The sequence below is a fragment of the Scomber japonicus genome, chromosome 17 (assembly GCF_027409825.1).
Source record: "Scomber japonicus isolate fScoJap1 chromosome 17, fScoJap1.pri, whole genome shotgun sequence".
NCBI lineage: Eukaryota > Metazoa > Chordata > Actinopteri > Scombriformes > Scombridae > Scomber > Scomber japonicus.
This window is the reverse complement of record NC_070594.1, coordinates 13,039,029-13,111,117: the sequence shown is the minus strand read 5'-3', so window position 1 is coordinate 13,111,117 and position 72,089 is coordinate 13,039,029. Positions and strand designations below refer to the sequence as shown.

General features: G+C 40.9%; 3 protein-coding genes across 5 annotated transcripts; all 3 read left to right on the top strand.

Annotated features, from left to right (window-relative positions):
- Positions 1-18,843: 18,843 nt before the first annotated feature.
- On the top strand, positions 18,844-24,991 carry bmp2b (bone morphogenetic protein 2b). The gene is made up of 3 exons (XM_053336538.1): positions 18,844-19,243; positions 20,185-20,552; positions 23,697-24,991. Exons 2-3 carry the CDS (start codon positions 20,198-20,200, stop codon positions 24,608-24,610), a joined length of 1,269 nt encoding a protein of 422 aa, XP_053192513.1. The 5' UTR covers positions 18,844-19,243; positions 20,185-20,197; the 3' UTR covers positions 24,611-24,991.
- A 24,801-nt stretch (positions 24,992-49,792) lies between these two features.
- Positions 49,793-57,395, top strand: fermt1 (FERM domain containing kindlin 1). Of its 3 annotated transcripts, XM_053336854.1 has the most exons (16): positions 49,793-49,943; positions 50,603-50,700; positions 51,475-51,610; positions 51,734-51,864; positions 52,686-52,698; positions 52,985-53,165; positions 53,279-53,381; positions 53,717-53,824; positions 54,864-54,995; positions 55,175-55,224; positions 55,619-55,743; positions 56,133-56,239; positions 56,367-56,591; positions 56,698-56,822; positions 56,920-57,061; positions 57,222-57,395. In XM_053336854.1, exons 1-16 carry the CDS (start codon positions 49,793-49,795, stop codon positions 57,393-57,395), a joined length of 2,001 nt encoding a protein of 666 aa, XP_053192829.1. The 3 variants fall into 3 exon arrangements, with proteins under 3 accessions (XP_053192829.1, XP_053192828.1, XP_053192827.1); XM_053336853.1 differs by lacking the exon at positions 52,686-52,698 and having other exon boundaries at positions 51,734-51,859; XM_053336852.1 differs by lacking the exon at positions 52,686-52,698 and having other exon boundaries at positions 51,734-51,884; positions 52,980-53,165.
- Positions 57,396-59,824: 2,429 nt separating this feature from the next.
- trmt6 (tRNA methyltransferase 6 non-catalytic subunit) lies at positions 59,825-66,657 on the top strand. The gene is made up of 12 exons (XM_053336890.1): positions 59,825-60,108; positions 60,410-60,540; positions 60,794-60,903; positions 61,723-61,814; positions 61,920-62,003; positions 62,100-62,224; positions 62,376-62,549; positions 62,992-63,149; positions 64,204-64,289; positions 65,021-65,123; positions 65,463-65,549; positions 66,316-66,657. The coding sequence occupies exons 1-12, from the start codon at positions 60,005-60,007 to the stop codon at positions 66,475-66,477; spliced, it is 1,416 nt and encodes a 471-aa protein (XP_053192865.1). The 5' UTR covers positions 59,825-60,004; the 3' UTR covers positions 66,478-66,657.
- Positions 66,658-72,089: the final 5,432 nt, after the last annotated feature.

Sequence of the window (72,089 nt, the reverse complement as noted above, 5' to 3'; positions counted from 1 at the left end):
GCAGCTGGGCCAGTTTCACTCTGTCAGAAAGAACTCATTACCTGCATGTCAAAATGATGACAGAAGGAAGCCACAGCCACTTCAAACCACTGACAAATACTTGTAATTGTTAATTTTATGTAGATATGTATTAAGCATATTAAACGTCACGGTTTGACTGGATTAATTTGCCTGCCAAGATCCTGCAATAAATTCACCGCTGACCAGAAACAAAACATTACCTTTCCAAACATGGTGTAATTGCATTTTGCATAACGTGTGTTTGTGTCTCACAGTATAAATGTTTCAGTGGTAAATTCACCATACTGTAAGGCATGATGGTTGTTTGCATGGTAGCAGTCATGTTGTTTTTTTATTGACATAACTGTGCTTGGGAGTATACAAATGTAAAAACAACAACAACTGAAGAAACAATCACTTAAGTTGTCGTGAAATATCAGATATTATTATGAGCCAAGTTTGCAAACAAAACTCCTGTTTTTCTGTGTTTGAATTAATATTTACTTTAATATATCCATCCACCACATGGATCCAGGTTTTGCAACTTCCAGATGAGGCCAGTGGAAGGGTTGCAGATGCCATGGTTGTGGCCGCAGCCTAAAAATGGTTCACATCCCATGCTGTGTTAGCATAACCACGGTCACATGTTTGAGGGAGAGTCTGAGCAAGTGAGGGAGAAGGAGAAAGAGAGATGTGGCTACTGAAATCTAGTTTTTGCAATATAGTTCTGAACAATAACAACATATGACAAACAAGAAAGACTGGCCAAAATGTATTGCCATTGACTTTAACCACTTCCTTTCCAGCTGGTTATTGGTCTGGTTAACAGACAGAGGCTCGCCTCAGACATCTGTGTCTCTGGGCATCTTCTGCTCCTATTGTGTGGCACAACAGTAGATGGGGCTGCAGGTCTGTAACACTATGACACAGTAGAGTTAGCCTATTAAACCCAATCTGTCTTTTTTTCTGTTTTTCTTTTCTTTCTCTTTCCACCAGTCCCTGTGGGCCCAATATTTATGGATTGGTAAAACCAACACGGAATGGGGAGTTGACCAACATATCAAGTGTCAAGGTCTTGTCAGAAAACCCCTAAATTTGCATCATTATAGTGCATCCTCTTGGGAGATGGCCAGGCTAATTCAAACCATCTCTGCAGAGCTGGAAAAGAAAAGTGGGCTTTCTTCTGGAGAGAAATAAAATGTAGAGAAACATGTTTTATGTCTCTCCAGTCATATATTGTTTTCAGAGTCATGGGCTGCCTATATGCCATTTTTCTAATCGTCTATAAGTTACACAATGTCCAATTGTCGTTTCAAAACTGACATCTTGAGACAAAGCGAAAGGCATCATTGTGTCTAAAAGAAAACCAGGATTTATCAGACCCCTGCACCTCCCACTGCGACTTTACCATTTAGTGTGTCTGTTATGAGTAGATCTGCCAATCAGCAATGCACAAAGGGTCTATTGTCCATGGCCTGCTATGGCACAGTTCCAGAGAGGGCGTAAAACTCCTGTCTGCTCTGATAGCAATCTGTAGCTAAAGCCCTTCTCCCAATCTCTACACGCAGTAACAGCCCAGTGCTGACTAAGCCTAGGCTGCACTAAGATGCTGATCTAAGGTCAGTTTTGTGCCCTACAAATGCTTTTAAATGGAGGATTAGGAGGAGGTAAGCTGGTCATAGGTCTGTGCCTAAGGCCAGGTGTGGAGTTAGGGATCAGGCTTTATGCTGTGGTAGAGCTTTTTCCCATCAAGTGGGCCTAAATCCTTTTAAGAAAGAAAATGTTGATGTTTACATCCTAGCTGTGACCCCCTCTTGCCCTCTCTGCTCGAGCATTCCTGCCATAGCTGTGACATCTAGCTAAGCTTTAGGACACCAGGGGGATAGTGAAAACAACGCTTAATCACGGCCACAGGGCACCTTCATGATAACAAAGCAACCCCTTAACCCCTCCATGTTTGTGTGTGTTCCTTAATGCATGTATGCATATAGTGTGTGTGCGTTTGTGTGTGTTTGTGCGTGTGTGTGTGCGTGTGTGTGTGCGTGTTTGTGTGTGGTGTGTGTGTGTGTGCGTGTGTGTGTGTGTGTGTGTGTGTGTGTGTGTGTGTGTGTGTGTGTGTGTGTGTGCACGTGCTTGGGTTCCTTGGTCAAAAGTTGCTCTTAACAAAGGGATTTGAGGGCCAAAGCACATTAATTCTGAATGACTCACCTACTTAATTTTCTCAGAGTCAGTGTTGGGCTTGGGCAGGAATCCTGTTCAGATACTCATTTGTAATTCCACACAGGACAGACATATTTACTGTACACCTGGAGGGGATTCCCAACACATGTTTATCTAATATGTACTGAATAGAGTTGTCAAAAAACATAATGCCCCAAAGGCCACGCAACGGCCAATAACTCACATCTCCAGGATTACCAACAGGGAACGCAGCTATGACATGGTGACGTATTTCCGAACCCTGATGAACTTTTCTTTGTCTTTATGAGGAGACAAACTTAGTATAGCACTGGTTTCAATGTACTTCAGTTAATTAGTTGATCAACAATGCCATATAATCAATTTCTTGAATTTCCTGAGATCAGAGTAATTAATTAATCCAGCCAACCCAGAGATCCACCCACAATTAGTGGAGTAGCACTCTTGTTTTTCTGAATATCAATCTACTCCAATTATACACATTCAATGTCAGTGCCATAGAAAAAGGAATAGTTTACATAATGTTCTCCTATGTGTGTTATTCATTCACAATGAGCAGTGTAGTAAATTTTGTACTGTTGGTGCATGGCTGTTGGTGCAAGGCAGTGCTCTGGCTGCGGACTGCTGAGCTTGAGGAGATAGGTCAGCACAGGTCAACTGAGTCCAGCTAAACAAACACACGCTATCAAAGAGGAAATTTCCTGTCCAATCTGCAAGTTTTCTCTTCACAGTTAGTGTACATTCACCAGATGATCCCAAGGGACGAGACAAGAGGTGCGCGCAAGTGAGTCTCCGTACAAAGTAACATTGTTCAATGGTCACATAAATATACAATATATGCAGTGGTTATCTAGGAATCATATATAACCATACAGAGCAAGAAAGTAATTGAAAACATTAAAAAAAAGTGAACATCCTAAAAGCTTTGAATCCCATTTTGTTCATGTTATCTGAGAACATTTATGTATAGACTACTGCTGTCCTTGAGAATTGTGTGTATTGTAAAAAAGATTTTGGATTTGCTGTTTTATATTTAAAAAACATATTCATCTATAGAAGCATTACAGTGCATTTTCATCTCACGCTAACACAGACCCAGCAAAAGGACTGCATGTGGTTGTGTCACACAGCAATCAACCACCAGTGAGGGTTTGGCTCTAAAGCCTTGCAACGTTTCAAATTGCTTCCCAGCCACAATTCCTTCATCCTCTTCGACTCAATTACCTGTCACCTCACCGGACAAAGGACACACTATAGAGGGCTATTTCTTATGCAGGCATACACATACGTATACACATGCACACAAATTCACACCATGTGCGTATTTGGTCACACACGAATGCAGATGCACACACTTGTGCACACCGAGGGACAAAACAATAGTTCTTATGGTTGCTAGGCACTGTCGTAATTTAAGGTGGGATAGGGTTGCAGGCTTAGCGGTACATCACTGTCTTCCTACCAGGTGATGAGCGCTCGCTGACAAGGCTTTAGTCCTTATTCTCTAACTAATAGAGATATTCAGCATAATACACGGGTGAGAGACGACACTTCAGCACTTGCTGAATGTTTGGAATATAAACAAAGAAGAGAAATTTTATAAGTAGGGCAGTGTTTTTCAACCGAGGCTAGCACATAACTTTCTGGACCAATTCAGATTTTGAATGGAATTTAATATAAATTTTAAGGAGAAAGCTGCCACAATAGCACTTGCCAACAATATCACATATTTTTAGAGACTGTCAAAACTTTGCTCAGTGTGGAGATCTATTTTTTGCATTAGCTTAACATTTTTTCAAGTCTATAAAACAGCTTTTTTAAGCATGTCAGTGCTTTCAACACCACAGACCATGATTTTGTCTGTGTAGACTTTTGAAAGAAGTACAGCTCATCATCAAAAATTATTTCCAGAATTAAACTGCTATTTCATGGCGTTTAATCTGTTTTTCTCCAGCTGTGAAATACTATTCTTGAAAAAGTCCAACATGTCTTCCTAAGTGCATGTGTGTGTATTCGTGTGTGTGTTTTTCTGTCCGTCGCAATGTCTCTGTGGTTGTGTACAGTTACTTTGTGTGTGAATGTCGTATTAACGTATTACATTGTGTGTTTGCGTGTATACTGTATTTGTGCATCACTGAATGGACCTCCCCCGCCATACTGCAGAGATTTTTCATCACATAAAAGCCAACAGGGGGTGGTATGCATGCAGGGCGAGTCGCTTCCATCTGCCCTGTCCACTTAAATTAGTGGGGCCTCGCATCCAGCAGCATCTGGTTCCAATATGGAGCCAGGCGGAAGGGTGGGTGCCTCACTGTGCTGCGGAAAATACAGCCTACTGTACCTTTAAATAGCGCTCAGGAGGCTAGGGACGGATGCTGGCCCTATCGCCCTATCCCAAGATTCTTTGTATCTGGCCTAACACTTCTTCCCTTTGAAAGAGGACAAATGTACAATTAGGCAGGAATGCCTGCAATGCTGTTTTCCAAGCGTGTGTTCGCAGGGCTGGCTTGAGCAAATGGCGATCGGCTGGTGAGAGGTTACGCGCCATCAACCTCCCTTACTGTTCCGCGGTAAGATGCACCGTCTGACCCTGCCCAGGCTGGGTTTCTCCGGTTCTGCTGGTCCGTGTTTGGGTTAGCCTCTTGTTGTTCTGGTTCTGCTGCAGTTTGCCGAGCCAGGTCTCTGTCAGCACTCCTCTGTGGCACAAGTCTGTAAAGATCCCTCCTCCTCCTCCTCCTCCTCCTCCTTCTCCTCTTCTTTCCCTGGACGAGAGGCACTTCAGAGCTTACCCATAATTCAAAGGTTTCCATCTCAACCATAATTCACACTGCGCTCAACCCTAACTAAAGGGGCTGTCTGTAACTACGGTGATTGCATGTTTGTCAAACGAATTGTCAGTGCAGCAGACTCAGGAGAAGGAAGAGAGTAGGGCCAGAAACATGATGATGACACGGTTGCACACAGGAACATGTACAGTGGCATCTTCCTATAGTCCTATATGATCTGTAAAATGAACATGAAAGAACACTAAAGACACCACTAATCAATTAAATACATGCACACGCTGCACAGATGTGAGTTGCTGCTTGATGGGTGGTAACTGACAAGTTACAGAGTTTACAGGATGTTAAGGAAGACCACTTATACCCCACTTCCAGTCAGGCTTTGGAGGGTGTAATACTATTGACTATTTCCATGCGTAACATGCTACACTATGAGAATCTAAAGCTGATATCTTTGTTACTGAACAAACAACTTAATGAAGTCTAAAATGTTTCTCAAAAGATGTAAAGTAGTTTAACTCAAAAGGACAGTTTATGGATTTCACCACATATTAAGCACATGTATTGCAATGCATTATATTCTGGAAATACTACATATTGACAGCAGAAACTTATTTTTTTCAGATCAAATTATATTTCAAATTATCAAGTTTTCAAGTGACAAATAGTACATAACAAACAGTATCATATCATACTAACATGAATACAAGTTGGTGCCCCAAGTAAAGGGAAAGATATAAATATATAAATACATCTACTACACAGAAACCCACAAATTGTTTAAGGGGCCCTCTGGAGGCCCTCCCTTAAAATTTCCTGAGCACAGGGAGTCTGTGTTTCCATTAGCCAAGAGGGAGGAGAACATGGAGCGAGAAACACTGTGTGATCAGATAAGACTGATGACAAGGCAGAGAGAATCGATGACAAACTTTTGACAGCTTTGGCCTGTGTCTTCAGACCTAGCCCGGCTGCTGAAATATAGATCGCAGTGTGCATCCAACACACACACACACATGCACACACACACTGTCAGGTCTGCAGATACTTGTGTAATGTGTGAGTGATTAGCCAAGTGAACCACAGGAAAGCATTATAATGGCTGTGTCAGAGCAGAAATGGCCATCTGAAATAACTGGAGTTTTGTTGCCAAACTACTAGAACATGTGAAATTTTACCTCCATGTATCACAATGTTCACACTCACTGCTAATGTTACAAAATCCCTGCCCTTTGACCTCATGTGTTGGAGAGCACATTATGTGCAGAGCAACAATCAAAGGGCATATCCAAAACATCAGGAGGTTTAACTCTATCTTGTTGCTTCTTAAATGCAATATTGAGAGTTTGTCACTAACAAGCATTACCTACGTAAACAGTCCAGCAGCCAGACACAACTGCCACACCGAAACAAGTGCTAACCACCAGGTAATTGTATTAAGTTGTGACTTCCTTTCTTTTCCTTCCTTACATCAGAAGTTCAGAGGTCAAGAGGATCTGTCAGCAGTGACAGAGAGGATTATGGGTGTAGGCATTCCATTGGCAGTCATTACTGCCCTCAGTCAGCACCCGGTACTCTCTCTCCCCCTTTTTTCTCATCCTCTGTCTTTCTGTCTCTTCTCTCTCGTCCTCTGACAGACTAAGAAGCAATTAGTGTCACATTAGTGATATCCAGGGTATAATTCTTATTCATGCCAAAGCTGCTGCAGCTCATCCTTTTTTTTAAATAAACAGATGCTTTGTTTGATACTTAATCCCAAACTCTTGTTCTCAACTCTTAAAAATTCATATCATTCCAATATTCAGTGTGAATCAGAACAGATCTCCTGTAAAGTCTCAACTTTGTCAGCAGCTATCCTCAGAACTATTAGTTGACATTTCTGTTGCATTACAACCACATATCCAAATACAATACTAAAAGTAAAGGAAAAATGAGTGTGAGCAGCAATGTGAGGTTTGGACCCCTGCACTAGAACCCCAGCCCAGTGGATTCCTCACATTCCAGCCCGTGCTGGAGCTGGAGCTGGAGCTGGTAATAGATCTGAGCAGGCCTGCTGGGCTCAGCGCATTGTGGCCTGTCCACCCTTCTTCAGTTTTCTGCTTTAGAACAAGGCAGCTTTTTCCTTGTAGGACACCTTCCTGAGAACAGCCTCAGGTACTGACTTTCCCTCCCTCTGTCATCAAAAAAGCACAGATGAATACATTTCTTCCCTTCCTTTCTGCCATCCCTCTAGTTTCTCCTCATGCAACTGTAACAGGATAGTGGGAGTTTACATCATGGCAGAGCAAGGGGCTGGGTCTTTTTGACAGTAATGCAAGGGACACTTGTTTACCTAACCTTATGGGTCACTGTGCAGTTTAGCAGGGAATGAATGACTTCATTTTTAGGGTTTAAATTAAAGGGTTCCTCCTCTCTTGAACTTAAAACAGATTTGTGCATGCTTTGGAATGAACAAAGTACTCACCCACTCACTACGCAGACCTTCCTATCTGGCTGTAACTATAAAACAAAAAAAGGCAAAGAATTACAGTGATGGCAAGAATGTAGTACTGTACAACTCCTGAGGTTGCACCGTTTTCATATAATCATAACATTCCTTACTACCATTTTTACTATCTTAGATCTAGCTAATACTTCATACATGTTGTAAAAAATTCTTTCATTCACCCTGACATGGTGTCAGTTACTTCAACAGTTATTGGGCTACGCCATATTTGAGGGAAATTGCTACCTTATGCGCCTTTTAAAAAAACCCATTGGGTTTTCAATGGGACCTTTTAAAAAGGGGGTAGTGTTTCATTTAGAGTTGGTGGTCATTTTGGCAATGTGATTTTACCACCAGGGAGCCTTGGAACCATTTACACTCACACATGGCATCAAGGCCTGCTGTGGTGGTGATCAAGTGCTTTTGAGATGCCTGGACACCATGAGAACACAAATTAGAGCCCATCTATCTCGTACTTCCCCCACACCAAAATGTTCAGAGCTATAGAAGCACGCTCTCCCTCTCCCTCTCACTCCAGCCTTTCATGCCGCTTGCTCGTCAAAGGAGAATTGATTAAAGGCCCTTTTAAATGACTTCCTCTTCAGAGCTATTATTTCCCAATAACCAAAGGGGAGCAGATTGAGATCAGTAGTCTAATCTGTTGTTTCCCTCTCCGTCTTATTGGTGTTTTTGTTAGAATCCAGCAAAAAAGCTCACCCCATTTTTCCTGTCAGTCATCGGGTTGTAATACCGGGGCTCATGGTTGTAACTTTAGACTGCTCAAGCACTCACGCACGGTCCTTTTTCAGAGAACAGAGCGAAACAAGTCACTCTCCAAACCCTCTGACAAATAACCCATGCCACAAAGAGCCTGTAACTCTGCCGCCCAGGAAAAATGCTTTGAAGCTGCAATAGAAAGGGCTTCTTCACTGCGCAACACTGGGTGCAGCAGCTGAGCTTCACAACAAGAGGAGGTAGCGATCTAAACAATAGAAAACCAGCCACTGACCTGGAGGTTAGTGTGATGGATTCTTTCCCAGGAGGCAAACGGCAGCTATTTTGTTGTCACTGGTAGTATAAAAACGGCAAAGCAAGAATATGTTTGGAATGGCAATATGTTATGCTTCCCCGGTGCCAAATTGAGTTGAAAGTCAAGCTTAGCTATAAAAACACATAGCAGATGGGAAGAAGAAATGAAAAGATAAGGTGGGATGAGGACTTTTCTTTCTGTCAGCAGAAACACCTACAGTGTCCGTCTTCCATGGGGCTCTAATCGGAACACACCATCTCCCCTCAACTTCAAACATTCCTGTAAACACCTGCTTGTATCTCAGCTCTACATCTGTGTGGGTAAATACCACCCATTCTTCTTTGCCTATGTACAGACAAGACCTCCGCTAGCTACCTCTGGACAGTTATTTCTTCTGTGGCCATGCATCACATCTCTGAAGATGAAGAGCTTGTGGAGATGAAAAGCAGACTCTCTGACTCTCTTGGGGGAAACCCATTGTAAAGACGAGACCTTCAGGTGAGAAACGTGCGGTTTCCTTGAACAAAAGTTACATTCATCCAGGTGGTCCCAGACGCCCTATCCAAACAGAGGTCTCAGATTGAGCGGCATCAAGATTGTGTTAAAAACAATGCCACGGTATGTTCATATCTTTCACTTTAATGATTAATCTGATCAAGCCAACTTTTCATCTGTCGACGCCAATGTTCTTGGATCTCCTTTGACTTGTCATTCGGACAAGTAATAACAAGAACTGTTGTGTCTCACAGCAGTCTCACGATCATCTTCACAAGAGGAGACGCCTGTCTCTCAGACCTTTGTGATATCAAGTACAGCATGAAATTAATAGTTTATCTACTTCAATATCATCAACCAGATATGCTGATATATTTGGTAATAACGGATCAACTGAAATGTCATGTGAAGTTTTTAAAGGGGATTCCTCTTTTCACTGTGTTCAGATCATTTTTACTTTGAGGTCCTGTGAGTTAAAACAGACAATTTCAAGCATTTTATACACAGATCCAAGAACTGCCTCTAATAATGCATTTTTAACACACACTCCTTCATTATGGTTTGGATTGGCGGCTTAGCACTCACTTTGCACTCATTCCTATGAAGGCTCTGTGCCTGCTCTCTCTCACCTTTGCCTGTTTCATGCAACTCTGCCTGACATGGTCCGCTTGCTCCACGAGTCACCAATTGACTGTATGTAAACGTAAACCCTTAGCCCTCTGTGCCACTGAGGCGCGAGCAATTGCTTTTCTCTCCAAAATGCTGCTTTCAGCATTGATTTCAAGCGTCAAAGCGCCAGCAAGTTTTCAACCAGGAACCACAGATGACTTTTCTAATAGTGAAACAAAGCTGGCTTTTGTGCCTTGGTTCAGGGAGGCCGCTCACTCTTGTCATGTACATGTGAAATTAATTAGGAGGAAATACTAAAACACTTGGGTGGAAATTGCTTTTCACCAGATGTTCTGCATATGAGGATCAATTTAGTATTCTTAGCATAGCAAAATGACTATATAACTTCTTTGCTTGCCTCTTTGATGAAAGCCAATCTGTCACTCAAGGCACATAAAAAGAAAGTCCGGGTTATATGCTACTGTTTGTTCCACTTTATGGAGTCTTAGGTAATGTGATTATTTAACCAGGTTAGAAAAATAGAATGTTTCATTCTGGAGTAAAATTCGACATACTGACAAGAGGCCCACTGTTCCTCAATGATCCATGCATAAACCAAACGAGTGGTCTTTTCCTTGTCCCCTGCCCCAAATACAGAGAGGCCAAATAACCACAGATAAATCATTGTCGGATGTGAGATAGCCATCATAACAGAGGTGTTTAGGTAAGTCGGCCGCTGACATCTCATATGTCATGCATATGTTTTTAGTGGGTTTTGGAAAAGAACCAGCCTTCAGGCACGTCTGTTTGTTGTGCCGTGGCAAAACGCCACAATATGGATTTAAAAGCACAGTGTGAAATGACAAGGCAAGAGCCAAGATGAATAGTGAGATCAGAAATTCTATTTTCTTGCCTTCCATTTGCATTCCCTGCTCGGCTGCATAATGTCAAAGATGTGTGAGGAATAAGGAAACTACATTGATACAGCTCACTATGCTGCCAGCCTGATAAGGACAGACATCAAGGAGCAGTGCAGAAAAAAAAAACTCAATATGGTTGCATTTGTCCAAGCTTAGCTCATCTCTTCTTATTGAAACTGACAAAACACACACTTGTCTTTAAACCGTGAACTTTTTTTAATTGTTCTCATTTCCTCGTCTTATTATGAGCAAGCACGCTTTCAGGATATGCCGGCCACTGAAAGAGAGCTGGCCTGGCTGTCTTAGGCATGACTACACGCTAAAATACAGCAGCTCTCCCCATAGCTTCTGTTGCTCTGTGTATATTCAAGAGAATCCAAGCCATCTGGAGTCTGTTTATTGTATTACAAATGACACATAATGGTAATCTGGCATGTGATGAGAGAATGTGAATTACAGACAGGGGGCATGAAATGGGTATTAACCTTCATTTGATTTCCTTTAAGGGGGACATTTAATTTAAGGCCACATTTTATCTACCTGATTATTCATTACTGTAAGCTCGCCCATAACCGTATGAAACAGGATAAACAGAGGAAACCGCCAATTAAATCACATTCCAGGGAAGATTGGGGGGCTTACTGTATACAGAACAGTTAGTTTAGTGACATAAATATTTACACAAACTGCCACGAATTAAGACAAATGGTACCAGGAAATATGCTACATTGTGAGGGGCCAGAGTGAGGGTTTGTCTGAATTTATTGGCCTCTGTTGAGTCCCAAATTTTTGAAAACTGTTTCCCAGTTTTTCAAAGTGAATGAAACAAGACAACTGTCGCAGCTCTGTGTGAGCACATGCGGTAAATCATCCCGCTAAGCTTGTGCTTGTAACATGATGTGCTTTTCTTTCAAATGTTGAAAGCTTAATGTGATGTGAACATTCGTTTTCCATTGACATTTACAGCAAATACTAACAAGGATCGTGTAACCCAAGCAGACAGAGAGCGAGAGAAGGAGAGAAAGAGAGATGGGCGGAGATATGAATAGTTGCATCAGACTGGCCCTAGTTGAAGTTAAAGATACATACTGCATGCCGAGGGAGTGGATGTCAGTTAAATGTTTATACAGCTGCTCTGAAGATTATTATTATCATGAAACCACACAGCTATAATGTCATTCTGTGGATGCCAGAGTACAATCAGGTCCTCCCTATAGCCTACTAGACAACTAGTCAGACAACCCTGCTGCTCTGCTCCCTCCAGGCTGAACGGCTGGGATCAGACTCAGCACGACACCATGATAATGAAATTTGACAATGAAATGGGTTTGTTCCGGACTAGCTTCAACCATGTGAAAGCCAGTGTTTGCATTTAGCTGGAGCTGTATATATTGTGCATAAATTAACCACAGCTGCAATGTACAGTGCTACAACTAGAACAGTGTAGATGTTTAAGTCAACATGAAGAAAACAGATTAATGCAGTAGATTAGTACATTTGTTTGCACAGCTTGTAACTGAGAATGGATAAAAACTAGCTAATCTTCTATGTCCAAGATGACACTATCACCTCTCTTTAAAATAAAAATACAGTATTGAAGAAAAAAAGTTGCACTTACTCATTAGCATCAGCATAGCCAACATGTCACAACATGTCATTTTCTTCTCTATAAGGTTGCTAACACCAGTGGTATAGCTAACACCAGTGGTATAGCTTAGCTGTCAACAGAAGCTGCTTCCCTTCACATCACATCACCTTTGAACCACCATTAAAATATTTTTTGCCACTTAGGGGCAGTGTAAACAAGCTGTAAACACAACATTGACATATAACCTTTTGATATGAAAAAGTTACGTTAGCATTCATTTGGAGTTTCTGTTTCTGGTCACGTTCAAATGTAATTCTTTTTGGTTTGGAAGACAGCTGCCTGCCGCATCTGAAAATGACACTGATGAGAGCAGTGAGAGTGAACCAAAATGGTAAAGTTGTAGACTATACAGCCAAAACAGTTAGCTTAAAGATGCTAAAATGCTCATGGAGTGGAGGAGGAAACTGCAGAGTTAAGTGATAGTTCTCTGTAGTTTCACCACAAGGAATTTTTCACATTACACATAGTAATTTTCCATTGTTAATATAAAAATACTGATAAAAGCAGCTTGAGCAATCAAACAAAACTTTCCCATTGTTAAGTCATGTATTTTATTGCTATTTTTGTAGCCAATTGGTTGTACTAGGTTTTAGCTTCTATAAATACAGATAACATTCAAAAATGTAAAAACATCTGAAGTAATGACGTGTTCCCCTACCACATATAATCAACATATAAAGAAATCTCTTCATAGCTTTTGGTGTTTAATGTCATTGTGAACAGTTACTTACAACAATGCTCATATTCTGGCCTTGTTCAGCTTGATATAAGATGCTCAGCTTTGTCTAACCTTCTCAGTATCTCAAGCATGACATCAACCTCGCTGATAAAACCCCACAGATTTTAAGCAATTTCTCACGCCATGCAATAGTCTAATCTCATCTTGTGTGCTTGAAATGGTTTTTGTGAAAGTGAAGAACATATGAAGCTACGATGCATGTTATTGCTTATGGCCTGACACTGCAGATGAAATATATGAAGTGTGTTGCCCTTTCATCTTGTTCAGCGAGTGATTGAAAATGCTGTCAGTTTGTGTTTGTGCCTGTGAAGGTCACAACACTTCTATCAGGATGTTTCTATTTGTCTTTTTGGTTTCCTGAACCTTTGAAGGACCTGCAATTGCATGGAAACCAGCTTCATTTCACTCAGTAGCTTAATTTAGCAGCATACGCATTAACATGTTTAAAATCCAGGAACAGAGGCATTAAGAGTACAAAAAGCAATCAACTGTTCCAACTAAGTGTTGCAGAAGATCTATATAAACAACTATTAATTGAAACCATCTTTGCTGGAGACATGACAACTTCCAGTCCCCTCTCATGTATAGATACTTGCTAAGTGTTTTCCTTCCTTCCTTGGCCTGTAAACAGCTGCTTGTGCTTAAGTGGTAAAATGTAAATCTTGACGCTGACTGTTTACGTAGCCCAAGCTTCTAATCATGCAGACGTATAATTGAGTGACGCGTGGTGTCTTTATGAGTGGAGCTGCATTCAAAGGGCAGATCCCTATATTTATGTGTGTGTCTCTCTCTCTTTCTCTCTCTCCCTCTCTCTATCTAAAATGGAAGTAACTGCCTCTCATCCCAACTAGTTCGCTAAATGGAGCATGTGTTTATATGATTCCTATTGTAAGTTGTTAAAGCGTGAGGTCCGTATAGCTAAATGTTTCGTAGTGGAATACTGATTTTATAGCTGCGTGGTGTTATTACTTTTGTATAGTTAAGGCAGAGGGCATCAAACAGTTTTTACATTGTTAAATATATGTGAAACAAGTAATAAGGGCAGGCTTCTGACTTCAGAGGAAATGTGACTTTTAATTAAAAGTCAGTATGTGCAAGTTTCTGATATGACACGTGATTTAATTAAATTAATGGTTTAAGCCTATAAATATGGAATTCCTATGTGTTTTTAACAAAAACCAAACAATATGATACAATGAGATATATACCAATGATACTGATGATTACAGACTCCAGATCTCAATAAAGGACTAACCCTAACTGTCTGATCAAAGCTCCCTTGTTCCCTGTTTCACAGGAAATTAAAACACAAACAAATAAACAGTGTGCCAATTTGCCAAATTATGCACAGCTTGTAGTCAACGACCAACCTCAACGTGCTTCTCAATATTTGAAACAACCAAGCAAGGTTTGGACCCTCTCTTGTGATCTCTGAGAGGCCATATAATCTGGAGGTGGACTTGTTGCTCAAATTAGTGGGTAGAGAAGTGTGCCACATGTTCAGTATCCATAAATATTGACTCTGGCTTTCTAGCTGGCTGTCTCTGACCTTGGTGGGTTTCCATTTTAGGACCAACCTATATGAAATGTGTCCCATTTCCCCACAATCTCTTTCATGCACCACATGCACGTGTTCGGCATAGCCCAGCAGTCGTGCTTCTCCTGTCAAACACATGTGGATTGATGAAGTTTTTATTGGTTTCCAAATTAAAAAGACAGCTTTGCTCACCCGTTGAATTAGAGGTAAGTCACAGCAACAAATTGTTCCATGGTTTCAAGCACCATCTCTGAAGATGATCTCCTTGTAGGCATGTTAAAGTGTGTTAAGACTACATCTGGCTCAAGGCAGAGGAATGCATGCCCTGTGTCTAGCCAAGTTGCTGTTAACAGCAGGTGAAAGGCTAATAGTTGGATCTGCAGTGTCATCTCAGGGCTTCGTCTGCCCCCTGACTCCTGGAATGTACGTGATGACAAGAGAAGGCCGCACCATCCATATCCAGCATAACATGCGCACACAGATACACTCACACATACACACACCCGAAGCACATACTGTGGCATGCAGAGAAATGAGCATGTACAGGACCCTGGTGAGCAGAGGACAATAAACCATGTCTTCTCTTCCTCAGGATACGTATTAAAATAACAAAACACATTCTATCCTAATCTCTCTCAAATAACCTCAAATATCCCCCTTGAATAGATTCATTATACTTTTGTTATAAATGTTATGTATTACGCATTGTTCTCCCTTACGGGGGTTTCCTTACAAATAAAAGATACATCTATTAGCCAAAACAAAAGTACATGGCAATGATGGTGGTTTGCTGTATATTATCATTTTGGTTTTCCTCTCATTACTGAAGATGATTTCCCCAAATGTGACGGGTAAATGGAAACTACCAAAGAAGAAATCTGACTTTCAAATGGTTAGAAAAATAAATGATACACTAGGATTAAGGTCTGTGTGTGTTTGATGATACAAAACTGAGACACCAACTTAAAAAAGAGACATAAAGACGGAACAGAGATGGTACAGAGTGGGGGGGGGGGGGGGTTCATGACAGAGGGTGTTGTGTTGTTCCTAAGCATAGACTGGAGGCCTCAGGTCGTATCAGTCCTTACTGCTCGGACAAAAGGATTTCCAAGAACTCTAGTTTAAGCTGATAACAACCATCTACAGCTAAATGATTGTTATGATGATGTACAGATGCTCTAATGCATTGTTTTCAAAGTCAGGGTCACGACCCACCTGCGGGTCATGGGAGATCCTAAATGGATCGCCAAGGAATCACAAAACATAAGCTCTTGCCAGCTGAAAATCCTCCGTTGGATTGCCTCTCTGTAATCTTTCCTGTGGCCTAAGAACTTAAATGCTACTTTTGAAGAAAGATTACTTGTTTGTTTATCAAGTTTGTGTGTATAGTGAAGACCTTTTTTATTGCAACAGTATCTGTTCAACCCCAACACCACCATAAAAATGAGTCTAATGTATAAAAATGTTTTGGAATTTAATTTTACATAAGAACTCAACATAAGTGTGGGAAAGTCTATACATGAGCTTGTTTTGACAAAACTGCATATTTCACTTGAATTATGTTTCCTTTTCCTTTAAGCCATAGGTCAATAGAACATCTAGAAATATTGTCAGAAAAAAAAAGTTTATAAACCACTCAGCTTATGGAAAGAGTAGAAAGAGTAGTGTTATAGCACAGTGGAGATCCATGTTGGAGCTCCTCTCTCCTGACCTTTTATGTTGTAACTTTCAGGGATTATTTACTGCTATCAAGTACAAACAAATACAAGCTGGAAGGAAATAATGGCGCTAGTGATGTTGGTGGCCATGCAGGTTTAATGCTGTCTGGCTGAGTCACAGTTTAACCTCTCAGAGCCCTCCTCAGCAGGTCGTTCATTTGTGTCTCAGATAGGATATCTCTACCTGCCCTCTCTGGCTGCCAGGTTTTTGCTCTGTAATGTTGTCCTTTCAATCAGCATGTAATTGGATCAGTGGCAGAGATTAGATAAGCGTGATGTATCTGGCTCAAAACAATGATATACACAATATCAGACTTAGAAACCCCACAGAGCTGCATGATCTTCTCAAACCACTCTGGGCATCACTGATCAAGTCCCTCAACAGCCTTGGCTAGATACATTCCTCGGTGCTGGCCTGACACAAGCTGTGCCAATATACACGCGTGCACGCACACACACACACACACACACACACACACGCATACACACACACACACACACACACACACACACATAAACACACGCACGGACGCACCTTTACTTGCCCACTCATTCAAACCACACACACTTATACAGACAGAAAGAGAGAGAGAGAGAGAGAGAAAGCATCAGATAAAGCCCTCTCTTTCTAATCCTCTCACTCGGGTAATTAAAGATACTCACAGCTTACTGTGTGAGGCCTTATCCCCCAATCTAAAGCATCTAAATGCCGAGCAGCTTTTACCTGGGCTTGGATTTAGAGCACTAGGTTCACCAAGTGGTGTTTTGGCAACAGCAGAGACCCAATCACTGCCAACAGATTAACACAATAATAGAGGAAATCTATGCATTATGAAATAATTAACATGTTATCCTATACATTGATTTCATGAATGAATGAATCAACTGAAATATAATAAATTAACTGCAAAAAGAGTTAATGCTGCCACCGTACGAGACCTGTAAGTGATTTTGGCGATTAAATGAAAAGAACTACAGGACAGTAAAAGATGCATAGATGAGAGAATCAAATCAAAAATGCTTGGATCCAGCTAGGGGAAGGTAGCGGCATGCACCCATGGGCCTCTCTGAATTTTAATTGTTAAGTGGATGATCTGGGATTATCCCTCATAAAATGTTATTGTCCTGAAAGTAGACAAAGATATCTTGTGATCTCTGTGGGATTTAATCTATCGCCATCTCTTGGAAGAAAACAGACCTGGTGCTTTGGCCTAAACACAGCCGCCGGCCCCACCATCATCACCTAATGGAACTCACTAGAGGGTATCAATGGGGGCTTTTCATATGGAGATGCCCCAAACATTAATGATGTTGACTACACCCCACAGGCTAAAAACAATGCAGCAAAGAAGGTCTCACCCCTCTTTGCCACTACCAGCATGTACTGTACAAACCTACCAGGTTTTCTCTCCAAAATCTAGATGAGCCATGGAACATAAATGGCAATGAATAACATTTGACGTACATTAAGAAAATGAGGATATACATAATTTATATTGCTCCAAAGCAGGAAGTTTCAAAATGTGAAGTATTACCTAAACTATGTGAAAGATTATTATTTTCTTGAGGAACTGATGGGATTTCTCCTGTCTCATTTGGCTCACACACAACCAGCAGAGTATTGTTGATATGAGACGGCAACGTGTGCAGCCAAATTCTACCACTGATATATTGATAAACTGCTGTGAATTGGACTGAAATAAAAAGATTCATCCAGGAGGAAGCATGTATAAATCAGCTCTGGTGTCAGACACATATGTACTGGACATGTACCTGCATGCAAGAACACACACGCACACACACACACACACATACACACACACACACACTGAAGTACAGCAGGAGGATGTGATAGTCCCACAGCAAGGACTAATCCTTTAAACCACAAAAGCAACACACTGTGATGCCATTATCCATTAGCCTTAATCCAAAAGCTAAACATGTTTGATCCAGCTATTAACACCTTGATCAATTATCTGTTCATGAGACATCAGAGAGCTGACATGTTTTTGCTCTGTGTCAAATTCATGAGAATCCTACCACCACCTAAGGACTGTAACAACCCATTCTGATGTTATTTAAAAACATTGCGCAAATAGGCAGCTGCTATTCCTATGTATGGAAAATCACCCAAAAACACACAACGAAGCAACAGTATGGTTTTAATGTTGACTTTATGACTATTTTTATGATGTGAATTTCCAGAGAATGTAAAGACGCAATTGAAAAAGAGTTGGATGTAAGATGGATATATTTTTTATACATGCTGATGGTACTCAAATCGTTTTGAAGGCAAGCCAGTGTCAATGGGGGAGTGTGGGGCACTGTCATAGCATGTTGAGGAATAATTTAATTTCACTTTAATTTACAACTAATTGGATTTCGTTCAATTTGGAGGCTGTATAAAATAGATATTCTAACAGGGTTCACTCTTCTGACCCTAAAGTCATTAGAAAAAAAAAAATCTCCCTGGGGGTCTCAGTGGCAAAATCTTATCGAAAGGGTCCATGGCTCTAATGTGTGTTTATTTGACATCATTCTAGACATGAAAAAGTTTGGAGCCTCGGGGTTAGAAGTCCGCAGGAGGTGCTTTGTATAGGACAAATGATTGACAGCCCCTTGGTGACATCACTGTATGACAAAAGGAGTCGCTGGGGGAAGAGAAGGCACCAATCAATTGAACCACTACGCTGTGGCGCACAGAGGAGAGGCGACGCGCTCCCCAACTTGCAGAGTCTAGGAGCGACACTTCAGTGCGCTTACCTCTCCAAAAGCCAGCTCCGCTCAACTTTTGTCTCAGACAACTGCTCTCTTTTGAAGATGTTCCACCAAGATGCTTTATACTTAGATCGGTCCTGCCTACGCGAACCCGCTTCCTCATAGACTTAACATATTTTTTTTTCTTTCCGTAAGACCTAACCCGAATTGCAGCTGGTGAGAATATGTGCGAGAGTCGATCGGAGAAGGGCATGGGCTGTCTTTGGTCCCCCAAGGAGAAGCAGCGTGGATTAAACACGAATTAATGTGGAATTTATCGGAGCCCAAAGGTGGAACGACGACCGGACACAGCGCTTCCTCGTCAGGTAAAGTAAGAGTGATGTATTTTTAAAACTGTTTAAGATGTCACTAGAAATGAAAACGTAATGATATCAGCAGGCATATGATGAGTTGCTTCATGGAGAAAAGTGTACTTTACAACTGAGAATCGTCAGATCTTCCATTATATATGCTTATAGGGTGTGTGCGTAAAAGTTAAAGCGTTCCCATTTTGAACCTCGGGGAAAACACAGTGAAAAGAGAAATACGGTAAACGTTGTTTCTTTAGAGGAAGTGTTACTCAGATGATATTTAGTTTTTGATGTTTTTGATGTCTTGTCTCGGGCTACATCTGGCCCTGGTACGCACGTCAGATCTAACACCTGCAAGCCTCTTGAAGTAACTCTATCCCTTATGATTATACATGACCGTCAAAGCCTCTGCAAATAGACGCTTGTAGCACCGTCTGAATGCCTCTCCTGGGCTGTGTATTCTAACTTTTTTTCTGACATTCTTTCATGCTTCTTGTGATCTTTCGGGCTACGCTCACTTCCATTTCTTCTCTTTTCATATATCACTTCACTAAACATGATTTCTTATCTCTTCTAATTGGAGACTTTATGTCTGCAGTCTCCCCCGCAACTTTCTTTGATTCTTCTTTCCAGTGTCATTCTCCCTTTTTTGTTCGTCTCTTTCATAACTTCCTCACCTTGATATCTTCATGTTTCAGCTCATGTTAAGATCAATCTTCTGTTTGAGATAGACGCGCTTTATAGCCGGCAGGGTTGTTATTCACAGCCCCCTTTTTTGTTCTGCTTCAAAGTGAAGAGGTGTCTTCCCTTTTTAACCTGCCCTCCTTCAATTATTCCTGTACTGTATGGGGGGATCACACACAGTTTGGGGAATGCTGCAGTGAAGCCCCTGCTGTGTCTACCTCATGTCAATACCTCAGCGCCAGTGTATTGACAGACACCAACTTTCTCCACAGGGACTGACTGATCATGGTCGCCGTGGTCCGCTGTCTCATGGTACTGCTGCTCGCTCAGGTGTTGCTGGAAGGTGCTACGGGACTTATCCCCGAGGTCGGCCGGAGGAAATACAGCGAATCCGGGAAGCAGACCCCAGAGCAGTCGGAGAGCTTCCTCAACGAGTTTGAGCTTCGGCTTCTCAATATGTTTGGACTGAGGCGCAGGCCGACCCCGAGCAAGCAAGCCGTGGTGCCGCAGTACATGGTGGACCTTTACCGCATGCACTCAGCAAACGGAGACCACAGCACTAAACGGCCCAAGAGCATGGGGAAACACGCAGAGAGAGCCGCCAGCAAGGCCAACACGATTAGAAGCTTTCACCATGAAGGTATGTATTAGTGACATACCTTTACCTGTCAGCCGGAGAGCTCCTCGGCTCCCTCAGACAACCCAAACCTATATTTAAACATGACTCAGTGTGTCAAGACTGAACTTCAGAGTCTTCAGTGTTTTATGGAGCGTTAGTCATTTAAACGTGACACGCGTCCAATTTATTTGCAACACTTAAGTAAGTTTTGGGGATAGGCTCTAAACTCACTGACCCGATTTAAAAACAGACATCTCATGCACACTTAAATTAACTCCCATATATGTAGTGATGCAACCTTTAACCAAACATTCCCCTGGCGCAGCTGTCACGAGCTTCAAAAACTTCAAGAGGCTGTGGTATCCCTGGGGTAATTTGTTTCTTAATAATTGATGGTGTTTGCGTGGACTCTGAAAACAGTTTTTCCAGACACGCACCACAGGAGCGGGATAAAGGGCGGTGTGCCTCTGCGCAGGTGATAGTCATCACTTCAATAACACACGACATGACATTATACTAACACGCATTATGACAAAGTCATTGTGTCAGACTGAATTCTGAGTCATTTCTAACAGGACTGAAATTGTCCTTGGTCAAGGGGAGGGGGGCGGTTGTGCGCCTTATTCTCTCCAAATCACCCCCTCTCTCCGCGCTTTGCGCCATTACGCACGTTCCAATAACACCATAATTGCTCACTTAGTTTATATGCTGGCTACGCGCTGATTGTTGAATTCAGTGTTTCAGTTCAATTCCATGTTACTTCCCCAGCAACATATGCTGCTCAGATGAATAAGGCTCACACACTGAGGGTTCATAGACCCTGGAGAAAGAGCATTAGTTCACCAGTAATTCAGAAAGTGTTTATACAATGTTACTGCTGAAGTGGCTACTTTAAACTGTTTAAAATAACTCAACAGGTGGAATTAAAACATAACTAATGCTTTATTTATATATTAAGTTTATCTGGTGAGCAGCAGAATGATGCACCTGGTCGTAATATTCAAATGATTTATGTGTGATAAAAAAAGGATTGCAACTTTTACTGTCAAACATACAGCCAATGTGTATCTACCATTCGATTTCCTGTGGTTCATGATGCAGTTTTTACAACATACCAGTTACTGAGTCCATAGGGGCTCTACACATAGTCCTTATACAGAGTCCTAAGTGTTTCAGTGGGGAAGTTTCCATCAGGGGTGAGTCAGAGGGGTGGTTGCTTGGGTGCTCTCCAGGGGCCTAGTGCAATGACACCCAGTGGCTACTCTGACACACTACAAACAACCCCGACCTGAGCAGCCAGGCTGAGTGACTGCTCCCAGCCCACTACTGGAAACCTCTGCACCAGGCCAGCACACACCTTGACACCACCAGCCATTACGAATGTGTTCACTGTGTTTACATACGCTCCCCTGGCTCTTTCATCCTATGCTAACAGAGCTGCAGGGTTGTTAGTCTTCCAATGTTAAGAGACGTGGAAATAATGGCTACTCCGTATAATAACCATGTATCTACAGATGTAAGTGCAGCACATCAAAGCAAACAGCTCTAATCATTCATCACATCTGATGCTGATATTAATTTCACTGGGATAATTAGTTTCACCGCTATCAGTTTTCAAAAATAACCATTTTCCATGCCAAATAGAACATTTCCACCATTACACAGGAAGTGGCTGCCAGAGACAGGTCCGTGATGAATGACCCAACATTAGCCTTTATCTTTTGTTTTGGCATGCAGCGCAAAAAGAAATTAGGAATGTTGATACACTCATATCTGTGGTTCACACTTTTTTGACAAGCCTCAACTTGTTCACACAGCCGTTCCTCTGAGAAGAGACAGGGAGAGAGTGAAAAACGTTGCAGCAGAAAAAAACAAAGGAAAAGTGACAGAGAGGGAGACCGAAAGAAAAGAGGATTTGGGACTAAGAGAACAGAGGGAGAAGGGGATTTGGGAGCTGAGGAAGGAGAGAAAGAGAGGGATTGGGGACAGAGGAGAGGGAAAGAGAATCAGGGGGCTTTCCCACATCAAATAAGGAGTGATAGGCCTAATTGAGGTCTTTGTGCCTCTGGAGGGAGGTTTAGGATGAGATGGTGGAATTTCCTAAATGCCTCCTTTGAAAAAGCACAGAGTTCAAAGTTTGTGTTTATTTTACCACACCAAACAGATTAAAAAGTGTATATCATCTATGATCTTCATAAAGTAAGAGTTCAAAGCGGGACTGCATCAAAGAAAATTGCAGCTTTTACTTAGATTTCTGTCATTTACTGTACACTAAAGAGGGAAATACCAATGAGCCAAAGTATATACTGTATATATGACTTTTATATGACTCAGGACAGTTATAACTGGTGTCTTAAAATGCACTTTCAGAAGATGGCATTTCCAGGCTCAGATCTGTTAGCCCATTTTAATACTAAAATATCAACATACTATACCTAACTTACTGTTTGGGGTCTATAGATTCTCTCCTGAATGTAGATGAACAGTATCCTACATCTTCTCTCTTGAAGTATTATTCACAGTTAAACATTTAACAATGGATGATATTTAAGAGCTAGCAAGTCCTGCAAAGGTTAATAGTGCTGGCATTTGCGTTGGTGTTCATCCAATTGACTCCATATTGATTTCAATGTTGCTCTATAAAAACTTAGATTTGACAATACATCAAGATATGGTACAACTTTTTTTCATGTGGACTATTAGTGGGAATTGTGTGCAGCAGGCAAATGTGCTATTTGATCTTATCAACGGATGGAAGCGCACTGCTTTCATCTTCTGACATTTAATCAGGTAAATTTATGAACATGACACTAATGATGGCATTACGTCACTGTGAGAATTTCCCTGCGATTAAACTGAGTCCCACATGCAAAGTCTTGATGTATGTTAAGCCTGTGTGACAATGGCCCACACCCACTCACTCTAACCACGTGGCAGCTTGGCTGGCTGCAAAGAAAGAAGGCTGCAAGTTGTGCACAGGGAGAGAGCAAAAGAAACAGTGTGAGAAACCATCCTTGGCCAGTGTTTCCCTGCTCACAGTGGATCCATGAAGCCAACTAGGCTTTAATCACAGATGTTGTTTCTCATTCTTGTACCATGCCTTAACTCTCTGTTCCATATCCCCATTATCTTACACTATGTTTGTCTCTGTGCTATCTCTCGTAGAGTCTATGGAGGCCCTGGCCAGCCTTAAAGGCAAAACGACCCAGCAGTTCTACTTCAACCTCACTTCTATCCCTGAAGATGAGCTCATCACGTCTGCAGAGCTACGTATCTACAGGGATCAGGTTATGGGAGCTACATCCCCCAACAACAATTCCAGAAACAGCAGCACTAGTAATAGTACTATTGCTGGTGGATCCCATCGTATCAACATTTATGAGATGTTTGGGGTTCCTGCAGCTCATGGTGGAGATCCTCTGGCTCGTCTGCTGGACACTCGGCTAGTGCAGGACTCTTTGAGCCGATGGGAGAGCTTTGACGTCAGCCCAGCTGTATCTCAGTGGACTTCTGGGAAAGGCCACAACCATGGCTTCGTGGTGGAGGTGGTCCACCCAGAGGAGGGGGAAATCGATGGGGGCCATGCCAAGAGAAGAAGTAGGCATGTCAGGGTGAGCCGATCCCTGCACCAGGACCAGGACTCATGGCCTCAGGCTCGGCCCTTGCTGGTAACATACGGCCATGATGGCCGTGGGGACTCAGTGCTCCACACACGGGAAAAGCGTCAGGCGGCGCTCCGCAAACAACGCAGGAAGCACCAGCATAAGGCCAGCTGCAAGAGACATGCCCTGTATGTGGACTTTAGCGATGTGGGGTGGAACGAGTGGATAGTGGCACCCCCTGGCTACCACGCCTTTTACTGCCACGGGGAATGTCCGTTCCCCCTAGCAGACCACCTCAATTCTACCAATCATGCCATTGTGCAGACGCTGGTCAACTCAGTCAACTCAAACATCCCCAGAGCCTGTTGTGTGCCCACTGACCTCAGCCCCATCTCTCTGCTCTACCTGGATGAATATGAGAAGGTCATCCTTAAAAACTACCAGGACATGGTGGTCGAGGGATGTGGCTGCCGGTGAGAAACGGACAGTGGTATGGATAGAAAGTGAGAGTGGGCAAAGAAAGACTGAAAGAGACATCAGAGGTTATTATGGACACCCGGTTTCCCAATGAAGACGTTTATTTATATGAAAGAAACACAAAACAGAGTTATTGTGCAAGAAGAAAAATATATATATGAATATATTTATGTCTACTTAAAATTGGGAAAAATAAATATTTTAATCAGAGGAATATTCCTTTACTGGTTTTGAAAATGTATCTCTGATGTACATTTCGAAATGGGTGCAATACCACATGAAGTATAATTTTTCAGATTTTTATTTTGTATTTATTTCTATTATAACCACTTTATTGTAAATAAATATTGTGTATTTATCGTGAGAAAACGTGGTCACTCCAATTTTCCAAGATCAGCTACAGTGAACACCAGCCCCTGTTGATGGATCTGTGTCAGGGGACAACATGCATTGCTGAGTATACTTGAATAACAGAGTTTCAAAATCTGACAGAAATTAGCTGAAAAAAAATATAACACATGACAAGAAGGTCACACTCTCACACTGATTGCAAACCAAGCATTGAACCGTTTTGTCAATGTAATTGGAAACTAACAACAATAGAGGCGTGGAGTGGAAAGTGACAGGGCCGGGTCAGGGTGCCACTGGTGTAATGAACTGCAGTAGGGTGTAGGGTCACAGGACGGGAGTGACAAGTTACAAGCCCACAAATGTGATTTACTCCCATGGGAGGAATAGAAAAACACCAGAGCATGTTTTCATGCATTACATATCACTGCAGAGATCCATGGGAAGGCTTTTCTAAAAGCAAGTTCCTATTTGTTTCTGTTGCTAACCTACATTAACAGGTGAAAAAAAATTAACTCTAAGCTCACTGATGTTATACTGTTGCAGGGCTTTTGAGGAAAGTTTATTTAGAGTGAGTTATGAGACTGAAAGATTGCAAACTGTGCCAGACAGACACACCAACAGGCCCACAGCAAGAAAAGAGCCTACTGGCACTTTAATTAATGAAGATAAACAAACACATCCCTGCACCTGTCCACATACTGCACATGCTCAGACAGATTCTTCCCCACTTACAGAGTTTGGCGGCCTTCCTTTGTCGTCTCTGAGTCATAAGGCTCTGATGTGTTTCGGCACAAAAAAAAAAAAAAAAAAAAATCCCAAGTTGGAAATCAGTTGGAATGTTTCACAAAACGGCTCAGCAGCAGCAGATAAAGACATGCAACACAAACAAAAGCATACACTAACACCGAAAAAAGCTTAACAGTTATGTTTTATTCACTAAGACATTGGGGATGGCTGGCTGGCAGAAACAAAACATATCATATGTTGCAGTAAGACAGTTTGAAGCGGGAGCACCTGTGTCAATATCTTCATACAGCAATGTTTTCGATGGAAACAATGTAATTTCTAAGACCAAACTGAAATGACTAGAACGTCTCCAGAAAGACATAGATGAAAATTTATGGTGCAGCCACAATAGCAGATCAGATAATGAGAGAGGGAAGAGAAACAGAGAGGGAGAGTTTTGCGGAGTTTGACTGACTGCGTTTTCTGCTGTGTTTGCATTAGAAAGGGTTTGGAGGGATCACAAGGCAGCTCAAAATGCTCTAAATAGAATGTTTTTTATGTGAGCGCACTTTGGGACCGTGGAATGTTGGTTTTCAATCTCAGACACATGCATACGCTTGCATGGAAAACCAACGCGGTTGTTTTTTCAATCATCTATTCAAGGGTTTCCTGGTGGGCTTTTTCTCTTCAAAAACAAATGTGCATTGAACAAAGATACGCTTGTTACTTATATAGGAAATGTAAATCAAAACATTTAGAAGGAGCCGTGAGACTTTATTCACAGGCAGTAAAAACATTGAAATGTCACTTTTTTTTCATGTGCCTCAGATCAAGTCTGTTTACCCATTCTTATCCTCCAAGGGTGTATATCACCCGTCTACTTTAGATGATGCAACTATCCAATTATTTTATACCCTGCCAATATGCACACACAAACACACATATGCACCCCCTCCTCCCACCACATTTCAGTTTCAATCTTCTGCATGTGTTATTTTATTCTACCTTGCATCTCCACCCCCCTTGGTCCCATCTGGTGTCCATTTCTCCTTTGTGGACCCCACCATACCACAACCCCGCACATGGGCTGCACATACCTCTGCCAGTAGCAGCAAAATTTTAATGGACTTCAGGAGGAAGTCACTTCGCTGGCACACTTAATGAACATTTGATAAAAATCAACACTAAAAACCTTAACCCCAAAAAACGTTTAAGCCAAGAGTTTCAAGGGTAACATCAGGAGAGGGGGAAAAATCTTTGTGTTAAAAAAGTGTTAGATTTAGTGGTTTGCCTTTATAGTTTAAGTCCATAAACCTTTCATTGGGTTGGGTGGAAATACTGCTCCCAGGGTGGGTGACACATGGGTAGCACTCACTCCTGAAACTCCCCTCCTGCACCCCATCCCAGTTGAATTGGGTTCCAGCTAGACTGTGAGTTGGTCACTGTTCCTCCACTGTTAGTATCAGACAGCTCCTCCGGGACGTCTCCTAAACTTCTCACTAAGAACAGGGGTCATGGGTCAAAGTAATAAGGACCTATTATCTCCACCATTACTGACTGACTTCCAGGCTCATCATGTCATTGTGGACAAGTAGCTCCAAGTGTGGTCAGCCACTGATTGGGACTGAGTACATGGTTTCAATTCAGACCCTATCCTTTTTGAACTGTGTGTGCACAACGTGGATTCTAAACCCATTTATTTTATGGCATGAAAGAATGAGAATGAGCTAAAAATTTAGTCTGTGTGACTTCTATGATTTAGTTATAAAAGCACAACTGTGTTCTTGGCAAAATTCTCTTCACCTGCTGCACAGACCTCTGCAAAGTCACTCTCCAAAAACAGATTTTCCCCTTCCTTCTCCATGAACATCTGGTAAATCAGTTAAAGGTGTCCTTCGCCGTCTTTGTTTACGCACAAACACACAACAGAGCAGCCACACAACTGATGAGCATAACACTGGAAGCTGGGACCTACTAGCGTGGCAGGGCTCATTCGTTTTGTTTAGTGCACAGCAAACCACACCAAAACTATCTGCAGCTCCAAACAACCCAAATCATAAGGGTTATAAAATCAGATTTCCAGATTTCTGGCTGGCCCAGAATTGGAAAGTATGTGGCGTGCCGTGTATCTTTGATGAAACAGAGGGCTCAGTCGCTATGGGAGATCTCAGCTGGCCCTGTGCCAAGGTGGGACACGAAAATGTAGAGAAGTGAAGAGAGACAGCAGCCACTTTAGAGTCTTTTCTTACTTTTCTCCTTCATGTGCTGCACACACTAATTTTAGAGGTGGTGCACATGGTGTTTTTTCTGTATTCCGAGAACAGCCAGTAAGATGACGTCCAGCATAGCTGAGACTGTGGCATCTGCGCTGCAGCTCTGAACACATCAAACAGACAGGCGTCCACAGATTCAGGAGCAGAGCAAATATGGAAATTACTTTTCCAGAATCACTGCACGGATGATAGTACTTTACATATATACAATCTAAGCCTTTCATTCTTCCATGTGCATATGTCTGCACGTACAAGCTCATATGAATTAAAGTCTATCTGTGAGCACATGTGCAACACATGCACTCGTTTTAACTTATCAAATGTATTAGTACATTCACATTACAAAACACATGTAGGAAATGACAGCAACATTACTAAAAAATATCGCTAACTTGCTCCTGAAATATGTTCTGCTACTACCATTACTGTAAGAGCTAATCATCCATGCAATCACAGAGGAGTTGGCCTGGAGTGACATGCTGAAGTCATTACCTCTGGCTGGGACTCAATGGAAGAGACCATTATATAGCCTTATACACACAGCAGAACAGTCTTGCACAGTACAGAGTTAAAAGCCTGTCTACCATTATGATACTCCAGAGAACAAGGCAATGAAACCTTAGAGGATGGACAAGACCTTACGCCAGACACTTTTTATCGATGGACAATGGGGGGCAGCAGCAGGAGAAACGACCTCGCAACATCAGAGCTGTTCATCTCTCATCAGAGGACTATGAATAACTCTCACATGTCTCATGATGTCCTAACATGGTGTGCACAAATCTATCCTATCCTGGTCTCTCTCACTGTTTTTTATTACAGAATATCATGTGAAAGAAATAATGGAAGACTTTGGTAAATTAATAAGATAATTAGTATTCCTTCCTTTTATTTTTAACTGTTGTTCTGTGATCATATAAGAATGGACTTCAGGATGTGTACCTTGCACTTTGTGGACTAACACATTTCCACAGAGGATACAGGAAAGAGTTCCATATGGACCACATATGGGCTTCTAAAACAGGCTTGAGGATGGATTTGCCTCTAGACACTGATCTAAGGTCAGTGTCGTGTTTACTCCTCTGATGGTTACAGTTAAGTTTGGGGGGAAGGGTAAACCCGACTGATCCTGGAACCTTGCCGAAGGGCGTATCCTACACCCTGAGCTTGAAAGGGGTACTGTGGTTACGGGAGCGGCCTCCATCTTTGTAGCAGGAAGTGAAGAGATCAATCAAAGGGAACTACATGACATCCCCCAGCATGCCTGTTAAATAAATGTCAATCTCTGACACAGTAAATCTCATGCATTACCACGCATACAACTTCAAATCGTAGATGTTATCATTCAGAACTAGCAATGAAAAGAAAGCTCAAAATCCTGTTTTGTCTGATAAGAGATAGTAGACCTATGCTTGTAATATACAGTACCATCAAAGAAATACAATATTACACTAGCACACATTCAAACTCACATCAAACACATGTATCTTTATATAAATGGTCTAGATCTTGAGTACTTTACTCAGGTATCTGTGGTAGACAATATTCTAAATATTTGGCTTAAAATGAGAACTGACTGCATGATTTAATTTTAAATATTTTCCTTTTTAATTCGCTGTTGAACATTAAAATGCTTTTTGTAACCTAGTACAAGAATAAAGATGTATAAGCAGTCTCTTTATGTGTATGTAAACAAATTATGTGGGCCAGATACAGTTAGAATTGAATGAGATAATATGTCCTTTTATTTGTCCTTAGCCAGTAGATGGCAACAACCAACACTGTAACTGGTACCACAAAAGCTACTGTCTTCCCCTCTGTGTCCTGGTAGCAATGGCGATAAGGAGGCTAAATAAGGTTCTTCTTTATGATTGAAGTACACATCTTCACAGTTTAGGATTATAGAATACTAAACCTAATAATACTATCAAACTGTGGATGTGAGCACCTTGAGGATCTCCTGGGCAGGAACTAAGTCCACCAAGCATCAGTTGATCCTCAGCTATGAAAGGAGACCTGTTATGGAGTTTGGGGCCTCACTTGGTGGTCTATGAGAACAAGCTGGTGCTGAACCTTTTGTACTTAGAGCAGATTACCAGGAGGCTGCTTCCAGATGCAGTGCACCAGGGGAAACAGGCCCTCTTTCCCTGGGTGGTATGGGACAAATCCATTCCCCACACTTTTCTCATTAGCGTAATAAGTTTTGTTTAAACTACTGGACTGCCATTGTCAAGGACACATACACCATCTCCTCCATCTATCCATCTGTCACACATCTCTATGCACGAGCACTCCAGGTTGGAAAATGTTCAGATGAAATTCTTGCAGACACTTTCTGAACTAGGTCCAATGAACTATGTATACATATGAACCTTACCCTATGAGCATGCACTGTGTTGTACTGGCATTGGCACTGTTTCTTATAATATGTGGTGTAGGAACTGAATAAAGTATACAAAAATTATAATAGTATACAATAATACTCTCTGTGCTCAATTAGAACCTGCTGATCAGATGCTGAGCCAAACTGTGTACCAAATAGAATTATGAAATACACACACTCTTTTGTCTAGCTCCCTTTTACAAAATTTATCAAAGGGAGTAAGATGTTATATATTGTGTTTGTAACAAAAATAGTACAGTGGTGCTTGAAAAAAATACAATTCCATATTCATCACTTGTTTCGAAAGGATTCTTCATCAACCTGATTGCAGAGGAAGATGAGGCAGGCCTGTTTATGTAAAGAGTAGCTCCACAACCTGAGGGCCCCAGCTAGCTCTGCTACGAGGTGTAACTCGCACTCCTTCACCCTGCTGTCCCACAGCCTGTCAGTGGCATGGCAAAGCCTGCCTAACCAAGCTTCCTGTGACTCACTTCCTGTCCCGGCCCTGCACCTGCACTCCCCTGGGTGATGTCATGGCAGGTTTTCCTCTTAGAGTCGCACTACTGAGCACACTCCCCGTCTGGCATAATGTGCGTATGCATGTGTGTGTATTTATGTGTGTACATCCATCAGTGTGCCTGGCTCAGACATCAGTCAGCGGACCTGCGTTGAATGCAGCCCTTCATAGCTTTAGTGATGACCTCTTCCGTGAGGCAAAGGTTTTGCAGAGTAGAAAGGCACATCAAACAGACAGGAGAGGAATAGGACAGTGGTATATGGAACATAAATTCAGTCCTAAACTGAATTATTGTGATTTTTTTTCTCATTTGCTTTTTCCTTCTCAAAAATACAAATATGTCCTTTTGTTGCCTCCTTGAGTCTGTGCATTCAATTACTTCTAAAAATCTTTCTGTGAATCCTTAGTGAGCGTCACATAATAAAAATTTAACCTTTTTGTAAAAAAGAAGTAGTTCTGTTTTCCAGTGAGGAGAAACAACTTCTAGATGTGCTCAATATCTGTAGGAATAATTACAGTAGGCCTTTCTACCATCGGTGACCGCAGTGAAAATGATAGATTGAGGGGAACACACTACTTGGACAGGCCCATGAGTAAATGGAAATATTGTATGAGAATGAGTGCATACTTTTTTCCTTTATCCTGGGCCGTAAGAAGTTATGGTTTTGTTTTTTTTTTAAAACCAAACGTTTTTTTGGCTCTTTTCTCCCTCAGATTGGGCGAGTATATATGTGAACGAGCAGGAAATGCCTTACAGCTCCCGTCAGCAGAGGAGAAACCCGTTAGAGGTCAAGGGTTACAAGAGGAAGGCAGCAGGCATATATCAATATTCATTTCCGTTTCTGGTATATTCACAGACCTCTTGCTAGTTTCACTCCTTTATAGACTGTGTTATGGATCATTAGTTCCTGCTAGCTGCCTGTTGACAACATTAGCTGCTCTAATGGTCGTCTGTGGGAAACTCAGTGCTGTGTCCTCCCTTTTGGTGTGTGCATAACAACCATCTGGCTCTGATGCTGATAGATGGTATAGACCAGAAAGAGGCCACTGCGAGAGAAAAGGAAGACTCAAGACCATTCTGGTTTTCATTGACATCCAATAATTTCCTCCTAACTGGGTTCATATAAAGTATAAATTCCGGCGTTAAGGGCAAAGTAGTCTTGGTGAAAATGCAGTTGTGATGCACTATTATTAAGTACCCACAGTTGTGACTGGGGAAATTGATAAAGTATACTTAGAAACTTTTTTTCCTTATTAGAATGGGCAGCATTTAGAGGGCCACAGTTTACCAACATTTAGGAGTTGACATTGGACTGAATCTCTGTACTGTCACTGTGCAAACAGCGGGTGTTCTGTTGACTGGGACATAAAATAGTGCTGTTGGGTTTTGGGTTTCCAGAGCGGGATCAGGGCTGCAGTATATTGAGTCCATGTGGGGAGTGCGTTTTTAATCTGAGCCTTACCCACAGTCCTTCCTGTTTCTAATTTGGCGCTGCAGTGGTTTTGTCCCGAGGCCAAGAGCCTCTCTTCCACAGAGTGTCTATTTCCTCTGAAGTGAATAGTAGCAGGTGTGCTGGCCCGAGATCCCTTAGAGAAGTCTGCTTATGAATGGCCCACATCTCACTCTTTCTCGCCTGTCTTTGTTTTCTTTTTTCTTCCTTTCATTCGTATTTTTCATTCCGTCTCACATTCTTTCTCTCTTTTTCACATACTTTCTTTCTTTCTTTGCTGTTATGTCTTCACCACTCCTTTGTCTCCCCCATCTTTGATTTTCTTTCATTCTTCCCCTTTGCTCTCTTTGCTTTCTTCAAGATCAAGGTGTAGTACTTTGATAAGTTATAAAACGGCAGCTTGTGCTGATGAAAACAATAAAAGACAACAGCAAGAACAAGGACAGTGCAGTAACATATCAACCCTGTCAGACAGTGAACATAATAAATCACATAAAACAGTGAAACTGTCAAAACACCCAAATTAGGTTTTGAATTAGGTTTATTGGAATTGCCTTTGTTGTGGCAGACATAATACCACAAATCCTTTAGAAGTTATAACCATTACTACCCTGAATAAACTTAATGTATACAGTGAGTGCAAACCCACTCAATAATGAACCCAATAAATACATATGCAGGAGAAGGAGTGTGTGTATGTGTGTGTGTGTGTGTGTGTGTGGGAGAGAGAGAGAGAGAGAGAGAGAGAGAGAGAGAGACTCAATCTACCACACGTTGTCATCAGGCCAGCCTGATCTACAAGAACTCATCCAATCTGTGAGCAGAGGAGACATGCTGTCATGCTGCTTCAAGGAGGCACTGCGATTGGAATTAACCTCTCGTGACCTTTACTTCTCCTCCCCCCTTCCCCAAAACACACTCCCTAATGAGTTGGGCTTGAAGGGGTATAGCCTTTGCTGTAAGGATAATAAATCCTATCAAGGCAAAGTCATATTCTCACTTATCTCTGAGGAAAACAAGGCAAAAGAAACCATGTTGGTTGCCAAAGATTTGTGGCTTAACATGAGGGTGAAATACGGCTGCAAAGCCATTAAGGAAATGAGAGTCTAACCAAAGGGTTGTTTAACTGGAACACATGAACTCTTAATGATGTTTGTGTTTATTCAATTTTGCTTCCACATCATTTGCCAAAGTAGAATTTGGTGTAAAGGTTATGAGGAGAGATTGAAGATTCTGTTCCCAGAGGTTCTGAGTCTAACAAGGCTGACACATCCCAGCAGTCAAATAGCATTTTCTGAAATCACAATAATAATCTAATAAAAAAGGATCTGTACTTTGTGGGTGATGTTATCTGCAAATCATCAAAATTACGGAAATGTCTCTCTTTTTCTCTTGTCAGACATCATCAATCTGTACCATTTTGAAGTAATAATTTGTAGAAGAAGTAGCCTTTGACCCTCCAGTAACAATGGAAGTTATCCAGCCTCTGTACAGACCTTATTCCCCCTTCTTCTCTTCTGATTCTCTGCCAAAGTCAACCATGGGCATTTACGTTTCCAGCCGTGGCGTTTCCGGCATCTGCACACGCTTGTGTTTACACAGGATGTTCAAACTTGATGCAGATTAAACAAATCCAATTTGGAGGCTGAGTTCAATCACCTCCTTTATTTCAACATTAAGTAGATGAAGCTGGGGGCCAGATCACAACTACCATTTCCAAGAGGATTGGGTGGGGGGAACAATCTGTACACCAATAAGTCCTGAAAGTATTTTAAGAGTATTTATATGCGGATAGATGTCATCCGCTAGTTCCCACAGGCTTGCATGTGGTTGGATTTGCTCAGTGTGGTGTAGAGTATTTTTTCAAAAATCTCCAGCTCTCCCTGGCAAAGTGTTGTGGGCCTTCTAAGAACCCATGGGTTGTTTGGCATTGGTTCTGTTCCCACACTTATGGTGTAAACGGAGGCCTGGCTTTGTGCTCACATGCCCAGACCAAGTACACGTAGCACAATGCAATTTTACAAACATTTATTTTTGCCAGGATTTTTTTTCATCTTGCATCAGATAATCGCTGATTACTTAGGAAAAACAGTATAGGTCAGACGCCAATCATGCCAAATTCACTTTCTCATATGGGAGAAAAGACAGCTTCCAAGTTTGGCTGAGGGCGGACTAAAGGCTTTCTGGCCCAGTCCTCTGTTTGAGCCAAGCTTCAGCTCCATGGGTTCAGGATTGGGATGGGAAATGCTACAGAGGGCTGGATGGTCTCTGACCTTTTCACAAGTACAAAAGGACCTTCTTTGTATCCAGAAGAGCAGTCATTTGTTCAACAGGATTTTTAATTGCTGTTCACTCCAAATAAAGCCCTGAGTTTGGCTTGTGTTTGTGTCCTCACCTGGGTCCTCTTTCGCATTTGGGAGGGGTTTTGACCTTCCCTGGCACCTGTTTGGCTAGAGTCCGGCTGCCCATCTGCTCCTAGCTAATGCAGCTATTCCCCTTCTACGAAGCAACTCCATTCAGGATGGCTAGCTGTCCGCCTAATTGTATCACATTCTACAGGCTTTGTCCTGGCATTCCCTCGCCAGCTAAAGGTTGCAGAAATCTCATCCGCCACATCAGAGGGGCCCTATTAACCCCTGACCCCTGGTTGGTGTGTGTGGACAAGGTCGCTCCTCACACCCAACGCCGGGCCCATTAACACGTCGCCCCGCAGCAGAAAAACTATTTTGACGGGCTGTAATTGGCGCTAAGTGATGGTGGACAAAGGCCCCCTCTGTGCTGCCTGCTGGACTGAGCGGTACTGACCACTCTCGGAGCTTCACGCTTGACATTTCCTTTCTGAGTCCGATGTGAGAAGAGAGGAACTGGGGAAGCCCCTTCCTGCACCACCACCTCCTCCGTTTTGCCATCCCTACAGCCCCTTCTTCTATTTGCCATGGGGCTCCTTTGAAAACGTGAGATAATGAGGTTCTAGTGGGGAGAGCTGGCTGGAGCAGAATTGCATGGTCCAGATCTGTGGAGGCTGATTAATCCAATGGCGGGCCATTCCTTTCAGAGCCAGCCTAATTAGTTTATGTTAGCTGGAGAAGGTCAGGGGGCGTGTTTGAATGAGGCCTTTTCTTTAAATGCCACAATGGTGTGATGATCTGTGGATGCAGGTGCGGCGATCGGCTGCTTTAATGTTGCTGAGCTGCATTGGGTATTGGTTGTACGGTTGAGTTGCAAACTGGCAAAGACAATGAGGCCTTTTACTTGTGAATATATGACATTTTTAAACCAGACTCTAGCCATCTAGTTGGCTTCCCAAGTTCATTAGTCATGAACTCAAATTTTATAATACTCTACAAAAAACCAGGGAAAAACCCTCAGTATTGTATGTGGGACAGTGGTTATAAAACTGAAACGATGGCAAGCCAGGACTTCCGAACAACTAAAGACAACAAAGAATATTTTTACTGGTAGTTTTGGCCAGTATTATTGTATTGCTAACCCAGAGTCCACCCAGAGAATTACAAACCACTTACAATGAGTCACTATGTTAGTACATGGAAGTCCCTCCTTCCTTCAATCCTATCACCATTTACCTTGACTGAATTTATATTTATGGCAGATTCAAATCCCTTTAATGATTGACTGTGATCCCAAATTCCCCCCTTGCTGTGTACAGCTTGTGTCCTTAGCAACACTCCAAGAGAAGCCAGCCAGGCTTCTCTCACACAAAGCTGTATACTTAAGACAGGTCTAACTCCCTTCCCCATAGGCCATGCCATGCTCTCATCCCCGTATTTAACAGCCTGACGTCAGACAGGAGCAGAGGAGGCAGCAGAGGAGACTTTAATACTAAATCTCTCCCCCTGTCATTACCGGCCTGTGTGACCGCCTATCAGAGGCCCTTGAGTGATGTGGGAAACCCTGGGCCCTGTCCTCCCAACCCCTGTAGGCCAGGCCGCCTGTTCTGTCCAAACCAAACTGAAAACTACAGGACAGGCACAGCTAGGGTTGACATCAATGAGGCGCCGGGCTCTTTATGCCCACTCTGTGGTCAGGAGGAGAGAAGCCTGGATATTAATCTCTCTCTCTCTCTCTCTCTCTCTCTCTCTCTTTCTCTCTCTCTCTCGTCTTTACTCGCATGCTTTCTTCCTCTTTCCCCTTCTCACCACGCAAGCCATATTTCTGGGCTCTCCATCCCATTAAGGCTAAATCAAACGAAAGCAGAGACTGTTCTTTTTGATAGCTGTTGCAATTGCAGTTGCAGCTGGAGGAAGCATCCTCTCAAATACCGACACTGTGGATGGGTGTTAGAAAAAAATTAATGATCTGGCCTAAGCCCAGTTCTGAGTGATGGATAGTGCTAGCAGTGCAAGCTGAGGTCTGGGTTATTTTTTAATGCTAACCTCACCATTAATAATTGCCCGGACTGTTTTTACTTTAACCTGAATAAGTCAACCACACCTTTCTTGACACTCTAGACCACTGAAGCCAACCACATCCTTATTAAATCCACACCCAGATCACTGACATCTAATAGTAACATAAACCATCAACAGCATTATGGTGACTGACAAGCTTATAGACTTATTTACATAATGAAAACACAAAACCATTATTACGACAAATAATTTCACTAGCCTACACTGAGTATATGACACTTTATTATTGTCTTGATTTTTCCAGCACCTGTGATGAGGGAAAAAACCCAAACATGCCAAGTCAGTCAGTCAGTCCACTAGCCCATGTGATGTGGGTCTTTATGAGAGGACACCTGCAGCACTCAGAGTCCCTGCTCAGCTTTGTGAAAGACTCTGAACTGGGTGGGGGACAGAGGGGAGAACTAGAGACCCAGACCCAGGTTTGGCCCCGAAGGCCTCAACTATCACTACAGTCCATGGGTTGCCTTTGGCCTTGCTAACTGTTCCATGAAATGGGCCCCAGGAACAGTGCAAACCTCCCAGAAACAGGCCGCTCACTGTTAGCCAACAGTGCTCCCTTTGTGTGAAAATTGTCAAAGCTGGCCCTTTTCTGCACTGGTCCTGCCTTTCTTTTGAGCCTCAGCTGTGAGCAAACAAAGCTGGCTTAAAGGTTTGCATGATGGTTAGCTAGGTAGCTGGCTAGCCGCGTTAGTGTTTGTGTCAATGAGAGCAATGGTGTTTGTGTTTCCTGTGTTCTGCAGGTGGGGCTTCAATGGCTAATGAGAGAAGACCCAGTCAATGGCTCACTGATGAGGCCCTCATAACAATAACCCTATGTTTTTGTGGTTAGTGTGGAGAGGAGCTCAAAATCTGTCACCATGTGTGATCCTAATTAAATACTAAATGCCTTTGTGGTCTTTGGGATTATTATTAGTTCAAATGTTCAATGTTAGCAGTTAAGGAAGGCTTTAAGCTAACCCAAAATATCTCAACTCTAGAAATTGGCTGTTTTAATTTTCCTGTAACAAAGTTATAAAAGTGAAGTAAAAGTCTAGTCTCAAGTTAACAACATTATCACTAAAGTTGGCAGGCTCAAACTGTTGTTTACAGTCAACAGCGTTCTCAGTAAATACAACAGCAACTGACAAAAAAAAGTGGGGCAACTTAAAAATAATGAGCTGCCATTAAAGCTATACTGACATTACAATTAAAAAGAAAAAGAAAGAAAAACACATGAAATTCTCTAAGTTTAAACATTCAAGCACTATGTAGTAGTCCTTTAATAGTCCTAAAGCATATTTTATTGGAACTGATCTTTTAGGGTTTAGTTTAGGGTTTAGAGGGACCATATTTTAGCTATTTTATTTACGTTTTTACACCACTGTAAAATAAACGATATTCCTAAAGTAACACAGGCAGTAACATTTTTCTCATAGATATTGGTATAATATTATAGTGGTTGTTTGATTTGTATAACAGTCCATCCTCCTTGCATCTATTGCAGTATTATTTCCCTACTCAGTTGTATCCTGTTCAGATTTTCTTCAAATAAAGGGAAGGAGGTTTGCTTGCCAGTTGGCTGTCACAGGCGGTGATATTTTAATCAAACTTGGGCAGACACACTGTGATCAAGACACTGTCAGTATAAAACATTACATACTCTACTACAATAAATTTGAACAGAGAAAAGAAATGAATACACTGACACTGACATTAAATCATCCTCTATATGTTTCATTGCATAAGCAGACACTACTGCTATCTATGTCAAAGGATATTTATTGTGGTACATTACATGTTCTGAAGAAAAAGAAAAATTATTAAATGCTATTGTGGTTTTAAGATGTGCACTCTTTTAAGGCTATATGCAACTAAAGCTATACAACACTGTAATAATGAGCTATAGCTAAAATTTCCAAGGCAAGGATAAATGCTTCAAAATATTTATTAAGGGAGATAAACTTTACTAATGCAGATTTTTCCTATTGGATGGAAAAGAAAACCAGTAGCACTTGGTTTTTAACCACGTTTCACTTTGCATAATTGTTCCCAAGGTTGCTGTTTTTTATTTCTAGGTTTTCTGTGCCAATATAATTCAATTTCCATGGCCAAGCCAAATATTTGTAGCATGGCTTACACTTCTAAACTGAGCTGTAGTTTGGTCAAAAGAGGTTTGCCTTGCCAGCAGCACTGCACAGACAAGGCAATAAACAGATTCACTGCTCATCAACAACAACTCTGCTTCTAATCACGCTGTTGTTCTCATTACTTGTTCTGTTACGCAATAAATTATTCACCATGTGACATGATAAACACACAATTTTACTAGACATTGAAGTTTTATGACACTTTAGTCTGCACCTTGCATTGCGTTGAGCTACGTGCTGGATGGTTTGATGGTAAACCGACTGTTTACAACTTCTTAGGAACAGATGACACAAACTGGAGAGAGTCAGAATCATTTACAGTTAGTTAAATTCCCAGCTGAGAGGCCCAGCTAAATGCTTCTTCCACAGACCTTGCTGGGAAATATTTGCAATGGTTTCCATCCAGATCTGGGTCACTCGGTTCCACATTCACTGCACAGGTGAGCTGGAGCAGGTTTGTTTGGCATTGGTCACTGGCTGTCCTTTCCTTTCCACAGGGCTGGGAAAGCAGCACCACAAACAGCTTGCGACAACAAGAGATGCTTTTGTCCATAGCTTACCACGGCAAAATGACACCGCTAAGCCGCCTGCTGCCAATGTTGTCCAGGTCTCCCAGGACAGTCCCCAGGGTCTACGAGACCTGCTGCAGCCCGGTCCAATAGACGCAGAAGGAGAGTGAGAGCCCTCGGGAGAATAGGTAACTCTGTCAGCCAGCCGTGCTGCTGCAGCATGCAGATGAAAACAACCTCTTTCACATGGAGTGTGTTTTGGCTTCCAAGGCTGTAATCATGGATGATTAGCCCTAAGAACTCAATTCCGAGTCGGGACTATTTCGTATTCCTGTCACACTGTCAGAAATTATATTTACCTACTACTTTTCCCAACTGTCCCAAGACATAAAGGGAGACTTGACTGATCGATGGAAATCAGGCAGGTGTGTGCTATTGATTTACATATTAAATAGTAAAGTATACGTCATTTCAGAATGTGTCACATCCACGTTCACACAGCTAATGTTTCAATTTAGCTGAAGATTTTTTTAAAAACAACAACTGCTCTTGAATTCAGGTATTTCTTTTTACACTTAATATTTAAGTAAATACTATCACAAAGAAGCCTTTTGCTTTAGCTTTAAGGTTTCACTATTTTCCTTTGGAAGATGAAAAAGTAAACAATCATGTGGAAGTGCTTGCAAAATCTAAATCACGTGTTTTTAAAAAAACAAAACTACTGGCACTTTACAGAATTAAACTAGCAAACTAGTTATTGTGAAGTTTGCAGTTGTTTTACTGAATAGTTGTTCAATTTTTTTACAGTTTCATCACTAAATTAATCAGTTCAATTCATTTAATTTAATCACCCTACTTTATAGATAGGCAATAAATGTTTTTTTCTTTAAATTTCCAAACTACATCAATGCAAACTGAGAATACATTAATATGATATATGCGTAAAGGACCTTAACTGGCCTCTAGTTGGTTAATGACTCAAGCAGCATGACACATTACGAGGACTGATGTCACCCATGGGCAGATCATCACCCCATAACAGGTGCAGCCTTCTCTCTTCCCTCTCCTCATGCTCATCTTGCTGCAGCTTGTTTAGCTTCAACATGTGGAAAACATCTGCATAGGTGGTCCCTCTGTTTCTTTCTGCCCCCCCCCCCCCCGCTCTCTCTCTCTCTCTCTCTCTCTCTCTCTCTCTCTCTCTTTCTCTCTTTCTCTCTCTCTCTGTCTCTCTCCATGATTTACTCCCACCCCTCTATTCTGCCTCTGTCTCCCCATGTCTTTCTGTTTTCATGCCGGAAAGGGGAAGTGCTGATTGTAAATATGAAGAGGTGTCAGTGCCAGAAGAAACGGGCCGCATATTTCTGGATCCAAGCTGCGAGGTTTACCGAAGCATATTTTTATCATGAAAAGCCAACATGGAATGGGACAGCCATGCGCAGCTGCTGGTCTAATTTGCTCTAAGCATGTACAAATAGGACGGCCCACACAGACCATAAAAGTGGAGTGGAGGTTTTGCTCAACGCGGCACTTTTGTCTGACCAGAGGGATAGGGACGCCATCCAAAGAACAAACAGATCACAAAAGAAAAGAGAATAGAAGAGAAAACACACACAGGCACTCTCACATGATTTTAAGACAGTGGAATAAGGAGGAGGACGGACAAATGCTGCTTCAGTGTTATTCCACAAGTAAACAGTATTTCAAGCACTGTTTACTAACACTAATTCCTTTCCATATTCGACATCTTACATCACGTAATGCACACTCATTGTTCATTTTTCAGGAGAAGTGCTTCCTGAACAAACAATGTAATATGTATATATAGTATTCTGTGCAACATTACTAACTTCCTATTCTATGTTTTTATTTATGGAGCCAAGGTCAATGGCTGTCAGAGCATATACATATCAAACCTTTATGTATATATTTTTTCAACAAATTCTCATGGTTGTTTCCCACCTTCAGAGCTGCACCAATGTCCCTCCTGTTCGTTCACCATACATTTTATTGCACCATGGAAAGTTTTATTTGCTCTTGAGCAATTTGCTCTGGAAACCCCCTGTAGATCCTATGAGTACTGTACATTTGTACAAGTACACATTACATGCCTGCGCACACACACGTGCACACACACACACACACATACACTTACATATGTCTGAACGGGGTTCCCCTTTAGACACCGGATAAATAACTAACTTCAAACAGTAAACTAGGTGCTAATGAACTGGATCCTGACAGGGTTTGCTTTCCGCGAGCAGAGACCCACCCCACAATGGATCCATTCACAGGATCTCAGCCATGGAAAGTGTTGGTAAAGTAATCCCGCTAGAGTTTATGCGACCTTTTCTAACTCTCAGTACGTCTTTCTCCCCTCAGGCCTTTAAGGCCTGGCCAAAAACAACACTGACCTGCATCAGCTGATACAGGCAGAGGCTACCCACATTTGCATGTTTCAAAATGGCACCCATTCACGACCAGTTGGCAAATTGATGTGGGGAGGAAAGGAACACAACGCCCTGCTTCCTCTTACGCTGTACCTGTGAGATCAGTCACAGCAACTTCAAGGCCGGTGTCAAGGGTTGTTTCTTCCATGTCACTCTGCAGCACCGGACATGGCGGGACGGCAGCTACACGCATCCGTGCACATGTGGCCATATTACCCAACATCCTCTGCATTCAGGACCTGCAAGAGAAGGTGTTCTTTTATCTTCAACAGAATATGGGCAATGTTCCCACTGTGTCTCTCTGTGCTCTGACAATCCTAATAAATGTCAGAGTATTGCATATGGCTTTATTCAACACATTTGATATTCACACAGGAACAAAAATGGCAGCTGTTTCAAACTTTCTTGCACACCTGCTGAAACTGACAAAGAAGACTAGACATTCAGATATAAACAAAAGCATTCCTACATTAATTCTGCCAACAAAAAGGACAGTGAACCCAATTTGTGGAAAAAAAGCCATCTATCTGTCTTCCTTTCAATTTTAGACTAGCAGAGTCTTTGCCTGAGGTGAATGATCACCATCTATCCATATGGCTGTGTTCATCTATATCTTTTTATGCTTCTGGGCAGGAAAGGGATGAAATACTGCCAGTGACAGGTAAAGCAATACTCTGTAATGGAAGTTGTTTTACAGTAGCCACTTTTCAGAAAGAAGTGCAATATTTAAACATGTGATATCCTGTTCCAAACCACAGTTCAGAGCAGCCTCTCCTCTAGATGTGAGGGTCACACTGCGCTGACAACCTGTATTTATGGCTATCTGACCTGACATCATGAAAAGTTTTATTTCTATCAGATGTTTCCATGCAAGGAAAGGTGAAAAGAAAGAAAGGATATCAGTCTTGGCTGTGTCATATGGAAAGTTCAAATGTAATTGAAAATGCATGAACTTTTGCTGTGTGTTCTAACTTCTTTTTCACTTTCTTAAAAAACGTTTTTCAGGATTTTGAATTTTTTTAGCATCGGCCTTGGCTTGGTAACATTTTTATAAGCTCCAATGGAAATATCCACAAGCAAGGACGTAAGACGCCATTTACTGAAGCACCTATGGCTCCACCCATATAAATAAACAATTCATTTTAGAAATAAAAGAGCCTTTATACAGAGCCTCCACTGCAGTGCAAGGATTACACATTCTATCTAAGGAGCAGTATGAAATATTTAGGCAAATACAGCCACTTTTATCAACACACAATCTATATTTAGTCAGTCTTCTCCAAGAAATAGATCCTGTTTTGACCATCACACACTTGTGTTTGACTGACCTACAACATGACAGAATGTCACATCATTTGTAAAACACATAAGCTGCTGGATGCATGTTATCTAATGTTGATTTTTTATTCAATTTACATTAAACAGAGAAAAAAGAAGAAAAATATTTTGGCTGCCTCAAATAAATAAAATAAATCAGAGCTGTAACACTTTGTAAGCCATAAGGAAGTGTGTTTTTGTACCCAGAGCCCTATGCTGTCAAGAGAGTCTCTTGACTCATGACCCCCTCAGTTGTAGTCCCACAGGATAAGACCAGTGGTTGTGCTGGGTTGCAGGGGTGGTAGTGTCCAAAGGGATACAGGGGCTGAGGTGAATGGGATGCGGGACGCCAAGGTGAGCAGTGGTTGGTAACCTTATGAAAACAACACCTTTAAACAGTGTTTACCTCTGAACCCATATTAAGTCATGAATGAGGCCTCCATCGACACGTCAAAGAAGGTGGTGAGGTAAGTTAGTTTCTTGTTGCATTCATTACCCCCTCACGTCTATCCTACCTCCCCACTACATCCCTAGAAGAACAACCCCCCATCCCACCCCAACCCCCAAATCATGGGGCTCAGCAGCATGAATGGGTCATTGTGATGCGTCTCCGTCACGGCAGTGAATGTTTTCACTTCCATTTGATCCGTCGGCGAGGCTGCTAATTGGGTAAGCGTGTTCCCAGGTCACCGGGAGGTTTCTCTTTCCATAAATACAGAAAGCCGGCGAAGGCTTCTACAGATGTTGTTTCCCACCCGCTTCCAAGTAGGTTCAGACCAGCTTCAGGCAGTAGATGTAATTTATTGTGTCTAAAACCACAGTCCAAAAATTTTCCTTCTCTCTCTCCTCATCACTCTGAAGACTGCATTTTATCATTCTCCCAGGCAGTATAGTAAGGTTAAGTTGATATTTGTCCTTTTCTTTAGCCTCCACTCTGTGTACCATGTTGTCTTAAGAGCCACAGGTGTCATGATGACATGGCCATGGTGTTACTTTGTCTGTACTCTATCCAGGCCTGACAGGTCCAAATGATGTTATTTTCCATGTGCCCGTCCACCAATGACACAGTTTATGAGGCTCAGGGTTTATTTGTTTGTTTTTTCTCATGGAATTTACATTTCCTCTCTTACACAAGGACTCAAGATGTCCTCATGGGCCACCACTAAACACTCAGCTGGAACAGAGAGCTTAGATAGACTCACAGGCATATTTGCATCATTTAATCTGTAGGGTGTGGTCAAAATGGTCAAGTGGTCAGAGAAACTGTCCTTCAGCTCAGCACCAAGGTTTAAAACCTTGTGCTGGCAAGCTCCCACCATGCTGAAGTGTCCTTGAATACTTACCAAGTCTAGAGCTGTTCTTCTGCTGCTGAATCTGACATCTGTCTTCTCACATCTGTCCCTGGATGGGACAAATAAAAAGACAATTTTCCCACTTTAACAATAAAGTATGACATCATAAAATAAAAAAGAGACACTGCTCAAGACACCTGAGATGGTTTGTGGTGTATTTTTTCTAACATGAATTGCTAATCATAACCTTGAGAGCCAGGGCTGCTAGTGATATGATATTAAGTGAGACTCAGTGTTACTCATAACTATTTAATTTGTATTACTTTGGTCATTTTAATTTTGTGATAACTGGCAATTGTCAGCGCTTGCTATCATCCTTCAAGAAAAATATGCAAGAAAAATAATATTGATGTTTTTTACGTTAACACTGAGTAATACTGATTAGAATTTGCCCGAGATGCCAACTGTAAATGTAAATGTAAAAAAGAAATTAAAAAAAGAAAGCAGTTAAAGTAAACTGTGGTCCATTTCTCACTCAAGGACATGAAGCACCTTTCTCTCAAATCTGTTTCACAAATTTAAGCTCTTTCGCTCCTCCAACTTTGGTATGGTCTAATGGCGCCACTATGTGGCAGCAACAGAACTTTATTGCTATATTGTGTGAGACTGTCCTAAATGAAAGAAAGCATGTGTCCATTAATAGTAACAGGACTTCTTCCACTAATCAATCATTCAGTTTAAGTTAAGTCAAGGGAAGTTATTTGATAATGTTTCTCTGCAGATGAATTCAGTCATGCAAAAGGAACACTTACAGAATAAGGCATAATTGTGAATATAACTGCGATGCTAGAGATATGAGTATAATTTTCCATTCCTCTTGAAAGGCATACGAATGACTAAACAAGTAAAAATGTCTACGTCCACTAAGAATCAAATAACATATTTTTTTGTGTGCCCTATTATGGACATTTAAGTAACTACAAGATCATTTTCCATCTTTGTTCCTCTCTTTATTCTTTGCCTTTCTACAATCTGGAGGTGAAATTGAGTGTTTTGTAATGCACACCTGGTGGAGGGGTGCACAGGAAAATTAAAAAGTAATTTGTGTGTAATTTAGGCAACAGATGTCTGGCAAAATGATGAACGACGACAGAAATGTTGCATTATCACTAAACTTAATGTGGACTGTGTAATAAGTCTTTTTTTAAATAATTAAGACATTTATTAAATTTAAACCTCTAGCTTTTGGTTTATGTGTTCAATCTGTGCTCAAGCTGGCTAATTACCCTGTTTGGGACTGATGTTCTTATCTAGTGCCTATAATATGTATTTTGCTCGACTATGAACATAATCACATAGTGTATGTTGTGAAAAGAAACCAGGGGGTGGCAGACTTCACACACGGGCTCACTTCATGACCAAGTGAATGTCTGTAACAGAAGAGGAAACCCACATCATACAAAAACTGGATGCTGGTTGTCAGCATGATACCATCTGTACAAAAAATGGTATAAGTCAGTTTAATTGATGGGCTATTGTAGTTTAACAAATTGGCAGTAATATCACTCGGACAAGACAAACTCTAGTGATTCATCTTGATTTAGTCATCGGGCAAGATGTGGGCATTAAGGAAGGTGGGCTGATTTATCTTAGGTAAACCATTATTCATCATGTTGTGGGACTGTCTCTTTGTCTCTTTAAATCCAAATCTAAGCCCTTCAGGTTTGTGATAATTGGTAAAGATCAGATGGAAATTATAGACTTTTCTTAGAATTTGAATACATTTTATAACTTTGTATTTTGTCTACAAAACAACTACTGTATGTGATTGTCAGTTATTTGCGGCATGTATTATTAGGGATAGTGTGTTAATTTCTGACCAGGGCATCCCAGCAATTTATTAGTGTACTACCATAAAGTTGAGGGACTTGTAAAGACATATTTAATCAAAGCAACACAGTCTAAGATAAGGCTTTTAATCTCTAGGTCAAACTCAAAAACTGCCAAATCCCATACATCATCAGGATTTCTAAAAAATGTATCTATTTATTTTATTTTGTACTCCAGAAAACTTACATCATTGCCACATAAACTGGCAGCTTACAGAAGGCTGAGTAGTACTCTCCATGAACAAACTTAGTTATTTCTAATATTGGTGAACTAGTCCTTTAATCGTGAAAACATTGTGTATGGTTGTGTTGTGCATGCCGCCTGTTAAATAAACTAAATTGAAACAAACACTGCACACTTGTTTAAATATAGAAATATAAACATTTTTATGAAAACATAGATGCGAAAGGGACTGTGTGTAGGATTTAGGGGGATCCAATGGCAGAAATATTAGCATAAATACTACTACACTAGTGTGTAACTACCTGGGCAACACCTCCAACAGATAAGCAATTTATTTTACTTTGTAGTCCTGTAATGGAGTCATGACTCATCATGACTACCAAGACCCGAGGAAGAGTGCTGGGCTTTGAAGCCAATTTGACATAGTGGCCAAACCTTGTAACGTGGCCCGAAAATACTTTTTCACATAGACCTACACTGTGAAAGGGACATCTGTAAATCAGCGAATACATTTTTTGAGCATCACAACCCCCGCAAAATGATTTGTTTCATTATCAGAGTTGAGATCAGAGTGATTCATTCAGTCTGATTTCATTCAAAAGTCTGGAAGAGACCCACGATTTAATTGTTTTACAGCCATTAAAGTTAGTCAGAGGGCTGAACTGGAATTTGGCGGTCTCGGCTGGCGGGAAACTCCTCTAAGCATGCTTCATGGACACCGGATGTTTTTAATTCAGTTATTTCTTTCCAGCAGGAAGTGACTTTTTTGGCTTCATGTGCCATTGAGCAACTTTCATAGGCTGTATTCAATTTTCATTACACGTGCATGGTGACAACCCCCAAAACTATGAAAATGTCCTAATGTAAGCTGAATAGAGCAGTGAATTTTCACTCTGTCCATGGAGAAGTTAACCATAAAGAAATCTGTCATGAGTCGATGTCACCTCAAGATGAAAGTTGAAAAAACTGTTATAAACTGAGTGTTTAGAGCAGTGTGAAGACGCTGCTTTTTGCTCACAGGGAACAACTACATTGGCCACTTTTTAACATGAATATCCAACATTACATTAGGAATGAAAATAAAGAAAAGCACAGTAGGTCCCCTTTAAATTAAAATAGTAACATAGGCTAACCAACTGTTGTTAACCACTGTTTTCTTTCGGTCCCCTTTTGACATTTAGGTTCATTTACAAAGTAGCTGGATACAGAAAACACACTGTGCTAGATAAATTAGCTTAATCATTGCTATATTATCATTAACACACTATAACAAGGGCGTAACATTAAGTAACATTAAGCAAATATTTAGTAAGTAAAGTGGCATAACAGTTTGAGCAGTACCACCACCTTGGCTTATGGTTGTCCACTTCCTCTAATGTTCCTCCTCCTCTCCTCTACCTGCCTGAACGTGGGCGGGTTTAACTATCAGAGGAGTCATGTTCATTTCACTCGCAGGACATTTCTAGGAATAACTCACTGGCAGGAAACTTTGAGCCCAGGTAAGAGCGGTTTCTTGACTTTTACACAACTGTGGCGGGAAAACTGATAGCGTTACTTTTACCAGCAAGATTTTCGAGACCCTGATTTTTTAAAAAAAAGAAAGAAAGAAAGAAAGAAATAAAGAAAGACAGAAAGACAGAAAGAAAAACACATCATATGACTGGTGATAATCCAGTTGGGTTATGTGTCTGTGATAGGCCTACACAATATATTTATCATCATTGTAAAGCTTGTACTGATTAATATCAACTTTAACATCAGTGTTACATATGACTCAGAAGTAAAGGCCTGGTTCTACACTGAGTTATATCACTGGCATAGTGTTATATAGTTTTGACCACTGGTCAATGGTCATACCAATTGGCAACTCATACCAAGTTGATATGAGTTCTATATTTATGATTTGTGATTTGGGCCACTGTCATGTTGTAGTTGGTTAGGGTTAGGGTTAGGGTTAGTAGCCTTATCTCAGTTCTGCTTGCCTTCTTGAAAGTCCACTCTTTCAGTTCAGGTTTCAATGGAAATAAAGCCTCCTTAACACAATTCACATACCTTTTAAAGATGTGGAGTATCAGAGCTCTGTAAAGCATTTTTAAGAGGTCTCTATTGAATTTTTTGTGCACTAATGGCTGTTTGGATTGCAGTCAGCCCCAAATTACATCACCACTCCTTCTATCGTTTTATGGTGTTTTGTGTAGCTATAGTGTTATTTTGTAATAATTTGTGAGTCAGTTCATCACACTCTAACACATCTCAACAAGCCTTCTTCCCTCAGCAGACATGCAAGCTCAAACTTTTAACTGCACCCTGCAGCTGCTTGGGAGGGACCAGCACAAAGAAAGCAGAGTGTGTTCATTAAACCTAGCCTCCTGGCACTGCTTCACACAGCATATACTATTCCACTGTGCTACCAGGGACAAATGAGACATATGTAGCCACGGTGTTTCTGTTGACAACCCAAGTCTAGACTAATGTGCTTGAATGGATTTGCATCTCTTTTTTTGCCAAATGTTCAGATGTTGAATGAAGGCAGATTGGTGCAGTATGTGGAGATTGTAGTCTTAACGTGGTCTCTTCTGCACCAGATTCGTGTCCCTGCTCGTCACACATTCCACAGCTACCACCCCCCTCATCCTACTTCTCCTCCTCCTCCCCTCCTCTATCCTTTCCTACCTGCCTGATGCCTTTTATCCCTTCCACTCTTTGTCAAAATTTAAATGCAACAATCCTCCACCGTACCTGTGCCTCTCTGTGAGCCCTACAGCTGTGTAGTGTCTGCTGTGTTTACTGTTTGCTGTGCAGTCTCATCTCTTTTTCTTGCTGGCACCAGACGGTGCATCTGCCAGCCTGTGTGCTTGCTGATATCTTATTTATAAATGTATTGGCTGAGAGGAGTACTTAGGGGGCTGCAGTATCATTGCAGATACACTGCAGAGGAAGCAATGTGAAAATTATTTCCATTTGTGGCCACTTACAAAAGAAACATTGAGCAATCTGTTTGTTAACTGCTGGCCATGTTAATTTGGACGTTCCCATGGGATGTAGATGAGAAGCACTTGATCTGCTGACTCATGTTTTAATCCCAGATGTTTCCTAATCTTCAAAACAAAGGAAAGCAAGAAAGGAATCAACATATTTTAGTGGAATTTCCCCACAATGTATCTAATTAGAGACAGCAGGTTTTTCTCTCTGATATTGATTGCAGTGTTCCTTTGGGGATGGGGATATCAAAACCTAGTTTTTTCACTCTATCTGCTGCCTCAACTCTATCTTTTTGTGACAGGGCCATGATCACAGCTGCAGAATATGGAGACACATCATGGGAGCTGTCCGTGCATGTGGATCAAAAAGATGGAGATGAATCTATGAGATTTAAACTGAGGGTGAAGGGCGATTTGCACATTGGGGGCCTCATGCTCAAGCTGGTGGAGAAGATCAGTAAGTAAAAATATTTACTTGTGCAGCCTGTCTACTGTGTGTATCCATTCATTGAAGTATCCTTGAGTAAGGCACCAAAACTATAAAACTTACATTAAAAGGATTCCATTTTGGTTTGATTACCTGGTAAAAAAGAACTTTAATCTATCTGACTTTGTTTTGTACTTGGAACTCCCTCTGCTGCACAGTGGGTCTGTAATTTAGTCAAGCCACACCCTTGTTTGCCTGGCAGTTTTCTGCACTGCAGTGCTATTGTTTTACTACAATGCCTTGTATTGCTGCAGGGGCCAAAGTTCAAAAAGTGCCTGATTCAATTCACCGACAACCTGGAGGTGTTAATCTGAAGGCAGCAAGATGGTTTAAAGAGCAAAGGACATAATAGATGACTAAATAGCTTGTCATCAACAGACAGATTTCAGCCCAGTATCACAACATGATGTCAGGTAGACTCATAAAACCACACTTGAATCATGCTCAGCCACCCACACAGTGGGTACACAAAGTCTTGGTAGCAGTAGTTGTTGTAGAATGAAGAAATATAAATATGAAAGAAAGCTCCACCTCAAGGCCCTTTAAACTTAATGTGTGCAATAACATCTGGTGTGAACTACTCTTCAAACTTGCTAGTTATATGTTTTACTTAATCTGTCTGTCTGCAGAAGCCCCTCAGGACTGGTCAGATCATGCCCTGTGGTGGGAACAGAGAAAATGCTGGCTGCTGAAGACCCACTGGACATTGGACAAATATGGAGTTCAGGTATTATGGATGCCAAATTGATCATTTCAACATCCAAAACATACACAGTTTCCTATTAAATGTATTCCTAGAAAGATGGAAAACGATTTAAGTTCACATAGCACAGTAGAATTCTCCAGTCAAAGACCTAATATTTAAATGCAGAGTTTAATTTTGGCTAATTGTGTGTGTCACCCTAGCAAGGTGCTATGTAAAATCATATCCTCATTCTAGACTAGACTGTTATTTGTTATTTATTAACCTCCTCTGCCCATCCAGAAACATCTATTGTGTCTATCATTCAAATACAAAAATGCAAGTTGTACAACCAGGCATTGTTTTAGTCTGAAGGGTTTGGGTTTTTTGTTTTTTTTAATTCTGCTTAAGATCTCACTGTTAGAAACCAAATTCTTTGTGCAGACTAATTAGGGAGACTAAATTAGAGCAATGCAGTTACTATTTGGAGTAGTGGTTCAGCCAGTGTTGACATACTGTTGCCAATTTCCTCATATGAAGAAAACAAATAGTTGTGGGTTGGGTTTACTTTAAATAGAGACTCAAGTATTTTAATGTGTCAAAATTCCCCCTGTAAAATAGACTTACTTTTATTGTAGGTGTACATTATCTACAGCATCATTTTACACTACATATACCCTTTGTGCATATATTTCACAAATCATTCCTACATGATACCAAATGAAAAACAACTAGCACAAAGTGACAGGGAAAACCAGCACAAACCAGCACAATAAAGAAGTGTAGTTCATATGATTGAAAAAAAAATGTCCTACACAGGCGGACGCTGACCTGCGCTACACACCCCAGCACAAACCCCTGTTGCTGCAGCTCCCCAATATGAAAACCATCAAAATGACTGTCAGCTTCTCCTGTGTCGTCTTCAAAACAGTGACAGAGATCTGTCAAATACTCAGTAAGTGTCTCCTGTTCTACAGTGCTCCATCTGACCTCGCTGCTGTTGTTATGACTTTGTGTGAAACATCCTTGATATATCCTTCCTGATTGCTCACACTTTGTCATCTTTGTTCCATCTCAGACATCAGGAGGCCAGAGGAACTGTCCCTGCTGAAGCCTCCAGATGATCCCTCCAAGAAGAAGAAGAAGAAGGACAAGAACTCTGTACAGCATGACATATGGGACATTGAATTGCCCGGATCATCAGGTACTATGAAATACATACCTGTTTCTTAACAAGCACAGCAGCACCTAATAATATGTCAAAAGCAATCTGTGGCATCTCTGAAAAGATTCAGGCTAATACTCAAGAAATAATGCATCAGCTGGAGCGCAACATGATGAGAAATCCATATCAGTAATAAGAACTAAGGTAACAGTTCATCTATTACAAGGTAAACTGTCAAATCACAGTTTGCATTGTATTGATTGCTGGAACAGAGGCATTGTTAAGGTTATTAGTCCCTCCTGTGCTTCTCCTGCTATGATAAGTCAAATTGTCTGCTGTGAAAAAGTTTGAATAATCTAATTAATTTAGGAATACTTTGAAGCTAGCAAGGCTATTGATGTTCAAGCATGATAGAAATGCTTTGGGCTTGACAATATGAACTAACATTTATGTCACAGTACATTTGAATGATAAATTGTTTTTTAAAGATTCTACTGGACTGGACTGTGGGCTGATATCTTAATATAATTGATTGTTGTTGATGTTCTCAGTTTAATTACATGAGATTTGCTGAATTCATTTACTGAAAAGTGTGATGTGAGTAAATCACTGTCAGTAGGAGATTCATAACATCAGTAATTCAGTGAATTCATTTTATTATCCATCCCTAATGGGGATACACATTAAGGCAGGATAGGAGTTACTTTTACTGGAGCAGGAAGAGAAGAAATGAGGAGCATCTACATATCATGCTCCTGAGATCTGACAGACCACAGTTTTCATCAATGAGATCTGAAAGAATTGTTCAGTATGCTGCCATGTTCTTAAGGATTTCCCTAACACCCTCGCACACAACCACATTCACACTTCTTCGCCCTGTGAATATCCAGCATTTATTCTAATTAAAAATTTGATATCTGCCTTCTTAAATGTCAAGTTATAATTTGGAGGTGTTTGTTTTCAAGAGTTTTAACTTTTCTGTCAAACTTTTCATGTATCTGTTGCCTCTTTTCAGACTCTGACTCCTCCTATGCCATTTTACAGGAGGCTTATATTGAATTGAAATGCATATCCACTTACAATATCTTACAATTCCATGTTAATATGAAGATTTCTTTGGGAAACTCTATTTTAATGACAAATCCTTCATTATTCACCAACAAGCCATGTACAGTAAGACCATGACAGCAACCTACGACCCTGAGAACGGGATGCCAGTGTCTGCCACAAGCCTTTGGTTTGGAGAAAACCCTTTAGCTGAATGCCTGCCCAACTTACCACCTGCTGAGCTGGCCAAGATATACCAGCCGCTGTCACTGGTGGACAAAGCAATCAACAATGCAGGGTAAATTAAATGTTAAAATTAACTTTATTTTACTGTTGATTAATAGCTAGCAGTTGTATATTTTTTGGATTATATTTCTATCCACAGCTCATCTGTCTGGTTGTGATTTACAGGTGGTTGGACTCATCCCGTTCTCTTATGGAGCAAGACATTCAATATGAAGACAAGCTATTGTTGCGCTTTAAGTACAATGTCTTCTTCGACCTCAACCCTAAAGTAAGACACACAAAATTGATCCTTGACAAAAAAAAATTCTTCACTTTAAAGCAGGGGTCTCCAAACTATTCCACAAAGGGCCATGTGGCTGCAGGTTTTCATTCCAACCAAGCAGGAGCACACCAGATTTGATTCATTTAATCAGCTGATCTCAGTCTTCAGACAGCTGATTGGTCAAATGGTGTGCTCTTGATTGGTTGGAACTAAAACCTGCAGCCACATGGCCCTTTGTGGAATAGTTTGGAGATCCCTGCTTTAAGGCTATGAAATAACTGCAAGCCTGGTTGGAAGCCGTTGAACTAAATCTGAATGTACTTTTGTTTTGTGTGTTTTAGTACGATGGTGTCAGGATAACCCAGCTGTATGAACAAGCTCGCTGGTCCGTCCTGCTTGAGGAGATAGATTGCACTGAGGAAGAAATGCTGATGTTTGCTTCACTACAGGTAAACATTACCCCATCACACTTATGAAAGGCATATAAGGTGCTTTACGTGTTTCAGGTGGAGACATGGTTTTCTAGATAATCTGTAGATATATCTGTGTTATATTTATATCTAATTTGTAATATCTGAATTCCTGTTTTGGTCACTGTAAGGAGTTAATCACCTAAAGACCTTCCTGCTATGCTGTGTCAGGGCTAACCACTAACCCCTCTGTTTCATCTAATCCTAACTCTACAAAGTCCTTTATAAATGTATAACTGGAGAACTGTTATAAACTGGACTTTCAGAACGATGAAACTGGTGATATAAATCATGAATTTACATTTAATACACACTGTGATGAAAGCTAAACAATTTTCAGGACTAAACTTGCTTATGTTATGTATTGCTAATTATAAAAATCCTCATTTAAACTGTCTTATAATCATGAACCACAATTCTCTGGGGGGAAGAGTAATGTGGACTAAATTAGCTTTAAGTATACAGTAGGCTATCTGTGTCTGGAAGCTCAGAATATTATCCATCCATGTGAGCAAGTTTGGTGTTTAAATCCATATGAGGACATGTCAGGACATGAGGAAAATCCCCATGGAGAAGATGGGAAGTATAGGCAGAGGCATAGAAAGAGAGGTATTAGGAGAAAGACTGACTAGAGGGGAAAGTAGTATTGTAAGAATTCAAGCTCCCCATCTGATAAATTTACTGAAAGGAAGTAATGATAATGGCTGGAAAGTTTCAGCTGAGGCATTGTATCTCTGACCATTCATCTGTTATTTAGCAACCGTTGGGACAGTGATTCAGAAATCCCAGTGATTCAGAAGGAGATTAGTGTTACACTCACCTACACATTGGGTGTGATGGCTGGCACACAGGACTGTACTCAAACCTTCCTGTGACACATCCCATCCTTGCATAACCTCTTAAGTCATTTTGGAGAACATCATTATGACTTGTTTATTATGACTATTTATTTGCAAAACTAAATATTTGATCACTGCTATTAAGAAATTAAGTTGAGAGTTTTCTTCTTTTTTTACAGTATCACATTTGTAAACTGACAATGTCAAGTGAGCCACTGGACCACTCTAACGAACCAGAAATAGATGAAGTAGAGGCTGCCCTATCCAACCTGGAGGTGACACTTGAAGGCGGACACACAGACAGAATTCTGGTAAACATATTTTTTGGACTGAATATTGACTGTAATTTGAAAGGTTTTCAGGCCTTTTACAGTAGAACACCTGTTTTTAAGCTGGAGTTGATAGGTAGGCCTCTGCTGATTGCATGTCTCAACATGGTTATGTCACGAGAGGACATGGGATAATTGACACTTGTTTGTCCCGCCCCCAGGAAGACATTACAGACATTCCAGAGCTGGCAGATTCCCTCCGGCTGTTTAGGTAAACCCACCTTTGTGCATTATACTGTATCTATCCTATTAAGTCAGAATATGCTATTGTTAATTACACTACATTTTTGCCTAATGATTTATGGGAGAGGAGAGAAAACATTCTTCTATACAAATAGATTGTTATTTGTACTGTGTCTGGTTTTTGCTTTTTTATCTTACTACAGCCTCTAGGCTAGCTGATATTTAATCATAAGAGACAACCCGAAAAGGCAAAATATTCTTGTGTTGAGCAGCTCACACTCTGAATATGTAGCCTGTGCTATTTTTTCAATTTGCCTCATAACCCCCCCTTGTCGCTTGCCCTATACTCAGATAAGATCACAGACTGCATTGCAAACAAAAACAATGATTGTTTTTTCTTCTTTTTTTCTGTCTTAACTCAGACCGAAAAGACTAACACTCCGGCCTTACAAAGAGTACTGGTTTGTATTCAAGGACACCACCATCTCCTACTACAAGAACAAGGAGGTGTCCAACGGGGAACCCATAGATCAGTTTCACCTTCGAGGTCAGGGACTGATGTGAAAAACACTATTTAATGTGTGCTGCATTACAAAAGAATAACACTAAATCTAAGCATTCCCATGATGTGTTATTATGTCTTTGAGTGGCCCAGTGAGCATGAGCCATTTTCTACAAACTATAGAAAACAAGAAAACAAGATATTATTGTAATAAAGGGAATGTTATATGAATGTACATTTTAGATATGGAGGTGCATATGCAAACATTAAACATAATACTGTAAATGGGTGAGACAAACTGCTCCCTCGTGATATTGGTCATTACGAAAAAGCATTAAATGGATACTATCATTGTCCAAACTAGCATCAAATTGAGTTGTAAGAATGTGCTAAAGAAGCTTAAGTCACTTATTATCCTCCTGTTCACTTGACAGGCTGTGAGGTAGTCCCTGATGTCAATGTCACAGATAAGAAGTTTGGCATCAAGCTCCTGCTCCCAGTTGCTGATGGGATGAATGAGGTGTACATCCGATGTGACAACGTAAGACCCATCTACTCATCTGCATGCTTATGAGTATTCTCCTGTTCTAACAAAGCAATTTTCCCTCCTTTCAATTTCCTCAAATGTATGTGCAGGGTTAATTTCTTACTGCACTGTTTTGCTGCAGGAAACACAGTATGCAAAGTGGAAGGCAGCATGTATCCTAGCCTCCAAAGGTAAGACAATGGCCTACAGCTCCTACAAGTCAGAAGTGAAGAACATCCAGTCGTTCCTGCAAATGAAGAGCTTGGCACCCCCTCCTGGCCAAGCAGCTCCAGACCTTGATGCTATGGAGATGAATGCTGAATGTTTTGTTTCTCCACGCTACGCCAAGAAGCACAAGACCAAACAGGTCTGCTGAAAGACTACGTGCAAACATTACTTGACATTGCCAACAGCATCAGTGTTACATCACTAAATATATTCTCTAAATCTGCCCCTGGTGATTTTTTTTAAAGCTGACAGCACGAATCCTGGAGGCCCATCAGAACATTGCACGGCTGTCCCTAATGGAGGCCAAGATGCGCTTCATCCAGGCCTGGCAGTCACTCCCAGAGTTTGGTATCAACTACTACATTGTCAGGTACGTTGCATATATTTAAATATAATACATGTACAACTGGTGAATCACCAGCATATTATTCATGAATTTTGAGAGGTTCTCTTTTTATGTGTTCCAGATTTAAAGGCGGTAAGAAGGATGAGATTCTTGGGATCTCATATAACCGTCTGATTCGTCTTGACATGTCCTCTGGCCTGCCTGTCACCACATGGAGGTTCGCCAATATGAAACAGTGGAACGTCAACTGGGAGATAAGACAGGTGAGGGATTATTGCGCTATATCTTTTTATGTCAGCTGTCTTTTCCTTCTTTGTTTGGATATTACAGTGGATTGGATGAGGAATGACATTGTTTCTGTGTTATCCATTACAGTTGATGTTTTTACTGTTTTAGTGATTTATCTGTTGTGTCTTATTTCAGGTGACCATAGAGTTCGACCAGAATGTGACAATAGCCTTCTGCTGTTTGAGCTGTGACTGCAAGGTGGTCCATGAGTTCATTGGCGGTTACATCTTTCTCTCCACACGATCTAAAGACCAGAACGAGACGCTAGATGACGAACTTTTCCATAAACTTACTGGAGGCCAAGAATGAGCTAACACATGCTTCTTATAGCATTTCTGTCTTTTTTTTTTACATGCATGTTACAATGTGAAAGAACAGCATTCATCTACTGTCGCAGGCTTAACCCAAAACACTGAGCACATCACTGCCGAAGAAAATGTGATGTTTCCCAATCACAGAAATTCTGCATTATCACTCAAACAACAATATCATCAATATTTTTGTCATTATTTATCTTACTGTAAACAGTTATACCAGTGTAATCTGCACTAAAACCAAAGTCATAGTGTTGATGTAAATATGAAGTCAAGATCTCTCAAAACATGAATCAAATGAACATTTGTAAGAATTACACTTTTTTTTAAGGTGAAGAGATGTCTCACACTGAAAAACCTTTTGTAAAAAAATAAAGGGTGTTTTTATATTTCACACATTGTCTTACATTTGTTCATCTGCTGTAACACAAACAGCACTGGGTTTTAACACAAGGTAAAAAACGAAATGTCAACGCTTGAAGAACACAAAATCCATGGTAAACATACAGTCTGTTTATTTTATATTTATGTGACATGGAAATGTTATACCTTACTGCTACTTTACATAATTCTTACACAGCCTTCCATACGTTATACAGCAGCTTTGAGGATGTCTTGGATTCATGAAGGACTACTTTAGACAGAAACCCTGAAAGCTTCAGAAAATACCTTCACTTTCTTAGTGCTGAGAAACCTCTAAATTAGCTGCAATTCTGATACTTTAATTACTATTGTTGTTCAGTAAACTGTTTATATTAAATTACGCCAGAGTATTCATTGCCCTGTACTGAATTGTAGTCATGACATTTGACACACTGAATCCACAATGAACAGGCTGACAAAACTTCACACTAACTTAAAACTATAATTTACTGGGTTTGGATACAATGACTTATTGTATGGTTTAGCTGAGACTTGCTACTTACTAACTATGTCTCTCAGGTTGCATCATTTATCTCAATTTGACCAGTTCATTACATAATTGTGCAGTGCATGATGTTCTCTTTTCGCTCTTTCAACAGCCACACTGCTATACACTACTGGTGGGCAGGTGGAGTTGGCACACTGTTTAAAAGCAGTTATAAAATACCAGATTGCAGCCCCACAGTGGGACATAAAATGCATCCACCCAAGCAGGATGATGACATAGTCACACATCTGCCATGTATGCAGCCTATAAACTGTCAACTATGCAATTCGGCAGTAGCTCCCATGTTGACAGATAACCATTTAGTGTATTCATTGACATAAAATCCAGTTTACATTCAACATATGGTTCAGAAATGTACCACACAAGAATCTAAAGGCAAGTATTGACAACAAGAAAACTGAGTCAACATGACTTGACGCTTCATCTACCCTGCAAATGTTCAAAATCTTTCTTAAATATTATATATTATATCATGTATAAAATAAATCAGTTTAATTAACCCAAATACTGAAAACCCTGGAATCGAAATATACTATATTTCCTCATTTGGATGTTCAACTTCTACTGTTAAGTATGACTTCAGATTTCAGATCAGTTAATCAAGAAAAAATTGGCAAATATCCCCTGCGTTTTGTATGCAAGATACAGTGACATGTTTACCATGTGACATGGCAAAACATTAGACATCCACCACACCTGTGTACCTTTACCCTCTTCTACCATGCTTCCACCCATGCCTGGTACCCAGTGTGAGTAACTAGTTACTTGTAGTTAAATGTAACAGTCATTTACAGTTACTGGGGGAAAAAATGTAATTAAATTACAGTTACTTATGAAAATGTTGATGATTACATATGGGGCAACATCTCAAGTCAAATATCTTTATTTCATATTACAAAATCTACATGAACTAATGAATACATTTTCAAATGAGAGCTAAATAATGCTTTATAATGATCTCCCTTATAAATCATGTCAGTATCCATGAACTTAGATTTTGGTGGGTTAATATCCTAACAGTTGAAAACTTTTATTACAAAATTAGAAAAGTGATCAAAAAGTAATCAATAAGAAAAAAGTCACATCACTATAATTCAGTAATTGAAATGGTTGCATGTTTAAATATGGTAACTAGTAATCTGTATCTGATTTTCCAAAGTAACCTTAATCCCAACCCTGCTGGTACCACATACTTTAATTCTAGACAACTTTTACTAGTTACATCTCAGTAAAACCATTATCCCCGTAGGGTAAACTCAACTATCTGTTCATAGCCCCCTCTCTCTTGTAGACATATCTGATACAACGTTTTAAGATTTTGATTCAATTGAAGTGAAGCCCATCGATAACTCTGAAATCGACTCATCACACTCAGAATCATCGAACTTAGCTCCTATTAGTTAGAAACACACAGCGCTGCGTCTTCCAGCCAATCACGGATGAGTACGGTGACGCACGCCGCTGTCTCGCTCTGCTTTCGTTTAATCGTCCCAGGAAGCTACCGACATGCAAGCTAACACGTGGGAATAGCGATTTATGCTATTTTGCTTTTACTTCAGGGAGGTGAAGTGCCTTTTATTTAACCGTGCCTTGTCAACGGCGACTCTTGTACATTTTGCTGAAGGTGACAGTCATCTCGCAGTCGACTATTGAGCTTGTTTATCTGCCCTATTATGGCGGACAACGGCGGAGACGAAGAGTACAGAATTAAAGAGGGCGACTACGTTGTATTGAAACGGGGAGATATCTATAAAGCTGTGCAAATACAAACGAGAAAGTAAGTCAAAAAATGGTAGAATATGTGTTATGAATAACCAACCCTTCATTCCAGTTATTGTTATGTTTATTATACGAGAGCAACAAACGGGTGCTAGCTAAACCTAACCCATCTCACCTGTGATACATTTTGAAGTTGCTAATTGATTTCACTCTCTCTCATCGCTTAAGAAACATTAATGCACCTTTTAGAGATGTTAAATATGTGTTGCAGCGTTTATGTGTTGTTGCATACATTCATGGTGGCTCTGATATGATAAGGCCCATGACTTTTGGTTTTGTTTGGTGTGATGTACTTACAGGAAGGTGATCTTTGAGAAGCAGTGGTTCTTCCTGGACAATGCGGTGGGCCATCTGTACAGCACTAAATTTGAGATTGTGTCGGGAGGGACCCTGCAGCCTCAAGCACGCAAGAGCACAGATAGCTCCTCAGGTGTGTAGCCTACTCCTTAAAGCCACACATCACTCAAATTCATTTATCTTATTTTCAGGCTATATGAGGGTCAGTGACAAATATGGTTTGATAAGATGAGCAATTCCACAAAAGTCCACAAAAAAGTTTTTAACCACTTTAAATTTGACAAAACCACAAAAAATGTCATTGACCCATGTATGAATATGTAAAAGAATACTTAATCTGTTACTCTCTCATTTTGATAACTCTATTTTTCGTTGTTTCTTTATAGATGCCAAGGAGGCCGGCACAGATAACAGAAACATTTTGGACGATGGGAAATCCCAGAAATTAACCAGGGATGACATTGAGACGCTCAAAGAGCAAGGTCTGAAGGGTCAGGTACAGCAGTAACCCTTGCAATTACATACATGAATGGGAAAGTAGAGATGCAATGCCAGGTGTTTGGTCAATGCTGTAAACTTACTGGCAATACACTGTATTTATTACAGTGAACACAGCCACCGTTGATTATTTTGAGTCAATCCCACAGACAGTGTCATGCCATGGTACCATAAATACTCTCAAAAGCACCAAATGAGTATTCATCTACAGATGAAAATAGAATATTTCTACAACAAGTGTCCAGCATAGGTGGGATATAGGTGCTAACAGGCTTCATTGTTTTTTGTTTTAAAAGTCCATCAGGTACAGTGGTATTTGCAAAGTTGCTTAAGCTTTAGTTTTTTCTTTAAGATCAAGAGGGATTCTGTTGATTTAATGCAGATTGAATGGAGTTGGGCAACTCTTTCCACTACCGGGGAACTACAAAAGATAAGACTCTTGATTGTGACCCAGGGCCTAGTTGTGATGGTACACCATTTATCCATGTTTTAAAAATGGTTTATAAAATCTGCAGTGCCTTGCTGTTTGAGGAAATTGGGTTGCTTTTTCAAAAATAAAGCAATATATTTGTGACCAATTTTTTAAGGTGTACCTCTAAAGTTGGAATTAATAGATTTGGGCCACAGCCTGGGTAAGAACGTTAGAAAGTATTTTAAGATGCATTGTTTCCATTGGCGCCTCATGCTTTACATAATCTCATTAAATGCTGACATGTGACAGAAGTGAGACTAGTTGGTGGTGTAGTATTTAATGTGTAAGTTTCTTATTATTAATTTTAAGACCTTTTTTAAGAGAGTATGTGTATGTACTCCACAGGAAATCATTCAGCAGCTAATAGATAACAGCTCAACATTCAGAGACAAGACTGAGTATGCCCAGGATAAGTACATCAAGAAGAAAAAGAAGAAGTGAGTCAACTCCAATTATTATACATGGATTTTTTTTTTAGCCTTAAAATAATGTAGCATGCTTTAATCAGTGCGATTAGTTATTCCCATCTTGTGCTGTTGCAGGTATGAAAATACTGTGACCATTCTAAAACCTTCCTGTCGCATCCTGGCTATGATGTACCATGGTCGGGAACCAGGGAAGATCTGGTGAGTCAGCACATGGATTAACGGTGTATGTAAAAGATTGTCTTCATACAGCAGAAAGGGATGATTGTGTGACGTATTTGTTTCCATGTGATGCAGCCACCTGCGCTATGACACACTTTCCCAGATGTTGACTCTGGCTAACATCCACGCTGGCAGCAAAGTTTTGGTGTTTGAGACTTGTGCTGGCCTTGTGCTGGGATCTGTGATGGATAGAATGGGAGGTAAGGTCAATCTGTGAACTGGCTAGCAGTGTTCATTTATTTAACCAAAGTTCAACTTTTTTTCATACAGTGTCTTTTCTTTGTGTGCTTTCTAAATAAAGCCATTCCCTCCGCCTTTCGTATAATTACCCTCTCCTACCTCCTCATCCAGGCTACGGCTCAGTAATCCAAATGTACCCAGGAGGTGGGCCAGTTCGGGCGGGAGTGGAGAGCTTTGGCTTCCCTGCGCATTTTCACAATATGCTGCACGACTTTCCCATCTGCCATGTCAACGCTCTGCTGGCAGGAACACTGGACACCACTGCCAAAGACCTCAGTAGTTCTGGTAGGGCCATCCTTTTTAAAATATACAATGGGGTCCAAAAGTCTGAGACACAAATGTTTTCACACAAACTTGGAAATAAACAGAAAGTTTGAGGATTCAGAAACATGTAAAAACAAAAGTTATGACATGTAAAATGAAGAATATATGTAATAATTTATATTTAGATTCAGTCCTATTTCTAGGTCAGCAATCAAATTTCATTAAAGTTTTGGCTTTGACCCACTTAACTCCATGTACAAAAGGTCAGATTTCCTTGCATTTAGGTAACACTCTTTAGATTTGATCTATTCATTTCAGGCTATTACATTTGAAACAAATGCAAAATAGAAGCATCTTGACTAGTGGTCTCTGACTTTTAGATCCATTGTTTTTTTGGACTAAATAATTAAGTCACTTAATTTAGACATTCCTTTGAAATAGATTGTCTCCTCCAACATCACAGATTCAAAGCAGTCTGATGTGGCTGCTGAGGAGGAACAAACCCAGCCTGAGGCAAAGCAGCAGGACAGTCCAGAGGAACAGAGTATGGAGACAAACACTGGCACTGATGATGGCCAGGACCAGGAAAAAGAAGAGAAGGAGAGACGCAAAGAAGCCAAAGTATGTTTGATATTTACTAACCTCACTTAAGACATTCCTCAGAAGTGTTTTTTTGCTTTTTATATATTTAATTAAAAGGAACCTGACAGAATGATGGTAACAAACTGTATGACAAATTACTGGGGGTGTGACGATACACTCAGCTCACAAGACGAGACACAATATTAGGTTCACGAGATCGAGACGAGACAAGATCTTAACTATATTTTAAAGAAAACTTCAATGAGGAAATGCATGACTGTTCTTTTATTTGAAATTCACAAAATTGAAATTGAATTGAATTTTTTTTAACTAATCATCCTTTAATGAATCAGTTCTACTTTCTAAATATATAATTATCATATGCAGTATGCAGCACTGTAAGAGGTTTCCCCATATAGATTTTATAGATGGATCATTTTGGTTTTTATGGAAATAACAACCATAAATACAAAAGTTAGATACAATCACAAATACCAAAAAGTAAATTATAAAGAGTAGAAAGAAATTCTAATATATAAATATAAATTAAATAAAGTATCAAAAATTGTAATACCGGTATATTGCTAATAAAAAAACACAAATAAAAGTAAATTGCACAAATCCTGTATCACATAAATACACAAGTAGAACAACATTGTGTTTATAATTTGGTAGTGACTCATTTTACTTTTGCATCATTAGGCTTCCATAGCTGTGTTAGATTCCCCCGCTCCTCCTACCTCAGGCTATCAGTGTACAGACCTGAGGTCAGCCTGCCCCTCTCCTCCTCTCATACTTCTGACTGAGATCTTCTCAGCAGGTAGAAGCTGCAACAAGGTTAATGAAGACATGAAGTGCGAATAAGCGATCGTCTTTTTTTTTTTTTTTTTTGATGCCCCTCTTAATTATAGCTTTGCGAGACAAATTTCACTTCGACGAGAAATATTGTCACATTTTGGTCTCGCAAGATCTCGTTGCACGAGAGAGTCAGAATATTCCTAACAAAGTTTTCATTTTATTTGAAAGTGCACATAGAATTATCAAACCATCTGGGAGACAATTGATGTCCTGACTTGAATGTTTGTTTTTTTAGGCTCAGGAAAAAAAGGTGAAACTGGAGGAGAAGCGAAAGAAGCTGGCAGCGGCTGCCGCCCTGCTAGAGGACAGAAAAGCAGACGGGTTGGTATCAGATGTAGCTCCTACTTTCACATCTCTGACACTGTGCATTGTTCTGGTCTCTTCGGCATCAGCCTCTTTTCTTTACAACCCCTGTTTTATCAGTTTTAAATTGTACCATGAAAGGAACAACTGCAAATAAAACAGATCTACAGTGATTAACAAGCTGATAACTGATTAAAGTATTAGTGATATAATGTAGTTAAGCACTATAAAAGTCACAATAAATCATTTGCCTCTCTCTGAGCCTACACCCAATGATTGGCCCATTGTGCCCCTTTCAAGGTGAACAAAATGATTGCTTTGCAGTTTCCTGTCAGATAAAATGAAGAACTCGCTTTATAGCCTCTTTATGATTGATGGATGAAGTGTTGTGAGGGTGACATCCATCCATGTGAAAAGTACAAGTATTGATCTAGTTAGCTTATTGATTTTCCGTTTGGTCTCCACTATATCACAGCAGCTATATAATAAACAAACACGACCACAGAGCACAATTTCCCTGTCTGTCCTAAATCAGCCTCTTTCACAGACTCTCACCCAGCTACATAAAATATGAAATGAATGTCTTCAAAGGGTGCTAAATTTCTTCTGGTCACCAGTCACATACAGCACGGATGAGCTAAATTCCGATATTGCCTACCTACACATTTCCAATAACAAAGTGTTCTATTGACAGTGTTTTTCATACTGGACAACTTTGCTTGATCATCTGTTTTGTTTCGCATGTGCAGGTTGGTTATAGCCAGTCGCTTTCACCCGTGTCCAGTCCTGATGAGCCTGCTGAAATTCCTCGCACCTTCCAGGCCTTTTGTAGTATACTCCCAATTCAAAGAGGTAAGATCATCATGAGTAATGGTATTTACATGAACCACAGAAACACTGTTTGAGGTCCCCTACTGACTGAGGATAATTAGTTATCTCAGATGGATCCCTCATTAGCTGCTTCTGAACACTGGTTTTTACTGCTCCATCGGGAGACATCCTTATTACTTTACTGCAGCAGGCATCACAGTCAGTGTCAAGGAGTTACAATGCCTATCACGTCCCTGCACTTGTTACCTCCATTGTGCTTATGTTGCTAAACAGATGAATCCCTGTGTGTAACGACTCTTTGACTCCGCAGTCCCCTCTCTTAATGTCTCTTTTCCTTCTCTTCCCTCTCGACCTCTGCAGCCTCTTATTGAGTGCTACACCAAACTCAGGGAACAGGGCGGTACCGTCAACCTCAGACTCACAGACACCTGGCTCAGGCATTACCAGGTAAACTTTAAATTGTCATGTTTTATGAGTTGTATATTTGAAGCTGCTCTAACTAATAGTGGGTCAAATGACCATGTGTTCTGTGAAATGGGTCTTTTCAGCTTGTTTTTGTTTCACAGCCCAAAACTTTACTGTCTTGATGTATTTTTTGGGACATATCAGGCAGCAGTTCTCAGCTTAAAAAAAGAAAAAAAAAACTCTGATAAACTCATTTTACACTACATCAGATAGGAAGCCAGCAGCCAGCCTGTGATCACAGTGGGGTATCTGGCAGCTAAGGAGACGGATATTTAACAACAACAGCTAAAACTAGAGTGAATATTGGAATTACATTCATTAAGTGGACACAAACACAGCTCCATATAAATATTAATGTTTCTCTATATTTGCTGGATGTGTAAATAAGCCACTGTTTTCAATTATGTTCACAAAGATGATATGTCATTGTTGTTTACAGCTTGTGTTGCTCCTCAGGCCACATCTCAATCTGTGATATCAATCTTCTTTTGGCAGCATCAGTTCTTTGCAATCAGATATTTGATACAGCTCTCAAGTAGTGCAGGTTGAGGCTCTTGCAGTCTTTGCTCTCGCTGGCTACCCTACTTGTCTCCTTTCAGTATTGCGTACCAAGCAGTAACTGCAAACGTGTTTGCACACTTGAATAAATCGGCAAAGAGCCCTTCCCCCTCAGGAGCAAAGTGTTATTTCTCATTGCCCTTCCTGTAGAATTAATGTCTCCTGACTGTATTCTGTGTTGTGTCCCTAGGTATTGCCAAACAGGACACATCCTGTGCTACTGATGAGTGGGGGTGGGGGCTACCTCCTCTCAGGGACAACAATCTCCACGGACCGCTCCAAACCTCCAGGCCCGCAGAGAGTTGAGGAACCAGCGCCAAAGAGACCGAAACTGACAGACACTGTAGTGTAAACAAATGCAGAAGCATCTAATCTTTAAGGGCACATTACCAATGGCCTATAGGAATTCCCTTCAGCATTGACTTCCCTTTCTGCTGAGCTGATTTGACTCTTGTGGAATAAAGGAGACAGAGTGTCTGGTTTGCATTCATCAGAACAATTTCTCCCGTCTAGTGTATTCAGATTGGTGCAGATGAAGGCGTAATGCTGAGGAGTCTGATTTCAGTGTATGTGTTACCTAAGGAAGTGCTGAAATAATCTTTTGTGTGCTGAGAGTAAGTGACAAGTTTGTGTCTCATGCCTTGAAACCAGGTGTATAAATAATATTCTTTTGTTATTAATGCTCCCCAGCTTCTAGGTTGTAACTTCTTTTTTTTTTTTTTTTTTTTTTTAAATCTTGCTCCCTCGACAGAAAGTGCCATTTGTTATGTGATCCAGTTGCTATTGCCGCATCACTGTGGGCTGCATCTGTATCTGCACAGAATTAAAAAGTAGTACTAAAGAACCTGATTTTGTATTACTGAGAAATCATTTGAGAGATATTTCTTTGGTCCCACAATAACTCCTTTTATTGAGTGCAGACTGAACAAACTTCTTCAAAACACAGTTATTTGAATCATTTGTCTTAGATATGTTATTATTTTATTATTTTCTCTTACTATATATAAACATCAAAACCATTCCCATGCTGATTAATTTAGTAACATCAAAATATCACTAATACAATGATAAACATCTTCATAAAATGTTTTTGGCAAGGCTCCAGGTTTTTATATATATATATTTTTTTGTCCCTTTTTAACACTGTAAGCACACTAAATTAGTAGACATACAGTTAAACAGCAGCTTTCACTGATAGTTGATGGTGTGTTAAAATGCAGCCCATCCTGGCTTATTCACTGTTGTCATGCAGCTTGGCAGCAATTTTCTGCAACTCAATGTCCATCGCCACCAGGTTTTCCAGCTCTTTTTCCTGAAAGACAAGTATAGGTATACGTCAGAAAGTATACAGCATTATTTTTTGTGATGACATCAGGACAGACCACGCTTGGAATATAAATATGGATTAAATAATCCTAAACTATCCTGGTTTTCCCATGCCTGCACCAAAACTGGTCATTTGGGTTAAATATTCTCGTATCTGTAGAGTTGTGCTAGTACTAATAAATCACTCTGCCTCCTCTTCCCTTTTGATTTGATCTTATCAAAGTATGTGATAAGAATTGGAGATTTCCACAGGCTATAACTTTTTAATGATGGTATTATGACTTTGATTGCTCTGGGAGGCTATCATCACGAGGTTCCTGAAGTGATTGCTGCAGCAGTCATAAAACGCTGGTGTGGAGAGAGCATGTAGTGGACAAACAAGCAGAGAGAACATATACTGAGAAGAGATGCTGTGAAGATCTGATCTGAGTAAAGCACAGCAGACTGTTACACTGTTAATCCCTGTAAGTGTGCCAGAGTTAAAGAGCAAATCTCTGTGCATGAATATACAAGTTACAATGAGCCTTCATGTATTCAGGACATGCTCATGAGGGACAGTTTTTGATGTGCATTTGCACAGATGCACATTCAGTGATGCGCTGTAGCTCTGAAGACTAAACCCTAACATCTCCATACAGACTAGAGATTTCTTTCTATAATGAGCAAGGCTTCTTTTTCTCCCAATGAAACAGTGTGATGGAGATTGCTGATGTGCTTCATGGCTTTAATAGGTCAGCTGAATATAAGTTGGAAATTTGTTTATTGACATGCCTGTCGAATGGAAATACAGATGATATAAAACATACAAATTAAATGACATACAATATATGATTGGTTGAAGCCTGGCTGTTAAGTTGTGCTTTATAATGAATAACAGCATGTACTGCTGGGTTGTATAGTGTATTTCTCTGAATTCAGTTGTCTAGTTAGAGGTTTCATGAAGTGGATATGACAGTAAATATATCCTCAAATCAGTCATAAAGCTCTCTGTCTTCACTGTTAGTGAATGCAATGTTTACCTCCTGCGGGGTAAGTGCTCTCTGATGTGTGCTTCTCTTTGCCTCCTCTTGATGAGACTGGTTGGCCAGCTGGTTTATCTTATAGTTCAGCAACTTGGCCAGTTCATTCATCTGCCCACATGAAAAGCAGAACTAGATCATGTCTGAACTGCCCAAGGTAGGCCAAAATAATCATCTGCTAATCAAATTTGCACTGCTTATTAATAATGAAATCAAAATATATGTTTGTTTGTTTTTAAAATCAGGGTAAAATTAGGTTTCATCACATCATGCCTACCTTGTTTGATGTTGCAGCATGGTCGTCTGAATTCCTTTTATACCAGGCAGGGTGGTAGAAACCTCTGTAAATCCAGGGATTGCGCTTCTCTGCAATATACCTGAAAAACAACCTCAATTATTTTTCATCTACCAATGCTTAAGGGGCTCATATCTTCCCCATTGATTTTTTTTACTGAACTCTGCAATGTTTTATGCTCTAGGATACAGAATAAAAACTTGCAGAATTAAATAGAAGTTACATCTGATGAAAGATAAAAGTACCTCACAGCTTCGTCCCTGTCTTTTTCCGCATCCTCAAAATTGTCAGAATCACCCTCTTCTTCAGATGAGCCTCCGCCACGCTTGTGAAATTTCTTCTTATGGTGGTATCTGTGTGTTGGTTTATATATACGCTTTTCTATATCTTCCTCATCTTTTCCATGTCTTTTGTCTAAACCCCAATACTCCTGGCTGCGGTCCCCATCCGGCTCTTCTCTCTCTTCCTCTGAAAGCTCTTCATCACGTTTCTGTCTCCTTTGGTGGTGCCTGCCAGTCCTCCATTCCGTTCGTTTATCTCTTCCGGTGTCAAAATCCCAGTACTCCTGGCTGCGCTCTTCATCAGGTTCTTCCCTGGCTTCTTCTGCAAGCTCTTCATCACGTTTGTGTCTCCTTTGGTGGTGCCTGCCAGTCCTCCATTCCCGTTTATCTCTTCCAGTGTCAAAATCCCAGTACTCCTGGCTGCGCTCTTCATCAGGTTCTTCCCTGGCTTCTTCCCTGGCTTCTTCTGCAAGCTCTTCATCACGTTTCTGTCTCCTTTGGTGGTGCCTGCCAGTCCTCCATTCCATTCGTTTATCTCTTCCGGTGTCAAAATCCCAGTTCTCCTGGCTGCGCTCTTCATCAGGTTCTTCCCTGGCTTCTTCTGCAAGCTCTTCATCACGTTTCTGTCTCCTTTGGTGGTGCCTGCCAGTCCTCCATTCCATTCGTTTATCTCTTCCGGTGTCAAAATCCCAGTACTCCTGGCTGCGCTCTTCATCAGGTTCTTCCCTGGCTTCTTCCCTGGCTTCTTCTGAAAGCTCTTCATCACGTTTCTGTCTCCTTTGGTGGTGCCTGCCAGTCCTCCATTCCATTCGTTTATCTCTTCCGGTGTCAAAATCCCAGTTCTCCTGGCTGCGCTCTTCATCAGGTTCTTCCCTGGCTTCTTCCCTGGCTTCTTCTGCAAGCTCTTCATCACGTTTCTGTCTCCTTTGGTGGTGCCTGCCAGTCCTCCATTCCATTCGTTTATCTCTTCCGGTGTCAAAATCCCAGTTCTCCTGGCTGCGCTCTTCATCAGGTTCTTCCCTGGCTTCTTCCCTGGCTTCTTCTGCAAGCTCTTCATCACGTTTCTGTCTCCTTTGGTGGTGCCTGCCAGTCCTCCATTCCATTCGTTTATCTCTTCCGGTGTCAAAATCCCAGTTCTCCTGGCTGCGCTCTTCATCAGGTTCTTCCCTGGCTTCTTCTGCAAGCTCTTCATCACGTTTCTGTCTCCTTTGGTGGTGCCTGCCAGTCCTCCATTCCATTCGTTTATCTCTTCCGGTGTCAAAATCCCAGTTCTCCTGGCTGCGCTCTTCATCAGGTTCTTCCCTGGCTTCTTCCCTGGCTTCTTCTGCAAGCTCTTCATCACGTTTGTGTCTCCTCTGGTGGTACCTTCCAGCCCTCCATTCCCGCTTGTCCCTCTCATCATCAAGACCCCAAGATTCCTGGCTGCGATCATAATCTTCCTCGTCTTCGGTTGGTCCATCACCACGTTTGTGGAGCTTTTTCTTGTGGTGGTAGCGATGGGTGGGTTTCCATATGCGCTTGTATCTCTCATCCTCATCCTCATTCCCGTGCCTTTTGTCTATGTCCCAGGACTCTTGGCTGCGCTCTTCTTCTGGTTCCTCCCTCTCATCTCCTAAAGGTTCCTCATCTCGTTTGTTTCTTCTTTGGTGGAACCTCCCAGGTCTCCAGTTCCTCTTCTCTCTCTCATCACCCTCTTCTTCTGATCTCTTTTCTTCTAATCCCCAACTCTCTTGACTGCGGTCGTAGTCTTCTTCTTCCTCTCCTCGTTTGTGTTTACGTTGGTGGTATCTTCCAGGCCTCCAGCTCCTCTTCTCGCGCTCCTCCTCCTCCTCATGTCTCTTCTTCTTGTCACCTAGATCCCACGATTCCTGACTGCGCTCGTCTTCTGGGTTTTCCCCTCTCTTTGTCTCCACGGACTTCAGGAGTGCCTCAATGTCTTTCACATCTGCGCCCTTTGCTTCGGGCTGCTCTGCGTGACCTTTGACCAATTCTTCTTTGCCCTCTCCACTCTTCTTTTCCTGTGGGGCATGTTTAACCCCTATGACAGAGTAAAAGGTAGATCAAAAGAGCTGCAAAGATCCACTTGATATAGCTCTTAAGGAATAGTTGTGATGGATTTGTCATTTAATTTTAGTACTTATATCAAATCCCCTGATGATTTGGTGACTAGTTGGTTCATGATTATATTCAATCTGATCTATCGAGAAGTGTTAACATGAACTGTGAACATGCTTATCTTAATATCTCTATTTATTATGATATTCTGTGATAAAGTTAGTTTGTTTTTTTGAATCTCTTTGAATCTACCAGCTTAGTGTCTCAGCAACCTGACTGTTTAAGAGTGCTACATCAACATGCCTGTTTCCCAATTCCATATACATCTGACTATGTGAATGATTTAGCCTGAGCATACATAATATCCAAATAAGAAAAACAACTATGGTTTTGTTTGTGTTACAAACCTGCTTGGAGAATATCTTTGCATTCCTGATCCAGGTGAGAATCCGGTTGGGAGAGAGCTTTGGACAGGACTTCAACCAAACATCTTGTCACCTGCAACAATCAAATAAACGAAATGTCCCACCGCTTTCTTGAAAGTGAAATGTGAAACTTGATGTCTGAAAATGACTTTAAAAAAAAACTCAAGTTTGAGGTGCACTCAAATTCAATCATGTCTTGGAAACCATAAGCCTTGAATAAGAATTCAAGCATACATTTCTGCATTTCTTTAAAAAAAAAACACAGACAAAAAAGAAACATACCACATCTTCTCTCTGTCCTTCCTTTCCTACTGGAAGCGCTAGATTTTCTGCATTAGAAAAAAAGTATTCATGTTAGAAAGAAGCAAAGAAAAACGGGTTGCATGTATGAAAGTGGAAGAGTTGCCGGTGTCTCTGTCCGTGGTGCTGAACTGATCTCACTAAGTTACAGCATTTTGCAAGCCAGAAGAAAACCCATCTCTCTTTCACCTACCTGTCAGCAGAGCCGCGATGATAACAAAAAGAAGCCTCATCTTGGCTGAGATGAAGGTAAATCCTGCAAA

What these genes read in the sequence shown, in the direction of transcription:
- fermt1 (XM_053336852.1), top strand. Translation starts at nt 49,793, where the DNA reads ATGATCACAGCTGCAGAATATGGAGACACATCATGGGAGCTGTCCGTG. An exon ending in AGAGATCTGTCAAATACTCA is followed by an intron (nt 51,611 to 51,733) that starts GTAAGTGTCTCC and finishes GTTCCATCTCAG; the next exon opens with ACATCAGGAGGCCAGAGGAA. An exon ending in GACACACAGACAGAATTCTG is followed by an intron (nt 54,996 to 55,174) that starts GTAAACATATTT and finishes TCCCGCCCCCAG; the next exon opens with GAAGACATTACAGACATTCC.
- trmt6 (XM_053336890.1), top strand. Translation starts at nt 60,005, where the DNA reads ATGGCGGACAACGGCGGAGACGAAGAGTACAGAATTAAAGAGGGCGAC. An exon ending in AGCAAGGTCTGAAGGGTCAG is followed by an intron (nt 60,904 to 61,722) that starts GTACAGCAGTAA and finishes TGTACTCCACAG; the next exon opens with GAAATCATTCAGCAGCTAAT. An exon ending in TATACTCCCAATTCAAAGAG is followed by an intron (nt 65,124 to 65,462) that starts GTAAGATCATCA and finishes CGACCTCTGCAG; the next exon opens with CCTCTTATTGAGTGCTACAC.
- bmp2b (XM_053336538.1), top strand. Translation starts at nt 20,198, where the DNA reads ATGGTCGCCGTGGTCCGCTGTCTCATGGTACTGCTGCTCGCTCAGGTG. An exon ending in TAGAAGCTTTCACCATGAAG is followed by an intron (nt 20,553 to 23,696) that starts GTATGTATTAGT and finishes TATCTCTCGTAG; the next exon opens with AGTCTATGGAGGCCCTGGCC.